Source organism: Gallinula chloropus, assembly GCF_964237585.1.
Source record: "Gallinula chloropus genome assembly, chromosome: 27".
In the NCBI taxonomy this organism is placed as follows: Eukaryota; Metazoa; Chordata; class Aves; order Gruiformes; family Rallidae; genus Gallinula; species Gallinula chloropus.
In genome coordinates, this window is record NC_140112.1 from 4,717,409 (window position 1) to 4,774,116 (window position 56,708).

General features: G+C 54.8%; 2 protein-coding genes across 2 annotated transcripts; one reads left to right on the top strand and one right to left on the bottom strand.

Moving 5' to 3' along the window:
* Window positions 1-10,044: 10,044 nt before the first annotated feature.
* Window positions 10,045-13,203, top strand: IL10 (interleukin 10; the record flags this gene model as incomplete). The annotated part of the gene is made up of 5 exons (XM_084276005.1): window positions 10,045-10,203; window positions 11,577-11,639; window positions 11,951-12,103; window positions 12,744-12,809; window positions 13,111-13,203. 5 exons carry the CDS (start codon window positions 10,045-10,047, stop codon window positions 13,201-13,203), a joined length of 534 nt encoding a protein of 177 aa, XP_084132131.1.
* Window positions 13,204-29,217: 16,014 nt separating this feature from the next.
* MAPKAPK2 (MAPK activated protein kinase 2) lies at window positions 29,218-53,046 on the bottom strand. The gene is made up of 10 exons (XM_084275890.1): window positions 52,562-53,046; window positions 35,280-35,419; window positions 33,571-33,635; window positions 32,736-32,815; window positions 32,510-32,636; window positions 31,987-32,062; window positions 31,686-31,810; window positions 31,343-31,428; window positions 31,062-31,142; window positions 29,218-30,773 (listed from the first exon to the last, which is right to left on the bottom strand). Exons 1-10 carry the CDS (start codon window positions 52,808-52,810, stop codon window positions 30,630-30,632), a joined length of 1,173 nt encoding a protein of 390 aa, XP_084132016.1. The 5' UTR covers window positions 52,811-53,046; the 3' UTR covers window positions 29,218-30,629.
* Between the last annotated feature and the right edge of the window lie 3,662 nt (window positions 53,047-56,708).

Genomic DNA, 56,708 nt, shown 5'->3' on the forward strand with positions numbered 1-56,708 from the left:
GGAGCATCCTACCCCCTCCCCAGTCGCTGTGGGTGGTAATGAGCTCACCCCATCCTCTCTGGATGTTCTCAGCTGGGTCACGTTTGGCTCCCAGCTGCGCAGGTCCTCACGTCACAGAAAATGACACCGCCTCAGCCACCACCTTCATGGAGCAGATGTGACACTCGTTGACGTGACTCACCAATGGCAGTGCTGCCACCGAGCCAGGATTTTACCCAAAGAGCTGCAAAAAGAGAGAGAGAGAGAGAGAGAGAGAGGGCGCTTTCCTTCCTCCCCCCCCGCCCCAAAGATGCACCTTTGTGGAAGAGGAAAAGCGTGGTGGAGGATCTTGTACACTGACAAATCTGTTCTGCAGAAAACCATCACTTTAGTCACCGGGCTGGGGGGCGTTGAAGGTTAGATACTTGCTTCCCCTGGTTAGATAAAACGTGAACTCATAGGTTGGTTATCACAAATGGCATCTTCCTCGAGGGGAAATGCATATTAAAGGTCTTTTTACAGTTTAATAATACAGCTAAAGATCAACTCCTGCTAGCTTTCCTTCCACTGGCCATCACCTGGGCTTCAACAGACACCTCTTTAGCCCAGGGATTCCTCTGCCTGCAAGGTCTGGGTGTGCAAAGCCTGTGTTCAGGTGGTCATGGTGCCAGATGAGATGCTGATGGGCTCAAAGTCAGGCACGTCTGTCAGCTGCGTATGACGCAAGGCACCAGCTCAGCACACTCCTGTTAACATCAGAAACCAGCTGGAAAACCAAATTCCCCCTGAGAAACCTTCACCCCAAGGCTACAACAGCCCAGGAGTTACACCAAATTTTTAGCAGCCCCCTTCCTTGGGTACTTGTCACTCCTTTGTGGTCATCTCAGCAAGGTTTCCCAGTCAGAGAGGGAATTTCAATGGTTTAGGTTTTACATTTCCTTATTTTCCCCCCTCACCATGTTAAGAAAATTGGCTATTTCAGCAAAAACTGAGGTGAAGTAGCCTGAAAAGCCCTGCCTTGCCATCAAACGTGAGCAGAAGCATCCGCGAGACGATGATGTGAAGCTCAGAGCCCACGCTGAGATTCGTAGCACTCTCCAACCATGCACACATATTATATATATATAAAATATATATATTGTCTATATCTCAAAGATAGATATATATAAATATATATTACATATATATATTTTTATATATATATTAAAAAACATCTCAGAGACTCAAACCTGCCAACAAGACGAAACGCAGACTTAATGAATGAGGCTTTTTCAGTTTCCAGGAGGTTTCAGAAGCTTTTTTGATGTGGGCAGCTGACATACAGGGAACTGGGCTTCTCTAAAGCAAAGGGTAATGTCAAAGCATAGATAAAGACAATGCTGAAGCACCAGCAAGGTCCTGAGCTGCCCACAATGAGCCCTTGCTGGCCTCCAAGGTTGAGTGCTGCTGGGAGGACCAACATTTCTCTGAGAAACGAAACTTTCTTGAAAGGTCTTTCTGAAGGAGAGCTGAGCTGTGATCAGTGAACATGAGAAATGATGTAATTAATCAAGCTTCCACTTTCAGAACCCGCCAGAAGCCCCCATGCTCATTTTCCCTGCAAAGTTACATTTCTTTACTGTGCCTGTTTCTAATTTTAAATGTCTTTTTTCCCCTCTTGCAATTAGGGCTACAACCCTGATTTGGATTACCAGCTGTCGTAATGCTTCCCTTCTTGCAGTCCTTGGGGAGGGCTCGTGTAGAGACTGGGTTATGCTGTTGCCAGACTGTATCTGCAACTTGGAAAGGGGGGGGAGAAACACAAGAGAGACATAGAACAGGGAACCAAAGAGGACACAAAAATATAATTAGCCAAAATTGAAGGAAATCACTCATTCCAAGGATAGGGATTCTCTGTAGCAAGGCTGGGGATCCCCAGCTGAAGCCCATGGATGCTCCATGGGAGCATTTGCCTTGTGCAGGTGACTGGGCTGCTGCTCTCCCCCCTTGATGGGCTCCTTAACACTTGGAAAGCCAAAGCTGAGGTTCTTTTTACTTTAGAAATCTGAATGAACCATCCACATAAAACTGTACTGGTTGTCAGGTGCTGTCTGCAGCTCACAGAGGTTTAAAAGGAAGGAACAATCACACACCCCAGGACAAGAGCAGAGGTATCAGGGGGGATTAACCGCGCTCCCAGGTAACCAGTCGCAGACCAAGGGCTTTACAGGATGTATGGCACAGCCAGCAAAGCTGTTAGGCATCAGGGCTGTTTCTCATTGAAATATCAAACCTTCCTCCTCCCAAGCTTCAGACAGAGCTTTGAACAGTGTGGCTTCTCAAATAATCCCAGGGATGCCCAGGAGAGAAGGGAAACATCCACTGAGACCGACACCACCAGCAGACACCGGACCACAGTTCACTGAAACACATGTACCAACCACCCAGCTCTCCCAGTCCTCTCATCCTAAAGAACTAAAACCTGATGCAATAGCAAGAGTCACCCCAGGCATGTTTTATTTTCTCTTTTTTTTAAGAGTACTGAGCTGAGCCTGGGATTCGAGCGAGCGATGGAGCCGGCTGTCCCGCACTGCGCCTGGGTTTGCCCAGGAGGGCGAAATGTGCTGATGGTGCAGGCAATAAATGATGCCTAATAGAGGAGAAACTGAGTGCTCACTGCTATCAGCTCGATTTTTGAACTATCTGGGGAACAAATGAATCACTCCGATAGCCAGGGCTCACATAGATTTAGCTTTCACCAAAACTGAAACTTGTTTCAGTAAATTAGCTGTGGATTCTGTCTATAACCCAGCCCTTCGGCACAGGTTTCGGTTTTGGCTGGGTTAATATTGCCTCCAGTGCATGGTAATTTGGGGCTTGAATCAGTCTCAATTTCACAACCCTGCGGGGCCAAAGCTGGTTTCGTTGGAGCTGGATGCATGCGAAGCCAGGGCTGGGAGCGATGCCCATCCCAGCCTCACTCGAGGGCAGAGAGGGACAGGAGGGTCAAGGACAGCAAAAAGAGCCTTTGCCAGTGAGTCACAGCCCCTCGGTTTCCCCACTCCCTACCTGATGTGATGATATGTGTCCCGCAGAAACCAGGTGAGCTGGCAGCTTGAGACAGGCACAAGGACAAGCCCACGTTGGAAAGTCTCCCATGCTGTTTCCCCACCTCCTCACTGCAGAAGTCTCTCATCCAAGCCAGCAGAGGAGCATCGCTCCCCCCATGGGACCCACAGGGCTGTGCCCCTGCAGCTCATGCAGGAGCTGGACTGACGAACCAAGCTCCATCTCACCTAACGAGGAGCAGCACACGCAGCTCAGGAGTGCACCAAGCAAATGTCCCAGGGAGCAAAGCCATCGGGACATAGGAGGGGGGCTTGGGAGGTGAAAGCCATCCCTGGGAGCTCTGCTTGCCACGTGAGAGCACGATCAGGATGATCAGGATTTCTCCTTTGAGCTCCTCAGGGCAGCTTGAGGAGATGGAAAAGTGCAGCCCCTGCTCAATGCGAGATGCTCTCCAGAAGATGTGCTGCAAACACACCCTGCAGCGGGGCTGTGCACAGCGCCCAATTCCCCAGGGGAGCAGTTTCAGCCCCAAGATGCCCCAGGGCTCTGCACCCTCCAGGGTGCAGAAAGAAGAGAAAAAGAAAGAAAGAAAGAAAGAGAGAAAGAAAGAGACAAAGAAAGAAAGAGAGGGAGAAAGAGAGAAAGAAAGAGACAAAGAAAGAAAGAGAGGGAGAAAGAGAGAAAAAGAGAGAAAGAGAGAAAGAGACAGAGAAAAAGAGAAAGAGAGAAAGAGACAGAGAAAAAGAGAAAGAGAGAAAGAGAGAAAGAGACAGAGAAAAAGAGAAAGAGAAAGAGAGAGAAAGCAAGCAAGCAAGAAATAAAGAAAAGAAGTGAGAAAGAAAGAGAAGGAGAAAGAAAGAGAGGGAGAAAGAAAGAGAGGGAGAAAGAAAGAGAGGGAGAAAGAGAGAGAGGGAGAAAGAGAGAGAGGGAGAAAGAGAGAGAGGGAGAAAGAGAGAGAGGGAGAAAGAGAGAGAGGGAGAAAGAGAGAGAGGGAGAAAGAGAGAGAGGGAGAAAGAGAGAGAGGGAGAAAGAGAGAGAGGGAGAAAGAGAGAGAGGGAGAAAGAGAGAGAGGGAGAAAGAGAGAGAGGGAGAAAGAAAGAGAGGGAGAAAGAGAGAGAGGGAGAAAGAGAGAGAGGGAGAAAGAGAGAGAGGGAGAAAGAGAGAGAGGGAGAAAGAGAGAGAGGGAGAAAGAAAGAGAGGGAGAAAGAAAGAGAGGGAGAAAGAGAGAGAGGGCGAAAGAGAGAGAAAGCAGAAGGGAAATCTGAATGCACGAACATAGAAAGTCCTAAACCAAATACTAAAAGCCCTCTGAAACCTTGAGAAGCACATCTGATGGGTCACATTAAAATCAAAAAATCCCTGCTTACATAGGGGAGGTCAAGCTACGATTCTTCTTCCCCCGCTGCCCGTGGCACAGCCGGACACGCAGCCCGTGCTGAGACGGGTGCTTAGAAATTCTGCAACTTCACATCAACAAATTTAAAGGAAACAAAATCTTCTAGGAATTCTATTTTTCATTTTTCTCTGAAAAAAATGTAGCGGTGTCAGCAGCAGCCTCTGGGCTGATTAATCTGGGAATCTACATCATGACACTGGTTCCCTTAGCCCTGATGTCTCAGAGGGGCCTCCGAAATGTCAGATTTGAATACAGACGACCCATCACTGTGTCTTCTCAGGTCAACTAACACATGGGCTCAGAACCTGTGCAGACCGACTCGCAGGGGAGTCCCAGGGGCCATCACCTTATCATGCTAATGATTCCGAAGTGGAAAGTCATGATGGGGGCACATGGGAAACCCCCCAGCAGCACCGGGGATGCTGCAGCATCTCCCGTGGCACTGGGGCATGACCCACCATCGCGTGCAGCCTCACTGCCTGTGGCACGAGTCTATCTGAGTGTTCTGGGGGGGGGGGGGGGGGGGTGGAAAATAAAAAGCCCAGGATTTCTTAACCCACAGCCTGAGCTGCTGTGCACCTTGCAAAAAATAAAACCACCCCAAAACTCTGCTGCGTGAGTGGCCCAGCCTCGTGCTTGGCTTGGGGCAGAGGGCTTGATGCTGCTGTTGAAAATGAGTGAAGTTTCATCCATAACTCACCCCTCCAGTCACGTTAGGCTGCTGAGCAGCTGGTTTGCATTATCTGATTTCTCAAACCATGATAACTAGTTTCTGTCTTATGACCGGTTCTACCTATAAATAGTTTGTGTTTTGTATCAGCAGCCAGACTGTTGATGCTAAATCATGACAAAACCAATATTCTCCAGAAGATCCACACACACCCCCCTCCAGTAATAGCAAAACCAGGAAAAAAACCTCATCAAAACAGCAGTTGTGAAATTACAGGACTTGCTCAAAATGGGACGCTCAGAAACAAAAATAAGCAATAAATATCTGGGTAAGTCAAGATAGACCATGTGCTTGACCAATTTTACATAGTTTTGCCTTCTTGGCTCACCTGCAAACTACATTCTTCCAAAATAAGCTTGTTCATCCTCCCTGCTTGCTCAGAGCACATGGTCCCCCAGCTCCTCCAAACACCAGTGCTGAGATCCCATCGCTTTCTGTAAGGACAGAAACAGGACAGTGCTGTGAGCATCAGAAAACCCCCAACAACAACCTATTTCAGGAGGAAAGAAAAGAGAAGAACACCTCCACCTGTAACTGCTCCCTTGAGAGGTGGGAAACAGCCCCCTGAGCAAGGGCAGCATCACTTGCTGACAAGGCAGCCTGCCCCTGTGTCAATGGGCTCGTTAGAATACCCCAGTCAGAAAAGGGCATTGCCCCAGCACCAACCTTGCCCACAGCTCTGTGTACCCCACGCAAAGTGATATAAAATGGCCAAGTACTGGGGCAAAGAGCTCAGCTCGCTCTTCCAGGCTGACAGAGAGTACCCTGGAATCCTAGGGAGGGATGGGAAATGGGCACGATCTTCTCTATGTGCCTTACAGTCCGCAGCAGATCCCAAGCATCAGGAGTTTTAACCTATGCAATTTAAAAAGAGCAATTATTTCCTCAGTTGAGTTAATCACTGAAACACTCAATCCTCAGGTGGAAAGAAATGCCCATAACTTGATGCTTTTAGGTCAAGATTCCAGTTTGATTTAGATCAAATGGAAGGTCTGTCCCTGCTAAGAAATTCTTATGTAAGGCAATCCCATGTCATCAGTCACACTGACGTCATAACAATGCCTTCTGTCCATGATTAGTAAGCTATTTCTGGACACTTAGACATTACCAGACAAGAGAGAGACCCCAGTGAAATTTCCAAAGAGTAACTTGGGATTCACCTGTTGAGGGTGACGTGAGTCACATCGCAAATTCCGACGAGGGTGCTAGAAAACAGGTTTCCAGAAGTGAAAAACCCCACGTCATGCCTTGCCAGCAAGAAAAAAAAAAAGAAGAGAAAAGAAAAAAAAGCAGCTGATTAGTCTGTGTTCCACTCATGTGGAACTGTTAATCATCAGAGATGGGGCTGCAGAGAGAGGAAGGGTCACTGCTCCGCAAGGGCTCTGTGCATGAAGTGAATAAAAGGCCACCAAGTCCCTGCTTTCCCCTGGAGCGTCACTGCCAGCAGACCTCTTGAACCCAAAGGCATGAGGAACGGGGAAACTTTGAGGAGGAAAGGAGGAAACACACCATTGCAGCAGCCTGGAAGATCTAGGGGATCCTCTAAGTGGTACCTAGAGCAGCTACTGTGTAAAATACACAATGCTCGTTTGTCTGAAAGCAATGCCACAGAGCAGCTTGCCGACTCCAGCAAAGCCACACGGACAGGCAGCCCCTTTAACAAGAGGCACAAGATGCTGTCCAGAGAATGGTCTGGGTTGGAAAGGACCCCAAGGATCACAGAGCTCCAACCCCTGTGCCACAGGCAGGGACACCAACCTCCAGGCCTGGACACAAGGTTGCCCAGGGTGGCCCCATCCAACCTGGCCTTGAACATCTCCAGGGACGGGGCACCCACCCCCTCTCTGGGCAGCCTCTTCCAGCCCCTCACCATTCTCTCTGTAAAAAACTTCACCCTAATATCTAATTTAAACCTTCCTTCTTTTGGTCCCAGCCCTGTCCATGCAGGCTCAGCCCACCCAGGGAGCCTAGGGCCACATCCAGGGTGGCAGAGGAGAAGCAATCCCCCAAGTGCCCCTGTGTTGCTGCAGAGAGGCAGCTCTGCTGTCCTAATGGGTACTTCTCGTGAACACGCAGCTCTTAGAAGTTAGTGGGAGGTGGGGTAAAAGTGTATGAACGGCTTTTGAGTAACGTGCTTTTCCTTCCTGAAATGATCTTCTTGGCAAACATGAAAGCTGTTTCCTAAAGCTTTAGAAATACACCCACGTTCCCCCGGACACTCTTTAGGAAAAGGTGCTTTATTCATTCATGCAACTGCTTCGTAGTACTGCAGAGTCAATGCGTTTCCACAGCAGTAAGCAGGGGTGAGTCAGAGCGAAAGTGCATTGTCAAGATCTCTGACACGGCAAAGGAAACCCAGGTAAACACAGCAGAGTAGCATCCGTGCGCAGGCCAGAGTTTCCTTTGTGGAATGGACACATCTGGCTTACGCTGGTGCTAGCAAAAAAAGAAAAAGCAAAAAAAAAAAATTGAAAAAGAGAAAAAAAAAACCCACCCTACAAACCGGTTTCCAAAACAGGGAGGAGGGAATTGCACAAGAGTGAGAACTGAGCTGCACGCCCTGAGTGTCAAGATGAAATGACTTCATGGGGACCCATGATTGCTCAAACGAAGAGAAGTTTGGAAACACTCAGCTCCTCAGCAGGAAGGAAGGAGGGCTCCTGGCACCGCTGCTGCACCAGCTCCTGCTGAGGACATGGGGGGTGCTGGGTGCCCAAAGACCCTCTGATTTGCCACACACAAAAATGCTACAGCCTAGAACTAAAGCTGGGCCTGAGAGTGACCCTTCCTCTGCAGATGGGGCAAAGTCCCTGGGCTGCATCCCGGGAGAAGGGTTAGCTCCAGGCTTTGCTCCAGGGCCAGGCTGCCCACCGACCTGCACCAACACCATCACACCCACTGCCCTTACCACATCCATTTCCATGCCCCGATGAAACTTCACCAGGCAGTGAAGCTTTACTGACCCAAGAGTTCATCCAAAACGAGCAAAGAAAAACCTCTCCCAGGGGTGAGAGCCAAGGGGGCGAGCAGGAAAAGTCGGGATCCTACCAGTGGAAGTGGGTTGAGTCTGACACCACTGGGTTCTGTCTGAGGCATCGGCTGCCGCCGGCTCTTCTCCTTTCTCACAGCTTCTGCTGGTGGTCAAGGGGAGAAACCGCAGGGCTGCGTTAGAGCAGGGGGAGAAAAGCGGGTGATTCAGATGAGCTAGTGTGCCTGCAGTGATTCACTGGGAGCTGGCTTCCTCGTCCCCACTGGAAGAGGCAACACCACCAACAAAAGGAAAACAAACCCGGACACAAAACCCCACAGGCTGCATCACAAACCCTTCGATTACTCATGTTTGGCCCCTTTACTCTTACTCACACAGACGTACATCAAACATTCCTCTCTTCTGCTCCTAAAAATAAATTTTCAATGTTTAAATATATGGTAAAAACCAACAACTTTGCATTTTTCTTTTTCTTCAACAAATTCCTTCGCAGAGGCTTGCAAATTCAAAGAAGGAAAAGTCAAGTGACTTGGCCAAAGCCTGTTGGAGGCAGGTTGGGAAGAACACACCATTTCCAAGCAACACAGGAACATTCTGAGCAAACCCTCTGATTTCCCAAAGACCAAGATCATTTGTGCTTTCTCTTTCTTGGATAACAGATTCCCATGTTTGTCAGCGAAGCCTTTATCAGGGGGAAGCGGGGGGGTGGAGGGGGGTGCCAATATATATAGAAAGACAGGATGAAAGAAAGAAAAGTGGGAAACAAGAGAGTGGGACTTGATAATCCTCACGGGTCCCTTCCAACCCGGGATGTTCTATGAGAGACGTCAGAGGAATTCTCTTCAGTGCCTGAGAGGTAATTTTATCAGGTCTGGGACAATGACTGTGTTAACCCAGTACACCCAGTTCACAGAGGAAGCCCTGGGCTGCTTGGATGGGGCTTGTGCTGATTTCTAGGAAACGAAACAGAATTAAAAGCCCAGGAACATAAATATTTGTGACCTGTTTATACACAACAACCTTAAAATAGCAGCACAAACCCTGCTCCCAGCCAGCTGAGGGGAGAAGCAGCCATGCCCAAGCCCTAAGGGACTTGAGCAGCTGTGCATCCCAGCTAGCCAGGCTCCTCCACTGCATCCCAGCACATCTCAGAGCTAATCCCATTAGGATCCAGGCAGGACACCAGCAGAAATGTGGGAGCAGAGGCTTTGAGCTTGCTGAAGGCAGCAAAAATTCACATCAGCTTCAGCAGACACAAGCCTTAACTAAAAATATATATATATTTTTAAAATTAAGATTCAAGAGTGTTACACATATTTGTCCTTGCAGCATGGTGTTAGAATGCCAAAAGAGGGGATGGTGAACTCGTGCAGGTTCATTAAGAGCAATGCTGCTGAGTTATGCACAGTGCTGGGCATCCTGAGGGCAGCTCTGGTAGGGAGGTTGAAAAATAGAAACACTATTTTCCCCTAACAATAAAAAATACTCTAAAAATAAAAAAAGCAACTGTGAGAATGCAAAAGTAACCTCACCCAGCACCTTTTTTTCTCCTCCACATTATAGCTGAAGCTTTCCTCTTCAGCCACATTTAAATTTACAAGAAGCAAGCAATGAGAAAAAAAATGCAGCGTCTAAGCACAAAAGATTTGATGGGGTGTGAGGAGGGGGGTCAAGAGAACAGGAAACCAAGTTGACGGGAAACCCAAGTGACATTTGGTTTTAATGAATGACTTAAAACCCCAATATTGCTCGCCAGGAAATGGGGAGAGGAAATTGAGCGATGTTTTGAGAGTATAAATTAGGGGCTCCATCAAGGTGAAAGCTACAGATCAGCACTTTACCCTCCTGTGAAATTCGCTCGAGAGCTGGACCAAGGGGAAGGCAGCTCATTTTTTTTGCATCATGCAAACCTGCTCAGCCCTGGTCTGCCTGCTCCTGGCTGCCAGCACCCTGCCTGCCAGGTGCTCGTCCACCGAACCCAGCTGCCTCCACTTCTTCGAGCTCCTGCCTCCAAAGCTCAGAGAGCTGAGGGTCAAGTTTGAGGAAATCAAGGATTATTTTGTAAGTATGACCTTCCTAACCTCTCCTCCTCCCCGTTTTGCTTTTCTTGCAAAGTTCAGTGATTTGGATGAGGGGGAAGACAGAAATGATTTGGTTGAGTGTTGCTGCAGGTTGATGGGGGCGAGCAAACGAAGTTCAGTTTCATTGCTCACTGAGAGGCGACGGGAAAGGGTTTTTCTTCCTAGTTTGAGTTACAATGAACTCAAGAGATTTCATAATGAATCTTCATGAACCATCCTAGCCAGACTTCCCCCTAGACATTGCAGATCACATTATGCGCTGAATTAATTGGAAGGAAATAGTCCTTTCTACAGGGCAACGAGGTCCAGCCTCGCTGCAGCGGGTGATCGATGAAAAGGGAAAGCTTTTTGCTACAGACTTGTGCTTTGAAAGAGCCATGAGAGCTTGAACATGATGTTTTACAACTGGAGAAACCCTGCAGTAACTAGCACTTGGCTTTGGTGCCTGTAAAAGGTCACCGCTTTGCATCGCAGCTATCGGGAGCTTTGGGGTTGCTGAGAAAGCAGCACGAGATCTGCTCGGAGCGTTTGTCACTGCATCAGCACTGAGAGAGGTGGCTGGTCACATCTGTGTTACCCTTTTAGTTCACGTCAGGGAGTTTTAGCAACAAAACAAGAGAATTCTCCAGATTAAATCTCAGGCTTAATGTCACGGCTTGCATTTAGTACCTAGTGAACACAGCCAGGACTTTAGATTGAAGGCTTGCTGTACATCTCCCAGCTAAGGATGGGAAGGGAGATTTTTAATCTCTCAGGAAGGTTTTTATGTACCTGTTGCCATGGGGTGATGCTTTGGGTGGTGCCAGCCCACCTCCCTGCAGCTCCCTGCTCTTCCAGAGCTGATGGTGCTGGAGGCATCACAAGGCAAAGCAAAGCACAGGCTGCAGATCCCTCCTAGAGAGATCACAAACATGGAGAGCGGGGGAATCAAACCCTCTGGCCCCAGCCAGCCTACAGGCAGATGGGTAGGGGCGACCCCTGGCTCCAGGGGCTGCCGTGGCTTTGACACCTACCTGAAGAGTGATGCTGTTTGCATCAGCACTCTTAGCCAAACACGCTGCGCAGCGAGCGCAGCGGTGGGAGGAGTTTCAGGTTAACGAAATCGATGGTACTGGAGTTGGTGATTTCATTATCTGGCTGCTGTGACCTAACAGCAGCTGCAGCACGAGGTGACAGCCCAAAGAACCGGTGACTCCCGTGTCGGGTGTTACTGCGCCGTGCACCTAAACGTGCCTGGGGCTCCTTGCCTTTGCTTCAGCGAGACCACAGAGGCAAACAAGCAAAGCATCTGGTGAGCGAATTGTGCTGCCTGCCTGCCTAGTAAAGCCCCCATTCCCTTTGCATCCTTCACAGCAATCGAAAGATGACGAACTCAGCATCCAGTTGCTCAGCTCCGAACTGTTGGAGGATTTTAAGGTAAGAATTACAGTTCTCATGTAATTCCCTCATCCTCCACCATCCCTCAGCCAGTGTTTGCTAAGGAAGGATGGAAGCAGAGGCTGGAATCCCGGGGGCATTTCCTAACTGCGCCCGGGCAGCTCTCCAGCCCAGCAGTCAGTCCCCTGTGTGCCTGCAGCTGGAACAAAGCACCGTTCCCCCACATCGCAGCCGCAGCGAGGGGTGCTAACGAGCTACAAGCACTCTGACCGCCACCGCGAGTTTGATTTTTAGACACCCACACGTGCTGGCGGCCAGCCCCAACGCGGTTACCTCCTCTCTCCCCCCAGGGAAGCTTCGGCTGCCAGTCGGTGCTGGAGATGATGCGGTTCTACATGGAGGATGTCCTGCCCAGCGCCATGGGGAGCAGCACGAACCACCGGCAGAGCGTGGGGGAACTCAGCAACCTGCTGCTGAACCTGAAGTCGACGATGAGACGCTGTGTGAGTTGGGCTCAGTATCGGGAAAGGAGGGGTGGGGGGTATGAAACCAGTGCTCAAGGCAGGGTGGGGAGTGGGTGTTGGGTCTCCCCAGGAGCGTGGGTATGGGGATGCTGGGGAGGAGCAGGGCTCTGGGCAGGCAGAGCCCATGAGGATGGGGTGTCTCTTAGCCCCTGCTCTCCAGGCTTTCATCAGCTAAATAACAATGATTCAGAGTCTCTGGTCAAGAACACAATTTATTTGCAGCCAGCCCCACCTAACAGAGTCTGGCTGAAGAGATAAAGGGAGGGCAGAGGGGTTTGTCCCTTACCTGGGTGCTGGAGCAGCGTGGCTTTGCGATGATGCCACCCAACACTGCATCCTGCTGTGGCTGCAAACCCATCCCCTGCCTGGGCTGCCCTCACCTGGGGCTGGGAAGGTTTCAGGGTCCGTGTTCGGGTCGTGCTGGGCTCCTTTCACTGACACACAATGCAAAGCAGCCACAGCAGCCGCCCCAGCGAGCCCCACAGCTGCACGTGGGGAAGGGGAAGGTGGAGACTGGCGGGGTGGCCGTGAGGAGGGGCGAGAGGAGGGGAGAGCCGCTGCCAGGCACCCTGGGAAGGAAACCCGTGTGGTTGAGGCCGTTGCTCTTGTTCCTTTTCAGCACAGATTCTTCACGTGTGAAAAGAAGACCAAAACCATAAAGAACATCAAGGAGACGTTCGATAAGGTGAGGTCCCCGCTCCCGTGGCTGCACTGGGGTGGGGAGGAACCCACTGTCCCCAGTGGGGCAGGGGGTTTTACTGCAGCTTTAGGGCAAGGAGCAATATATATTTTTTAAAAAAAGCCTTTAACTATATAAATACCTAAGGCAGGGAAATCCAGAGCACGATGCTCAAAGGAGCAGCCAGCAGGTTCCCCCGAGGGGGTTGGGTGGAGAAGCTGGAGATGTTGTTGGAAGGAGGATGGGTCAGGTGGTTGTACATCACGTAGATCATCACATTTGGACTAAAACATCCTTTCACCTGCAGATGAATGAGAACGGAATCTACAAGGCCATGGGAGAGTTTGACATTTTCATCAACTACATCGAAGAGTACTTGCTGATGAAGAGGAGGAAGTGAGAACGCCCACGGGGCTGCATCTTTCGCACAGGATCCTCCTATTGTATTATTTTATTTCCTCAGAGATCACTTTAGGCTGCAAAAGCACACGAGGGATTAAGTTATCTTGGGGTTCGAGTCAAGGATCACAGGTCAATCTTTTCAAGTTTAGTTTAATATTTAAAGGTCGGGTTTCGATGACTGAATTGAGTATTTATTACCTTTGATACCTCAGTGTCTATGTTTACAGTATGTTCTGAAGAGAAGTGTGATGAGCTTGTAAAATGCTATTTATTGTTCAATATTTTATGTTCAATATTTTAATACTGTTTCCAACAGTGCTATTTTATTCACAGCTTCAAAACACCCAAAGCAGCATCCCCCTGGGGAGCAGAGAAGGAGCAGAGCTCACTCTGAGTGGAATTGCACTCAGCAATTCCAGCCCCTGAGTTTAACTTCAAGCAAGTGAGCTCTTCCTTTCTGTGCTCCCCCTCTATTTATTTATGCTTAACCACATCACTGCCTCTGGTTCTGCAGTTGGAATTAGGCACTGAAATGTTCTTAATAACTCCATGGCTTTGCACTGAGCAAAGTAACAAATGAACTGAGGGTGGGTTTTTATCCCCTGTGCATGGAAAGGGATGTGGAGAAGGACCTGCATGCCTGTGAGCAACAGGCAGCAATGCCACAGCAGCAGATCAGTTAATCCCAACTCTAGATTTCAGCCTGTCTATTAGTCTGGGTTAAACTTTTTTAAAAAAATAATTAAAAATAGTAGTAGGAATGAAATGTTTGGTTCTAATAGAACTTGAGTTAATTGTTGCTAAGGACTGACTTCCAGAGCCCCTGGGTCAGCTGCTCTGCACTTTCAGAAGTTAATCTTAACTATTTTCCAGTCTTTGATTGGGTTTTACTTACTATTTCTTTGGTTATTTTGGATTGTTTTCTTTCTTTTAGAAGTTAGAGGATATTTAATTAACCACCATTTTAAGGTGGCTTGGGTAATTTGCATTCAAATCCCTGAAGCTGCACGCAGCACTGACAGGTTCAGCCTTATTTCTTAACCCAGTGCCCAAGGAGCTGCAGCCTATGGGTGCTGGAGGGGAAGGCAGCAGCATGGGCAGCTTCGATGCCCCAGAGAGTGACTGGTTTTTGGGTTCCCCTTCCTTCTTGCCCTGGTCTCCTGTGTGCACCCATGAGTGCTACAGGACACCGAGCTGAAGGAAAGCACCATAACCCAGAGGCATTTGCTTCTAATATTTAGGAGCATCAGGGCACCATCATGGTGAAATGCTGTCAGTTTGCTGTTTGCTTTGTAAGTTACCTCTGAAGAGAAGCTATTTATACTTGATTTGTTCTATTTGTGTGTTTATGGTGACTGAAGGGCAGCCTGTGGCATGGGAACTGGTTATCCCAGAGCAAGGGTGGCCCCAAAGCAGGATTGCTGCTCCGAGGGTCGCTCCTTCCTCCAAAAGCCTGAATCAGCTCATGGGCAATTAGGAGCCAAGCACTGTAAAACTTAAATTAAGCTTCTTACCGGGTCAAAGTTCCTGTTAAGCCAACTCCTTACTTGTTTTTCCACCAAATTCCTTCAGCGAGGAGCAAGGACAGTAGCAGAGAGCATCAGCAGCTCCATTGCTGGGGGGCAGCACTGGTGGGACACTGTGCCTTGGCTACGGCTTCTGTCACTGTAGGAACTTCTGTCTGTTTATCTGTATGAAAAGAGATCTTTTATTTTTGCTAATAAAGACTCCCTAATGAATAAAGGCTCCATCCCATTCTTCCAAGTTGTTAATGGGGCTGTGTAGCAGCACAGAGATGCTGTGCCCACTGACAGCATGGGCTCGCTGGGGAGAAGGATCCCAGTGAAGTGGACCACCAAGGGTGGGTTATGTTTATTAATGGCCAGGAAAATGAGAAGACCCAAGGTCCTCAGGTTTAAACACAAATTTGCTGGAACAAAATACCTGCCAGTGATTTCGTAAAGGCAGAGAAATGCCAGCCCCAGGATGCTCCATGGGTCAATCCAGCCTCTTCAGCCTCCAACTCCATCCATTGCCGTTTTCAGAGCAGTGTTTGCAGTTGAGTAACTGGCTACGTGCCTGAATGTCATCAATTATCACCAGGGCTTCAACATCCCTGCACCTCCCTCCCCCTGATTTACAGGAGATAGCACTGCTGGCCCTGCTTATCTACCACAATGTTAACTGTTTGTTCTCAGTGAGGACGAGGCCTTGATCCTGTATCAGATAGGAGATACCAGCTAAAAATGAGACTAATATAAATTAACAACAGAACTGGATGCTTTTTCTCAGGCTGGGGTTTGTGTAGATGTGGACACGGATTTGTACGCGCGGCCGCTGGCTCCTCCGAGCAGCCACACGTGTGGGAATTCACCACTCCCTTACTAATAAACCAGAACTCAACCAGTGGAACCATTCCCAAACTCCAGCTCGCACCAGCTTCCTGGGATAGATGCTGACAGGTACCTGCCTGGTCACGTTTCTGTTTCACTTTCAAGCCCCTTTCGTTTTCACCCCTCTCAGCCCTTTCCTTGCCAGTCCAGCCTCATCCAGGTGTTTCTTGGCAGCTGGGTTTTCTTTCCTCACTGCACTGGAAACAAAAATATTTGGAGTTAATACAATTTCTAAGGCTATTTTCTCCAGCCTGGTCTCGGTCAGTGGAATTGATGGATTTGCCCACGAGATTACTTGTGTTCTCAGCAAAACCTGCTCAGGGAGCGCTGCTGGAAGCTTCAACCCCAGGCAGATGGGTTCTGCGTGCTCCCCGACCCCTCTGCATGCATTTTCACCCCTTTTCTCCCACACAGAGGCAGGAAACATCTCTTGGAGCCCACAGCACCAGCTCCAAGGCAGGAGCACAGGGACCCTCATGAGTGCAGCCGGTGCCTGGGCTCTGCCCTGCACGGAGAAAAGGGCAGTGTCAGCTCAGCTGTGGTGAGTTTTTCAGTAAAGCTCAGTCACTCTGGTTAAAGCAACCACAGGAAGGAAGCAGATGGGATGCCTCTTGCTGTACGGAGAGCAAAGGTTTCCAGTTACCTGATGCTACAGGAGTCGTTTGATTCAGAAGAAAATGGAGACAGAGCAAGTCAGCAGTCTGGATGGGGCGGTTGCGTGCTCACAGGGGCGTCAGCGTGGGAGAGGAGCTGGCACGGCGAGGAGAGGCAGCTCTATGTCTCCAAAGCCACACTGGGACGCTGGAGGGACCGCAGAGAGAGCACAGGGTTTCTGGTGGGAGAAGGAAACAAGAGCCAAGGGGACACTCAGCGCCAGGTCGCCGTGCAAGCCACATGCAAAGAGCTCGGTGGTGTTTGTCACCAAAACACAGGGATCTTTGCAGCTTGCATCGTGACACAGATCTGGTGTGCAAAACCCACAAACACCTCTGACTAATCACATGTATCATCCCCAAGAAGCTTTGGGAAGGGTGTTCCGGAAATCCCAGCAGAAGCCATCTGGGCCACCAAAGGCAGCATCTACATGACATTTGCAGCAGAGGAACAATCGCTGTGATTCATTTCTGGCCGTATCCTCCAGCAGCCTTTTTCCTGTGGCCAGGTCGGCCCTTTCCACAGCAATCCTGCCCTCTGGTTAAATAAAAAAAGGGGAAAAAAGGGAAAAAATAACCCCAAAGGTCAGCCTGCAGAGCTGAGACACCCAAGGCACTGTCACAAGTCACCCATGTGAGTCATGACACCTGCCTCAAACCAGAATCACAGCACCAGCATCACCCAGCTCCCTGTCATGGACCCACTGCACGTGTTGGGTGTGGGCAGCAGCTCTGCAGATCCCCCCAGGGACCCAATGCCAATAAACACATGTCCAAACCATTCCTGTTTGGGAAGGAATGTTAGTGTTTTACTAGAGCAGCATGATGTCATCGCAGCATGATGTCATCGCAGCGTGAGCTCTGTGCATGTCGCCAAAGCAGTTTGAAGCAGGGGGGTGTGAGCTGAGCTGAGTGCTGGGCTGGGCCTCAGCCCTGCTTCTGCACTGCAGGATCCCAACAGCACCAGGATGAGACCCCCAGGCACAGCATCCCCAAACAGAATGGGACGTGCTCCTCCACACACCTCCTCCACGTGTAACCTGCGGCCTCTCCTGCTGCAGAGGGATGCTGCAGGGCCCAGCGCCATTATCCCGCATCGCTCAGTGCTGATGTAGTTCTTGTCAATCTCAGTGTTGGTCTGGGTGTTACAGTAACAGCACAGGACTGTCACATAGATCAGAGATGGTGGTTTTCTGTTTCTTTATCCCACAGAAGCAAATGGTTTCCTTGCTGGGTATCTTCTTCCTGAGATCTCAGCCCACTGCCTGATCAGCAAGCAGCCCTGGTACCCGGGAACTTGAGACCTGGTTTCACAAGGGCTTCAGTTTCGCTCCTGCAACTTAAACACACACAGACAAAACTCCAGAGGACTCCAAAAGTGCCTGAGCATCGGCTGCTGCCCAGCGTCAGCCCCTCCAACCTGCCTGAACAGGGGTGAGCTGCTCACTGGGTCAAGCACTGAGTCTTGACTGGGCAATGCTAGCACCACAAAGACTTCTGTCTGATGTGGGCTGTGTGTGGTTAAGCTGCTTTTTGTATGATAAATAAATAAATAAATAAATATTTAAATATTAAACCCTGGAGAGGAATAATCAGAGGTTGGGTCTAAACCCAGAGAAGGAGAAATACCAGACCATTGGTTCCCAAGGAGGCGGTTGTGCTGCCCTTGAAGCACAGAGCATCACCATCTGGCCAGTTACAAACCCGCTGGGAAAGGCATGGCTGACCCAGCCCATCATAACGCAGCCAACATCACACAAAAATCCCCTTTCTGCCCTCCCCAGCACATGCTATCTGACAGCACCACTGGTCCCTATGCCTTCAGGCAGAACCACCGCCTGATTTCCATTCTCCTCTGTAGAAAGCCCAACTGGTGCTCGCTCAGCACCAGCTCAGCCTGTGGTTGAAGCCGCACGTTTCCAAGAGGCCGGTGTCAGGCAGCGAGCCCCACGTGGGTGCTGTGGCACAGGACCGGTGCCCAGGCACAACCCGCTGCGGCCGGCGAAGTCCAGGCTTGCCTAACCACACTGCCACGCAGGCAGGGGTTTTCATGGTGAAACCTGCTGAGCCACAGCGGATGAATCACTGCCAGCGAGTGCCGGAGCAGGCGCGTTGGCAATCGTCTCCGCTGCCAGCGCTGGCGGTCGCTGGCTCCTTCCAGTTGGGTTTGGTTTTTCCCCCTCCCCTCCATCAAAGAGGATCCTGGCTGGCGGGATGACTCGGTACCTGGCCAGGGAGAAGAGAGCAGAGGGTTTGCACAAGGTGAAAGGTTGGTGGTTTCACAAGGGCTTCAGTTTAACTCTGGCAACTTACGCACACGGGCAAAGCTCCATCGGACTCCAAAAGTGCCCGAGCATCGGCTGCTGCCCAGCGTGTCAGCAAGTTTCACTTCAAATAGGGAACACGCCAAGAGCGACAACACGAGAGCTGCCTAAAGGAGCCATTTCTTCTGCTTTTTAGTTTTTCCTCTTTAGAAATCTTCCTGAAAGCTGTAAGCACCCTGGTCTTGAACAGTGTGTCCTTGCTGTTAAGAAAGAAATCAAACTTCTCAGTCATTCCTGTTGGCCAACATGGGGAGAGAGGGAGCCGATCCCCTGTGAGCCGGTGGAAGTGTCTCCTGAACACAGACATCTCTTCTCAGGGGCTGGGTGCGATGAAAAAAACACCCCACCGGCCTCTGTCTTGGAATGGGGGGGAAAAAAACGTCTTGGCATGAGGAAGACTGGGACTTTCTCTGGGACCCTTCAGCCATGAGGAGCAGGGACGGGGCTTCTCCTGCTGGGAGGAACCTTAAGCAGTAAACAGGCAAAAATCAGAACCAGTAAACTCCGCTTTAACGATTTTTACAGTGCAAAAACTCTCACAGAACTTCCCTGATTTCTGCTGTGGTTACAGCTAGCGCCTGTTATTTAACTTCAAGCGGCGGCACCGCTCAGCCCCACGCACCTCATGCCTCTCTGCGTCCTAGATTTCAGCGGCACGTGACAGAAATTGGGGCTGTTGTCGTGAAAGAGGTCAAGCTGAGCAGCGAAAACAGGGCGGCGTGGCCCAGCTGGGCGCACGCAGCACCCCAGGGGAGCCGGGGGAAGCGGGTACAGCCCCGGCTTCGCACGCTGCCACTGTATCTCAGCTGCGCCTTGGTGGTGAGAGCCTGAGTAATAGCGAGTGTGGGAGGGCGCGGGATTACTAAAGCCGGGAGCCGTGATGCTGCCAGCGCCCCGCTCGCTGCAACCACGCATTTGGTGCTCGGGGCCCCAGTTTCTGGGAAGGGTTTGACTCCATCTCCCAGGGCCAGTGTGCCATGGATCCAGCGGGGCACGGATGGAGAGCGGGATGCCAAGCCCCGAGCATCCCTTCAAGCCCGAGGACCAGGTGCATCCCGCCCGCAGGCAGCCATCCCACCCCTCCCCATGGGGCTCCACTTTCAGTACTTCAGCAAGTGAAATCTAAGCCCGATGCAGATTCATCTGTGCTCTGGTTTTACCCGTAAGGTGGAGGAGCAGCCGGTCCGACTGTCTCATAGCGAGAAGCGTGCAGGATCATGCGTGGGGTCTGACACACGTGGGGTGGCCAGGGGTTGCCCCGTCCTCCTCCCAGCATTATCAAGAGGTTTTCTCAGTCTCAGCATCAGTGGAGGTGGCAAGCAGGGCTCCTTCAGGGGTGGCACGTGAGGCTGATGAGGTGGTGGTCTTGCTTTAGAGGAGCAACGACAGCAAGTAGAGGCAGGCGCTGGAAGCGTGGGTCCTGCCTGTGCCCCTCTCTGGGGATGGAGCCCAGAGCACCTCACGCCACAGGGCAGGAGCCCCTCAAAGCCAGGGGATCTGCAGGAACAAGCCTCGCTTCTCTAGGACATCAAACAACTGCTCAGCTGTCACTCTGCCCCCTCTGAAACCCCCACCCTCAGTTTTCATCCTCAAGCTTCAGTGCTCGAGCGTGGCTCACCCAGATTTCACCAGCTGCCTTGACATCAACCCTTCCTCTCCTCCAACACCAGGCAGAGCATCCCTCCTACCCCTTTTCTTGTCACAAACTCCTCTCCAGCAGCACGGGAAGATGCAATACAGAAAGAAGTGTAGGCTAACAAAGTCCTTAATGAGCATGTGTACTAATCGCTCTAAGGCCTCTGCTTGGCCATTTCCACCCTGCTTCACCAGCATTGCTGGTTACCAGTACGAGTCCAGTATTCCCCTGCAGAGCTTTAGGAGTCACCCACCTCCCTCCCAGGCAGCACCAGGACAGTGATGGGAAGCTGGAGTGGAGCATCCCCATGGCTGCACCCCACAGTCCCCATTGCAGACCCCCCCCACCCCATGTTACACACATGACAGCTGGAGATGAGCATCCAGGTGGGACGGAGGGATTCAGCCCTAGCACCAAAACACAGCACAGGCATCGCACTGCTGCTGCTGCCACCACGGGCTCTGTTAAGAGCAGAACAATGAGAGTGACTAAAACTGTCTGATAAACGGGGCATCTGGATGACAGAGCCAAGTGATCCCCCTGGCTGCACCTGCAGCAGGAGAGTGGGGGTCCCATGGGGCTGCAGAGACACTTGGGTGCTCAGAAAGGCTCTTGCTTTCAGCCAAGCTCATTCACCATGTGGCATGGGGGGGGTCTCTGCCACCCGCCGAGCCCCCGGTGCTCCCCAGCGCCCGCCAAGGAGCTGAGCACGGCTCTGCCCGCGTCTTCTCCCTCGTCTCCTCTGCACACAGGAGGTTTCACAATGACTAAGGGCTGGTTAGCCTCAGCAATAGAGACCCATGGCAGGCTGGAGAAGCGGCCGCCTAACAAGAACATCAGCCACTTGCTTTCCTCATTGTGCTAAATCACTTTATCCTCACACATCCTGGTGCTTCAGGCAGGGTTCAGCTCCTGATATTGAAACTCAGCCCCAGAGTGGTTCAGGAGATGCCTACAGACTGTGGAGCAGCAGGCTGCCAAAGTGATGCCACAGAGATGCACGTGCCCCGTGACATTTTTGGGTCCCAGGCACACCAGGCGGGCTGACACACCAACTCACATCTGGGGCTGTGAGGTGATGATGCTGAGGAAGGAAGGGAAGTCGTTGAATCAGTTCCTGTCCGTGCCAGCTCTTGAGGTACCTAAATCAGGCACTTCCCTGGATTTCTGATGGAGGAAGAGCTGGAGATCCCAGTCCACAACTCAGGGAGAAGTCCTCAGTTGGCCAGGGATGGCAATTCAGTGGTTTAACCTCAGCCTGTTCTCACTTTCCACCTCTGCCTTCTGCAGAGGGGTTGCTTTGTGCCTCTTGGTCGGGTCTCTCCACCATTTCATCACATCCTGAAGCAACAAAATATTCTCCTTCGCTCCGGGCAGCAGAGCTGGACGAGGAGGTTCCTTTTCTGGCAGTAATGCCCCATTTCATTTTCCTTGAGCTGAAATTTCACTTCCTGAATCTGTTGCAACGCTGCGACGGGCGCCTCTCACACACCCTCTCCATAACCTCCTCAACAGCCTCCCACTGCTGGGTCAGCACGAGTCCATCTGATGTTCAGAGCAGGGAGGAACAGAGCTTTGCCTTTTCTGGTTGGGTAAGGAGCTGTGAATGCCTAGAGCAGGATTCCTGTTGGGGTTTTTTCTAGCCTAACAGGACCATTTCTGGAGAGCAGCTCACTGTTAACAGCACATTTTTGTTCCTGGGCACCTTGCTTTTACAGCTGAGTTTAAGTCCAGGTCCAAGCAAGCCTGGTGCTAGCAGATCCATCGCTAAGCTGGCGTTTTATGAGCATTAAGCTGTGCCAGCGTGCTTGATCCCAAGCTCTGCAGAGGGAAATCCTGACAACTGCCTGATCCACCTGATCCCCATTCTTAGAGGAACACACCCATCACCTGACTTTTCCACAAAAAAAGTTACACTTTTTTAAACTGTACCAACCTCGGGCAGAAACACAACCTAAGCCATAGCCTCCTTGGCCAACAGGCAGCTACAGTCAGCTTCCATTAGATGTAGAGCAGGTATCAATAGTCCGTGCCTGGCCACACATCTATGCTGAATGGTATTCCTCATCATCAGAAACCCAAAGGCACTGGCAAATCTGCAGTGATGCACAACTGTGTCCAGTTCTGGGCTCTTCACCATCAGAAGGACATTGAGGTCCTGGAGCGAGTCCAGAGAAGGGCAGCCAGGCTGGGGAAGGGGCTGGAGGGCAAATCCTCTGAGGAGCACCTGAGGGAGCTGGGGGTGTTCAGCCTGGAGAAGAGGAGGCTGAGGGGAGACCTTCTCCCCACCTCCCCTGCCCTGCCAGGAGGGTGCAGAGAGGTGGGCAATGGTCTCTTCAGCCAGGGGACAGGAGATGGGACAAGAGGCAATGGGCTCAAGCTGCACCAGGGCAGGGTCAGAGCAGAGGGGAGGGAAGAGTTCTTGCCTGAAAGGGGCTGTAGAACAGGGAGGGGGCTGAGTCAGCAACCCTGGGCGTGTTGAACAGACAGGAAGATGAGGTGCTCAGGGATCTGGGTGAGCATAGGATGGGAACAGTTGGACTCCATCATCTTAAAGGTCTTTTCCAGTCTGGTGACTGTGCTTAGTACCACTCCTCCTGCCTCAGTTGCACAACGCACCTTCCTGTCCCACACATCCACAGGGCCCCGAGGACAGTTTGACCTTCTGGGGCTGTCCAGAGTTGACCAACACTGTGGGAGCACAGCAAGCAGCCTCCAGAGCCACATCTCAAGGAGGGGAAGGAAGGGGGGGGATACAGTGTTCCCAGCCCTCCGGCCTCTGTCCTTGCACACGCAGCAGCTACTTCTTGCACTGACAGACTAGGAAACAGAGACCTTCATGATTCATCTCACAGGCAGTAGAAAACACTGATGATCTACCTGGAGCAGAGCCAGGCTTTTGATCAGAACCAATCCCCTCAATAGCGAAAAATATTATAATATCTTTTTTTTTTCCTTAGCAGGAAGTTTGCTGCTAAAAATAAGAAGGTGGGGTGAGGAGAGAGGGTTTATTTTCCTACTAAGCACTAAAAATTAAAGATGTTGCGGTGAATCTTTCACATATTCCTTCAGAGTCAGCAGGTCACACGTACAGTCCCTTGATTTGTGTGTGAAGCGCTGGGCGGCGACGTCACAGCCCGTACGTACATGGATTACGTGGTGGATGAGGATGCTGAAAGGTTACATGATGTCTAAATTTGTGTCGAATTCTGTGGGTTTAGCTCCAAAATGAGGCACGACCCTCGGTGCACAACACATCCCTTGTGCATCCCTGGAGCAGCACGGGATGCGGTTGGATACTGGGTGGGAGGGCTGAGGGAGCATCGCTCAGCTGGGGCTTGGTGGAGGTGAAGGTCAGCCCTTCCAACCAGCCATCTCAGCGTCCTCTGGGTGTGAGAAGTGAAGTTCCAACGTCAATCCTGGGTGGTGGAAATCCTCAAGGAAGGAAGCTGCACGCTGCTTTTGTCATTTTGCTTGTGCCCCGGGCGTGTTCTGGGTCTAGACCTACACACTACAGCCTTCGAAGCCCAGGGCTGCCCTCTGCGGTCTCTCCAACACTGAAGATAAGCCCAGGGTGATGGGAGAGCAGTCTGGTATGAGCAGACACTGGGGTGGGTGCCCAAACATGGGTCCTGGCTTTGGGAAGGAGCAAGAGCAACAGCTAGGGAGCCCAGTGCTGCCTCGAGAAGGGACACTGAGGCACGCTTGGGTGGACACTGGGCCTTTGTGCTGTGGGGGGAAGCACGCTGGCACATCAGAGCAGCCTCCGCGCGTTGTCATCACCCAGAAGCCCTGTCAGTCATCATCAGGCTCCAGACGGTGGGTGTGGGATCTCTCTGTCTGCTCCTGGTTTCCAGTTAGGCCTGAGGCATTCTCAAAAAGACTTAGCAGAAGAGACTCTCACAAGCTTATCTCGTTGCCCTTTATCTTGGTTGCTCATCTTCAGCTTCTAGTTGAAATCAGCCATCTCTGACTTCTTCAAGTCAAGCAAAGGTCAGGATAAACCGGCTGACATTCGTACAGGTGTTCAGAGACTGAACTGTTGTTGTTTACCCGCAGAGCTACCGAGGAGCAAACCAAGACCTTCACAAATCCAACTCCAGGCATCTTCCTCCTCTTTCCATACAACTTGCAGCCTCAGAGCATCTCCACTCTGAAGAGCTGGGACAGTCTTCCTCACAGCTCCAGCCTTCCCTGGGCATGGCAGCAGAGCTGCTGGGATCCACAGCAGCCAGTGCCCTGGGCTTTCCAGCAGCAGTGGGATGGGGCTGCAGCATCCTCCCTCCCTGGGGCAGCCCTCCTGGCTGCAGAGACAAACCACAGGTTCCCCAGGGAAGAAAGATCCAAGGGGGGATCAGAGCAGCTTACCTGCTTTGTTTGACCATGCAGACACCCTCTTTGCCAGCCGGGCAGCGATGGCTGCACACAGAGCAGGAGCCTTGGAGCTGGTGCTGGCACAAGCAGCATGGGGACTGCTAAATAGGGCTGGGGGACCTGGAAACGTTGCTGTGAAATGACAACAGGGGCAGCACTTATAAATCCAGCCCCGCTACACTGCCCCCAGGCCTGTCCATAGCACCCCCATGCTGCCCCTGACCCACAGCCCCACATTTCCAGACTGCAAACTCTACAAGCTGCAGCAAATGTGTCCCACACATCCCAGATCAGTGCCTTAACCAAAGATTTTATACCCTGGCTCCCTGTGAGCCCTCTTGCCAGGAATGACAGCAGCATCAGTCTCATCTCCCCCACGCAGAGCTGGAATCCTTCGTGCTGCTCTTTGCATCCTCACCTGGCACCAGCGAGTGAGCAGCACCAAGCATCCCCCCACACACCCCCAGCTTGCAGCTGCCCTCTCCTCTCCCCTCCCCTCTCTTTATTTACAGACCTTTATGAACAAATCTATCTACAAAATTTTGCTTTCCAACCCGAAGCAACAAACTATCGCCCCGCAATGAGTAAGTCTCTGTTCTCACCCAACGCCCACACTGACCCAGCTATTCCTTTTAGCACCAACAGCTTTACAGAAAACAGACCTCTGTTTTCATCCACCTAGATAGACACTATGCAAGCGGTGACAGAAAGGAGGAGTCTGGTGTGCTGCGGTGAGCACCCGGCCCCTCCAGAGAGATTTCGGCTGGGGTGGGAGGGAGAAATGCTGTGGGGATGTGGGGGGAGTGATGCCGTGCCCACCACTTCATCTCCTGGAGCCAGGAGCATGGGAATGTGGACAGCTTGGGGAGGTGTGGCAGGACCACCAACCCCAGAGACTTGATCTCCACTCCCAGCTTCAACGCCAGGTCCAAAACAGGGGGGAAGTGGGGAGTCTGTGCAGCCCTGTGCAGGGAGCTGGGCGAGCGGCTGTCAGTGCCCGCTCCACGCTGCTCTTCCCTCCACCAGACAAAGACAGAAAACACTTCAAGCCGCAAATCTTCCTGCTGAAGTTGAGATTTGTGTCAGTAAACACCGTGATTCCCCGAACAGGCTCTCAGTAGCAAAGGAAACCTGAACCTCCCCACCACCACCACCACCACCACCAACACCCCACCTCAAGCCAAGGTAGGGTTACATCACCAGGATTACATTTGTTTAGACAAATCTGGAGGGGGGGGTTTCCAAAACATTGAGCCTGTGAGTGCCCGTCAGAGGTACCAGCAGCTATAAGCTGAGCCCCTGGAAAAATCTGCCTGTGCTTCACACCTCTCAGCGCCGTGCGTGTTTGCACAGTCCGTGTTTCCGCTTGGGTAGAGCACTCAGCATCGTGCAACGGGCACCATTTACTGTTAAGGGCTTTAGCTATGAGCTCACTGTTTTGGAACGCGGCAGCTAAAGAAACAGCTCCTCCCTGCTGGGCTTTCGCAAGCGGGATTGGAAGAGGTCATTGAGGCTCCTGCCTTGCCTTTTCCTCCGTGGGACTTCTTGGCTTTGGTCCTTTGCTGCCAAGTCTCACAGCAGCATCCCGCAGCGGCTCTTCTTGGGGCAGCCCACACACCAGGCCAGGAACAGGATGAATGCTGCTGAGCTGCCCCTGCTCAGCTGCCACGCTTTCAGAGCCCCCACTGCTCACCCCTGGATGATAAAACACCTTAAGAACAGCAGCAACATGCTGCCCTCCACCCAAGAGGCTCGGCCTTGCAGTGAAGGCAAAGGTGGGACTTCAGTTTTGGGGTGCAGTGCCAACCCCACAGCTCCATTACACCCCAACAGCCCAGCCCCATTTACAGCCCCCAGCCTCTAAGTGCAACTTGGCATCGTTGGCACCTCGTAAAGCACGTCACACAACCCCAGCTCGATTTCATCCCCCACCCGTTGGGCAGCAAGGAGGGGCCATCCAGAGGCAGATGGATGTCCCCTCAGGTCCAAACACCACCCACAATCACCCACAGAGCCAAACACAGCGCTGCCAGAACGCTGCTCTGCCACAACATCTGCTGTCCCATCCAGCCCACAGGCATCTGGGGCCATTGCAGCATGGAAATCTCAGGGACAGAGCACCAGAGGTGATGAGGATGCTCAGGGTGAGGAGCCCCACATGGCTGTGGCCACCAGTACACCCCATGTTACACCATTTACACACGTAAGCTCACACCAACCCTGGCTCTCCTAAACCCACCCCAGGCCAGCACGACGTCAGGGTTTGCAGACACATTAGAAGCACCACAAAGACACAGCCCACGAGGGTTCTCTGAGGCAGCTCACACGCTTCCTCCCAACTGACACACCACCGAGCCGGCTGCCAGAGCCCAGCCCATAAAAATTGCTTGTTTAAGCCTTTTTCAGCTCAAAAAAGGGGCGGGTTGAACCAGGACCCCACCAGCTCCCTATTCCACTTTCAACTTTGTGCCTCCCACTTGGTGCAGCCGCTGCTGTACAGCAGGAAGGTCCTGCTGGCTCCTTGAGAAGGCAAAAGCTCTTCAGTCAGTGCATCTCCAAACCACAGTGAGTGCCGGCAGCTGTAGGTCGCTGCTGGTACACGGCCACGGCTGGAAGTTGCTGTGTGGGACCTGGGGAGCTGTGGCCATGGGGGAACCCTCCCTCCGAGCTGCCACAGATGCTTTAAGGCAAGAAGGAAAACCTCTCACAGGACCTACAGACGTGGTCTGTCCCACTGGAGCGGCTATCAGGGTCTTGGGCTGTGCAGCCCTGGGGCTCTCGCACAGGGCAACGGGTCTTACCTGGACCAAGGCGGGATCCTCCCAGGATCCTCCCAAGAAGCTCTCGAAGTGATGGCTTTGATGAGCTGCTCAGACCTGGGGAGGTGCTGGGGAAGCCCCCCTGACTGGCCCCGCTCTGCCTTTAGCAGGGGGGATCCCACACGAGCAGATGGACACGCAGCCCTGGGTCTGGTGCAGCACTCCAAGCTCCACAGCAGGAGCAGGAGCTTCAGAGCAGATTCAGGATGAATTTCACCCAAACGTAGATTGAAAATGCCTCAGGGCACTGCTGAAGGTGAGGAGAGAAAAGCCCATCACATCCTGTCCGTCCCATTAAACCCAGCAAGAGGCAGAGTTATGTAAGAACTGGGGCTGAAGACATGGCTTGAGTAAAGGAGCCCCCAGGAACTGGGGGGACATCAGGGCACCCCCTCCAGCTCACCATGGCTGGTCCAAAACCTGCATCATCTGCAATGCAACCTGCACTATGGGGTGCACATCCCATCCCCCCCACCCCAACAGTCCCAAAAGGCCTAGAGGTACCCAGGGCACCAAGAACACTGGAACAGCCCCCCCATAACCCCCCAACCCAAACACTTACTGCCCCATGCCAGGATGTGCCAGAGCAGAGCCACCAGCCCTGGGATCTTGCCTTGGTCCAGGGTGCCGTGGCCAGGCCAGCTCAGAGCTTTGGGCAGCAGCAGGAGGCTGGCACAGCCAGAGCTCCTGGAGGAGACACAGCTCCAGCAGTCAGAGCAAGGAGAGTAACCCAGCTCCAAGAGTGAAATAATGAAACAAATAGTCAGATAAATAGTCAGATAAAGCCCTCTGGATCACAGCCTTCCTGCTCACACCCAGCACTCCAGCACCCAGCTCGTGGGACTGCAAAAACCTGGGGGTCCCCAGCCTGGGGCTCAGAGCTTGGTCTGAGTGCCCCAGGGAAAACCTGGGCAGGAGTAGTTTGGAGTTAAACGACCGGACAGGACCCATCCACATCCCTCTGCTGCACCTGCACCCCTCCACTGTCCACCCTGGCAGCCCCCCACACTGCTTCTTCAAACCGAGGAGGAGGAGGAAGGTGTCTGGGGATCTCACCACTTCCTCCTCACCCGCAGATGCTGCAGCCCAGCACAGGGACGAGCAGCAGCTCCCAGCAGCCCCACAGCCACAAACCCCAGCGCAGCACCCACTGACCACCCCGGGGTTGCCACCGGGGAGGTGACAGCAGGGTGGCAGCCCCAGTCCCACACGTGCCCCAGCGCCCACAGCCGGGACACGATGCCGGATGCGCAGTTCCCCCTGCCGGTACCCAGGCGCAGCACCCATGGCCCCACATCCCCACAGCACCGCATCCCCACGTCCTCATGGCCCCACATCCTCACAACCCACAGCACTGCATCCCATAGCCCTGCATCCTCATGGGCCCACATCCTCACATCCCATGGCACCACATCCCACAGCCCTGCATCCCCACAGCCCACGACACCGCATCTCCACAGCCCTGCATCCCCACATCCTCCCATCCCACAGCACTGCATCCTCACATCCCATGACACCACATCCCACAGCCCTGCATCCCCACAGCCCTGCATCCCATAAGGAAACCCTATTTGCAGCAGCCAGGACAGAACCAACCACAAGATCTCAAAGTGACTGTCCCCAAGCAAAGGGTTTCTGTAGGGACAGAGACACAGCACCCCCAGAGAACAGCCTGGGGGAGCTCAGCCTCTTTGGTGAGGGGAACACAAAACAAACAAACAAAAATACATTTCAAGACAGCTGGAGAGTGTCACCCAGCCTGGAGACCCAGGGTGTTTCTTCACAGCCACACAAGCAAGGAGGAGAGACTGGGTGACGCTTTAAGTGTCTTTAATCCAAAGGACTGATGAGCAGACCAGGGAGATTAGTATAAGCCAACAGAGAAAACTTAACAAAAAAAGAACAAAAAAAAAAAAGGAAAACAAAAAGAAACAAAAAGAAAATAAAAAGCAGGTAAAAACTGTTTCTTAAAACAAATTAAAATTCTCTACAGTGTCTCTAAGGTCACCTAGAAACTAAACATTGCATTAAAAAAAATTTTTTCCCCATTCAAACACATTTAACGCAGTGAAACATAGTGACAAATAATAATAATAATAATAACTCATGGACTAAAGACTTCAGAGCAGCCAGCCTGCTGCTGGGAGGGGAGGATCGCTCCCAGCGCCCAGCAGGACCCACACCAGGGTGTGTGTGGGGGTGCTGCACAACCCCCCAGCCAGGGGAAGGGCAGTGCTGCTGGCCCAGCTCCAGCTATGACCCTGCAGCATCACCACCCCCTCCCCACACCACCCGCTTTCCCCTGGGGATGCCCAGGACAGCATCTTCCCCAGAGCTGGGAGGGGGGGGCTGAGGGATCAGCCAGAGACAGCAGGGCAGCATCTTTTCCTTATGCCCCTGCAAAGCTGGGGGGATGTGGGGGGCACTGGCCGCTTCCTCACACCACCCCCACCCCCCCTCCATCCACCCCTGAGGTCAGAACTGGATTCCAGGCACAGGTACAGATTGCGGTGGCCACGGTGGGGGGGTCAGGGGAGGGAGCCACGAGCAGCTCAGTGCCCACAGACACGACACACACCCCACACACAGACAGACAGCGACACGGACGGCGCTCACGGGGTCCCTGCATGCTGCTGGGTCAGCTCAAGGCTTCCAGGGCAGAGAGTTATTGGGAAGGGTGTGGGGTGTTATTTTTTTGGCCACCGTGCTACAAAAGCAGCGGGTTTTCAGGCCAGCACAGAAGCAGGGTGTCCACGGGGACACCCCCACCCCCACTCCCATCCCTAGCCAGCATCCAAGCAGAGAGCACAATGTCTGGGGTTCAGCTCTACAGTAGTTTTTAAAAAATATATACCCTAAAAAGGTCACCACAGGAATTTCCATGTCTTTGGAAGGAAGGAGAGGAGGAAAAAAAAATAACAATAAATCAAAATTTTCACCAAAAAAACCCCAAAATATCCAATTATTGGCAGCGTTTGTCACAGGACAAAATCCCAGCTGCAGCACGTGGATCTGAAGGGGAGGGGGGGATCTTACAGCCTGCTCCAGAAAGGTCAGAAACACGGGTGAGTAGCTAAAAATAACTAGTCTGGTATAAATGTCTGGATTCCATGCGCTGATAGAACAGTCTGTCTCTTTTTGTCTTTTTTTTTTTTCTCTTTTTTCCTTAAAAAATATATATATATAGTTATTGCTTTCTCAGGGGGCGGCGGGCGCTGGGCACCCTCAGTGGGGGAGCGCAGCGGGCTCGGTGGGGTTTGCTTTCTTCCGCCTCTTCATCAGCAAAGGGTTGGAGGAATCTTCGATCTTCTTGATCTTGATTTGTTCATAGTCCACTCGCATGGTGGCCAGGGCGCTCGTCATCTCCTCCTGTGGGTGGGGGGCACAGGAAGCACTGTCAGCAAAGCACACCTCCCTAGGGACCCCCAGGACAGCCATCCCTCTCCCAAACCCAGAGGGTACAACTTGTATCAGGGGCTGAGGGTCCCACCATGGATTTTTCCAGGCCCCCTCCCCAAGCTTGGATCCTGCTGGGAGCCAGCAGGCTCGCACTGAGTCTAAATTAGCCCAGTTTGCAGCGAGATGGCAGGAGGAGATGGTCCCTGGATGGTACCCAGGGCACAGAGCGTTTCAGACAGCAACCAAGAGAGGCTTTACCTTCACGTCCTCCCACAGATCCTTCTCCTCTTTCAGCACGCGGCTGGTGTGCAGCGGGGTCTGCGGCACCTGCATGGATTGCTGCCAGGAGCACGAAGGAGTGTGAGCTGGGAGTCGCTGGCATCCCATCCCATCCCATCCCATCCCATCCCATCCCATCCCATCCCATCCCATCCCATCCCATCCCATCCCATCCCATCCCATCCCATCCCATCCCATCCCCATCCCATCCCCATCCCATCCCTCCCACCCCCATCCCCATCCCTCCCACCCCCGCTCACCATGATCCAGGGGTGGTTCATGAACTCCGTTATCGTCATGCGCTGGGTCGGGTCCGTCTTCAGCAGGTTGCGGATCAGCTGCTTAACTGGAAAGGTTGGTGCAGGGGTCGGGGGTTAGCAGGTCACAGGGAGGGGGCTTCAACCCAAGCCAGCAGCCCCAAAACGCCTGGACGTGCCTCCCATCCCTGGTCAAACCCTTGAGCAAAACCCTCTTGAGCAAAGAGGTGAAGCTGCCACATCACTGAGCAGTGACCCGCCACGTGCTGCAGCTTCCCCAGCGCTGCTGGACACGGGCTGACCCCAAAGGGAGCCCCCAGCCCCAGGACAAGCCATCACCAGTTACCTTCCTCCGACACTTCAGACCATTCAGGGTTGGGAAACTCATACTGGCCCATTCGGATGCGCTTCTTCATGCCGGGTGAGATGGCCAGGCCGTGGTTGGAGTAGAAGGGGGGGTACCCACACAACCTGCATGGGGAGAGGGAGCAGAGAGTCAATGTGCTGCCCCAAAAGCCACCCCAGCAGCCCCTTGGAGCACAGCTGGGAAAGGTTCAGCCCCCCCAGCCTGCAGACAAGCTCAAAAGCTGCATTCCCCCCCCCTCCCTGTGACCCCAGCAGGACAGTGAGGGACCTGTGGGACTCACAGAATGTACATGATGACGCCGAGGGACCACATGTCACAGGACTTGTCATACTTCTCCGGGCCCAGCACCTCCGGGGCTGGTAAAGAGAGAAAAGAGTCCTGAGCCAAAGCTGGAGCACCAAGCAAGCAGGATCTGGCCATCCCATGGAGCTGACAAAGAGCTGCCACAGCTCCAGGCAGCCCAGCGCAGAGCAGCATGGATGTGGCACAGCACAGGCTTGGCACAGCCATGCTGGCAGCACGGGCAGGAGCAGTGGGGGGTGATGGTGCCACCTTGCACCCCCCCAGCACAGGCCACACACACCACCACCACCACCACACATGGAGCAGCCCATCCCAAGTAAACCAGCAAACACAGCCCCCACCTGCACCCAAAGCAGAGCCCAGCCTCAATCACCACACTGCGGGCTGGGTGCAGGGGTGATGATGGGCTGCACATAGCACCACCCAAACCTCCCAGCTCTGCCCTCCAGCTTCGCAAACCCGCAAGCTCAGACCCTCCCCTCCCCCTCCCAGCCACTTACCCACGTAGTACGGTGTGTAGCACGGAGTGGCCAAGGAGTTGTGTGTGGTGGTTTCTTTAGCAAAGCCAAAGTCTGTGAGCTTTAGCACAGCGTTGGGCCTTTTGGAGGTGTACAAGAGGTTTTCCGGCTGTGAAAACACAGGGAAGAGGTAGTGAGCAGGGGAGCTGGAGCAGCCTTGGCATTGCCATGGGGCTAGGCACTGCTGGGTGAGCATGCAGCACGGTACCTTCACGTCCCGGTGCGCGATGTTGATCGAGTGCAGGTACTGGATGGCTTCCCCAATGCTCTTCATTATCTCTGAAGCCTCTGGAGAGGGAAAAGAAAAACCAAAACACAACAAGTTATCCAAATCACGCATCAGAAGCCTTTAAAAGCAAGTCACCATGAGCACTGCTCCCCAGGCTCCTCTGCCAACAAAGAACCTGGCTGAGGCCAAAGGGGTGTCCTCTACCTGAAGCCCCCCCATGCCAAGGGGGACCCCCAGCACCCATCCCTGGCTCAGGAGCCTGCAGCAAATGGGAAAGAAACTCCCACGACAAGGGATGGAGCAGGGTCCAGCCCCTGACCCCCATATGCCCAACTGCACATGTCCCATGGGGGATATCACTCACCACCCAACCCCCAGCACTGCTAGGGACCCCAAATCTGCAGGGAAACCAGCTGGGAAAGCTTTTCCCATAGGATGGGAAGCCAAGGAGGCAACTTGCTCAGGGTTTGTGTTGCATGGACACTTCTCCCAGCCACAGAAACAGAGGGAATGAGATGAATGAGATCTCTGAGAACCACAGCCCCTGGGCATCATTTTTTGAGGGAGGAGGGTGTTTCTGAAGGTCACTGATGCTCCTTGCCTGTGTTGGAGGGCAGCTGAGAAAACATCCCCTAACCCTGCTTTTAAACAATGAAAAGCAGGATCACTCACACCCAATTCCTCTTTTCCCAAGAGTAAAACCCTGCTGGGCATCCAAAAGAGCATCTGAGGGAACAGGCTGGACCAGAGACACTCCTATAGCCCCCATGACACTGCCCAAAGACAAATCCCCAGGTCCCCGTGGGCTCCATACCCCGTTCGGTGAAGGCCTGGTCTCCCCTGTCTTGGATTCGGCTGAAGAGCTCCCCACCATCCAAGCTGGAAGAGAAGCAGGAGGCGTTAAGATGCCGTGGTACCATCTCACACCGGTGCAAGCAGCACCGAACCCTCTGAGGCTCAGCCAGGAGCTGCACAAGCTCAGGAAGGAATGAACCCCTTCTCCATCCAAGCCCTGGGGTTGGTGCCTCAAAGGGATGTCTCAGCGCCTCCTCTTTCCAGAAATGAGCAGGGCAGAGGCTTCACACTGGAGGTGGAGTCATGGGGTGCAAGAGGACGTGGCCTCCCCACCAGCCCACAGAAACACGTTTACAGTAAAGACAGCGAGTGCGGCTGGAAGGATGGGGAGCTCCCGGCACGCCTGGCCTCGTTTAGCTGATAAGCAAACCACCTCACCGGCCTGCTAACCCCACACAGAAGTGCTGAGCAGAGGCTGCAGCAGGGCCAAGGCGTCAGCAGCATCACCGTGGGCTCACTGACAGGATGGGGGAGGCAGAGCCTGAACCCCACTGCAGCAGAGCAAGCTCTAGCATAAGCTGTGAAGAGAAGCACCCCAGAAACCTCAGCATGGTTTCCAAAGGCTCCTCAGGTACCCTAAGGATAAGCTCAGCTCCTAGAGAGACCAGGAGTGACATGGGGGATAACTATCCATGAGGACAGCAGGTAACAGTGCTTCCTGTCCCTGCCGCATCCAGCTCAAGTGGAAAGGGTTTCCCAGTGCAGAGAATATCTCCTGCCAGCACCCCTGAGCTCCATTCACTGGACATCTGCAACAGAGACAGCGTAGGGCCAACCACTGCACAGAGCCTGCGAGGAGACACACTGACAGTCCCACACTGTCCATCCTTGTGATGGGTGTTACACCCAGGCCGCATCCCTCGCGCAGCGGGGAGCCACGGCGGAGATGCGCTTGCAGGGAGCTGCCGGTGCCCTGGGGACTCGTTTCCTACCACTCAGCCCCTGCTTCTCGTCCCACACAAGCAGAGACGTTGCACAAACCTTCCCCATCCCCAGCTGCCCAGCGTTCCAGTGCAGCTCTCAGAAGCCTCTTCCCACATGAGAGCGGCACATGCTGCCTGCCCCGGTGCTGCTGGCAGCACTCCTCACGCCCGCTGCCCCCCCAGGCAACCTGCCAGCTTGCCAGAGGAGAGGTTTTGGCAAGGAAGCTGCATCAAATCACAGCTGCGGTTGGGATGTGGTTTCAATACTTTCCCCTTCATTCCTCCTCCTCCCCAGGTTATATCAAAGATCTACCCGAACCAGAGCCGCTCAACTGCTGCTGCAGAAGGTGCAGGGGTGTTAATCGATGCCTCAGCTCGGCTTGGCTGCCTGCTGCCCAGCAGAACCCACCGCAGGAACCCGATGACTACCCCGGCTTTGAGTGGCCAGACCAAGTTTGGTTATGATCGATCTGCAGTGAGAACCACGGGCCCGAAGCCTCCCGACAGCCAGGCGCGCTTTCAGAATGACTCAGAGCCAGCGCAGCTCCCGCCGTCCCTCCAATGCCAGCGGTGCAGCACCTCTTCCAGCGCCAGCATCCCTCCGGCCTGTGGGCTGCATCCCCCAGCGCAGCATCTCCTCGGGGTCCCCAGCACCGGCACAGAAAGGCACTCACCCCGCTTGGGCATCAGGCCACCAGCCCACCAAGGAAGAGCCCCCCCCCCAGCAGCATCCCCAGGGACTCACCACTCCATGACGATGAGCAGACACTTCCTCCCCTGGTAGAGGTTCTCGTAGACGTCCATGATGCGGACGATGTGCGCGCACTGCGATGCCCTCCAGTGCAGCTCCACCTCCCTGCGGGCCTTCGGGCAGTCCTGCAGCATCTGCGGGGGAAGCAAGACCCTGTCAACCCCGAGACCCTGTCAACCCTGAGCCCCCCAGGAAACCCGGGTGGTGACATCCCCCTGGCACAGCGCCCACACAGAGGAGACGCAGGGGTGAAGACCGAGCGCTCTGCTCTCCGCGGGCGGCATCCAGGCACTCGGCGCTGTGCTCAATGCCTCCATCCCCATCTAGTGGGAAGAGCGTGAAGCCGTCTGTCCTCATGAGCTTCTTGCCCTCGAAACCAAGGCTGGTCAAAGCTCATCCCGGCTGCCTGTCACCTCCCTGCCCTCCAGGATGCCACCAGCCAGCAAGACTTCCCACTGCATTTAGGAGCAAACCGCTACGGGCTCATTCCTACACCGGTGCAGCCCTGGGTACCACCAAGCATCCTTGTTCTCCTCTCCACATCACCCACTCATCACCTCCCATACAACAGCACTCTGCTCCGTGGGACCAGCAGGACCCTCCTGCCCTTACACACAGGCTGGGTAACAAGATGCACCCTCACTATGGCTTCAGAGGCCACCAGCACCCTGCCATGTGTGCCCGGGGAGGGGACAAAGAGAGCAGCCAGATGATCCCTAAATAGCAGCTTCTCTCACGAGCAGCGGCAGCTCTTTGACGAGGCCCTTGCCCTTCCCAGGGACACCTCCCAGTTCCCAGGTGCAGGAAGGATTTGCTCGTCTATTAATTACCACGTTTGTCAGGATAAACAACCAGCCTTAATTATTATACTCCTAAATATAGAACAAACACGTCTATCTTCAGCGTAGCTCGTTTTCCTTCCGGTCTCCAGCAGCTCTTGGGGCTGGGCTCAGCAAGACACCCCAGAGCAGGTCTGCATCATGGCAGGGAACATGAAAAGGCATCCCAAATCAGTGTGCATCAGCAGGAAATGGGAGTTCTGGTTGTTTTACCAAGACAGACCCAGAAATACACCACTCTCTCCCAGTCAAGCTCCCGGGGCTGCTCAGTGAAGGAGTGGACCCAGCCAGAAAGCAGAGGAGCATCAGCCCCTGGATGCTTCACTGATCTGAAACGGTGCCTGATTTATGGGAAGGGCCCCTGTGCCATAGAGGGGGATTTCAGAGGAACCAGGCTCAACACTTGCTGCGCCCCAGAAGACACTCGCTGCTGCTTTATACCCACATGAGCCCCAGCAGAGGAGCAACGGCAATTTGCATCCCCACCCAACACAGCACCTGCCCTTTGCCAGGGGGAGAAGGGCCAAATGGGGCACCTGCTGCAGCCACCCAGATAGCACCCAAAACTTGGGTGCCTGATCACACTTCGCCCACCTCCTCAGCTTGCCCGCTCCCCCAGGCAGAGGAAACCCATGCGATGGACAGTTCAGCATCCTCTGCACCGACAGCCTCAGGACAACAGGGCAGGAGGTTGGACAACCCCATTCTTGCTCCTCTATTCCTTCATTACCCTAAAAAACAGATCCTGCCAAAGCAGCACCAGCCGTGCAGGCAGGGAAGGAGCCTGGAAAGAAGCTCAGTTGTTTGTGGCTCCGAGCAGCCTGGCATGGGGAGCCAGGAAGCTGAAGAGAGAGAAAATAAACCCCAAAACCCCAACAAAACACCAACCATTTGTAATTATGCACTGGGAAAATGGAGCAGCGGGAAGCAGACGGTTAACATCAGCGAACAGGAGATGTACAGAAGCACACAGCCAATTTTTAGAGGTCACCCAGAGCGCTTTCAAGGGAGCTTAATTGTATTTCTGATGAGCGAGGAGGCAGCAGCCTCCATTACCTGTACCAACACAGCCCCGGCTCCGGCTTTTGTCCTCGGGCACCCGCAGGCGGGGGAGCAGCTGCCCCCCTGCACCCTCCGAACATCCCGGCTGCATTCAGCTGCAGCGCCAGCCCGCCTCCGCTCCCCTGCCAGCCAGGGGATGGAGAGGCTGCTCACGGCCAGAGAGGAGCTGATTAAGCCTCATTAAGAAAATTATTTGGTCTATTTAGGAAACATTCCCGGTGGCAGGTGATGGGCACAATGAGACCCCCATGGGGATGGCCATTACTGCTGTGGGGGGGTGTGCAGGAGGGACACGGTGATGTCCAAACCACAGCAGAAGCCATCCACGTCACCCGCTGCACCCACACAACCTCCACCCTGCCCCAGGCATGAAACACCAGCTCCTCATGCCCTACACACAGCACAGGGCTGGGAAAGCATCCCCTGGTCCCGGTGCGGGCAGGGAGAGGGCAGTGCTTCCACCCCAGGTTTCTCTGACAGCCCCCAGTTGATGATGGGAGATGTCCTGGAGTGACAGGCGTTGCTCTGGTCACTGGAACTCCATAATGAATTTGAGGGGGCATGTGGTGACACTGTTCAGGTCCCTAATTTAGCTCCAGTATCCAGGGCAGCCTGCAGCTGTGGTGAGATTTATGTTTCTTGGCTTGCAATGAGGGGGCTGGGATGGGAAAAGCACCTCGGGTTTCCCTGAGGTTCAGCAAGGGCAACCTGCCCCCATCCCGCCCCAGCTGACAGTCCCGGCTTCGGAAGCAGGAGATGCTGCAGCCAGAAGAGCCCCAAGCAGGACCAGGGTTAACCCTTCAGAGAGGGACAAGGTGCTGGAAGCCCCTGGCAGCCCACAGCTGCTCTTGGTTCAGCTTTTCCACCTGTTTTCTCCCATTCCCCTTCCCAAGGAGGGCTCCTTTGGGATCAAACACCATTATTTCAGAGGGGAAGCGTTGCACCCCCCACCACCACCAAGCACAGCAAAGGCAGGTGGGTGTGAGGACAGGAAGGAAGATGCTGGAGAAAACAAGGGGGCTGGAGCTGCTCACGCTGCCTGTCCTCAGGCACCACTGATTCAGTCTTGCCGCCTCCTCCTCCCGGGGTGCTGAGCTGTGAGTCACAGCAGGGTCCCAAGGGATGCTCCCTGCTCCACCGGGATGTCCGCAATGGCACCATCCCACTGTGACTCGCCCTGGGTACCACCACAGCCCCAAACAGTGCAGCCCCTTGGCAAGCCAAAAGCACGCACTGTGCCTGCTCAGACCAGCAAGGCATCCCTGTACAAGAGCTTGTGAGGGAAAACTCACGTCCCATGGGCAATCTCCAGGAGAACTGAGGCACACACTGGCATGCAGAGCTGTTCATTTTCCAGGGCTGCCCCTCTCTGCCCTGATTCCACACTCGCCCCAGGCTCTCCAGCTGCTCTTGCAGGGTGGTTTCATTTCCATGTGTATTTCTGATCACACCCAACTCACCTCATGTCCCTCATCTGTGCGACAACCACCACTCCAACCTGCAGCAGCACCCGCAGCAGCATGCTGTGCCCCACAGAGCTCCCCATGGGACCCACCTGCACCGAGAGGGTTAAAATAAACCACTCTGAAGTTGCAGTAACAATAAACCTGCAGTGAAGAAAGGCAGGCTGTCATCCTCCCGAGGGATCAGCAGGGGAGCAGAGCAGAGGATCCCCTGCCTCGGCTGCACACAGGGACTCTGGGATCCCCCAACCAGGCTAGCACAGGGCAAGGAGCATTTTTTCCCCTAATAAAGCAAAAAAAAAAAGAGTTTTTCCCTACAATGGATTTGCCTCTTCTCATCTTTCCACACAAACTGGTTGCCAACTGGCATCAGCTGCTCAACACATTGGTAGAGCCGGTGCTGGATGCTCTGCACATGCTGTTCCCACCTCACAGCGCCAGGAAGGCAAACCCCCCCTCCACCTCCCCTGCACCCCACTGCCAGCCCCCAGCACCCACCCAGCGATGCACAGTGCTGGGGGAAGGGGTGGGGGGGGGCATGGATGAAGTTGATCCAGTCCCATGTGTCTCTTCTCTGCCTTTAACGCCAGCACATTTGGGGACACCTCAGGTAACAGCCCCACAGTTACAGTCCCAAAGCCTCTGCCGGAGGCGGTTGGGAGGCAGCAGGAGGCACAGAAGCAGCACAGCTTCATTCTACTGCTTATTAACTACAGGAGAGAAATAACATCCCGAGTCCCAGAGCCCACCAGAGGAATGATCTTACCAAAACACAGGGAAACTCAGGGCTCAGTCACAATGCCGTCATGATGAAAGGAGCAAGGGCAGGAAGCCTCCCCCACACCGTCCTGGATCTTACATAAACCTTTATGTTAACCCCATTGCCGCTGCTCACACCCACCACCACCAACCAGGGGGCTGCCCCAACTCGGGGTGGAGGGGGATGCAATGGGATCATTCCAGTGGTACTCACACACATGGAGCCACAGACAGCCCCCACCTGAAGAGCTTGAAAAGCCCCAACAGAACAGGCAAAATCCTCATCCTCTCGTTTGTTTTGCCCGGGGAAAGCCAGGGAGGAGAGGTGATGTGTCTGGAGGAGAAGCCACACCAGGGCGACTACTGAGAAGGGCCATGGATGCTCCTTGATGGAGCCGTTTGCAAGGCAGGAGGATGGCACCAGCCTTCCAAAGGGACGGTGGTGGGTGCCATCGGTGCCTGGTCGGATACAGAGACTCTGACCATCCAGGCAGGACATAAGCACAGCCAGCTTCGTGCATTAGCACCTTCCTCCTCCCTGTGAGCAAAGGGCCATCCTCCACATTCACGTGCCTCCGGGAAGACAGAGAGGTTGGAAAAAGCATCCCAGTGAGAGAGAATTATTCAGATTAGACAGGGCTAGGAACACAGGGACAGCCTGGAGAGGTGATTCAGGCCGAGCAAACACCAACTGACACACACTCAAGCTGCTCAGCCACATTCTCTGAGTCTGAATGACCTGTGTGCTGGGAGGAAGACTCGGGAGCCAGCGCTGGGAAAGCCTTCCCATGGCACGGCTGAAGACAAGGGATCCACCAGGCACACAGAGGCCAGGGCTGTGAGGGGTGAGCTGAAATCCCCAGCATGCCCACCCAGGCGGATGACAGAGGAGGCGGCCCCATCGCTGCTCCCCAGAGCGATTTTGCAACGGGGAGGAGGATGTCAATGGGGCAAGGGAAGAGGCGGGTGTTGCACCCTGCTTTCACAAGGGGACCCGCCGCACCGGGGCCCTGCTCACCCACAATGGTTGCACAAATCCCAGTGCCTCGTGTGCTGCCCAGGGGAGACGCTCAGGACCCCCGTCCTGCAGGTGTCGCCCCCCCCGCCCTCCACCCCTTCCCCGGGGCATCTGCTGAGTATTTCCTCACCCGCTCTTCCCCACGACAGATGCAGCAGCTATTCAGCCTTTTCAGGCTGCAACAAAAGCCTCTCCAGGCACACAAAGGCCAAGAGCAGAAGAGAGGCCCCCTGCTTAAGTAAGAACCACCTGCCAGGGGCCCGTACAGGCCCCCCACAATCAGGGCGCTGCCCCCCAGGCCAGCCCAGCTCTGCAGACCCCATATCCCCCCAACAAAAACAAACATTCTCAGCACTTTGATTTCAAGGAGATGAAGGTCCCAAAGCGAGTGCCCAGGATGCTGAGAATGAAGGACCATCAGCTCAGTGAGGACTCCAGGGATGAGGACACAGGGAGGCAGTGGGGACACCAGGGATGAGGACACAGGGAGGCAGTGGGGACACCAGGGATGAGGACACAGGGAGGCAGTGAGCAGGAGGGGGTTGTCAGACTCACTGAAAAGTCAAAGCAGGTAAATGGCAACAAGGCGGCAGCTCGAAGCATCATCCCTCTGACTCACGGCACCAGCAGCAGGCTGGAGCTGGTGTTTAATGAGCAGAAACAAACAGTTTCAGCGTCACTTAACTGAGAAAAACAAAATTAGGGGCCCATTCGGTACCAGGTTTCTGGTTTTGGGATCATCTTGTCCCCGTGTACCGGAAGCAACGTGGGGTGTGGTGACTCACCCCATGCCCGTCTCTCCAGGAGGCACCGGGGCTGATCTTAGGAGCCAAGATCAGACCAGGCATTAGTGACAGCAAGACCTCCTCTCCCACCACCCAGGAGGGCCCCCTAGGAGGTCCCAGGGTACAGACCTGGCTGGAATGATGGAGCCTCTACCCTGGTCAGGACCTCCCTGTGAATCCCGTGGGAGGGAAGGGGTCCATCACAGCCAGAACACCTCAACCCAGCACATCCCTTCCTACGGGCATCTGAGACATCCCTGGGAGCCACCACGACACTGGGCTGGGAGGTCTGCGCAGGGAGGGGACTGGATGCCTGGGGAAGGCAGAAGCTGCAGCCCAGCTCCAGCTGGAGCCACTCCAGGGGGTGATGGAGTGTGGGGGGAAGCTCAGAGACCCCTCTCTGAAACCGAACCACCGCATCCTGCCTGCCCGTGCGGCAGCCGCCATGGAGGACACGCTGCAGCCCTGAGGCCTTTCATCCACCCAGCACAAAGCGAAAGGAAAGTGGGAGGCAATGGGAGGGGCAGAGATCTTCACGTGAGGCACGGCTGCAGCCAGCGGTTCTGCTCCACACCAGCCCTTTACCGCCCTTTACCACCTAAAAAAAGCTCCAGGCCTGGGGGCAGCTCCTCCTCCCAAGCCCCATCCATCCCTCACCAGATTTCCCCTCGGAGCTGCCGAACGGAAGAGCGCACATATGGGCTTTTATGATGGGAAGCGGGTTGATATTCGCAGGCATGGTTAATGCAGGAGTAAACACCAGTGTAAACCATTAACTCCGCGCTGACCTATGTCCTCTGCACTTCCCTCCCACAGGCACAAACCCCTTATCACCACACCCGCCTCCAGCAGCCCTCCCCACCACGGCTGGGGGCTTCATCCTGTCCACACAGCCCCCAGCTGGCACCAGGCACTGGAAGCGTCTTTTTGGGCCCCTTGCTCCATCCACCTGGTAGCAACTCTGGGGGCAACCCTACCCAGCCCAACCATTACCTCCAGCCCCAGGGACAGCTTCAGGGGGACTGCCCACACTAACATCCCAATGCTGCTTCTAAGATGGAAGCAATTTAAGGGAGAGGCCCAGACCCATGTCTGAGAGCAGAGGAGCCGTGAAGCCCTGCCAGAAGCCCTATGACCACCCCTCCCCTTCCCAGCCTCACACTCCTGGGCTCACACCCTGCCCAAAAATGAAGTTTCCTGGGGCTCAGTGCACGGGCAGAACCCTCACAGGACAGGGGGTCTGCCACCCCCTCCCCACCTTCTTTCCACACAGGCCACACAAGCAGGGTTAATAAATATCAATTAAGAAACGTATCAGCACGAGGGCACAGCCAACACCTCCTGAGATGAGGCCAGGGACGCACCCCTGGCACCTCAGGGGTGATGATCTCCCAGGCAGCAGCTCAGCCTTTGCCAGGTGATCCCCGTGGGGGTGCAAGAGGAGCATCCATCCCCCCAGGAGTGGGACCCAGGACACGAAACCTTTGGAGAGTCCCCGAGTGGTGCCAGCCTACGGGGATGGCATCGCCTGCACTCACAGAGCGAACCTGTGCTGGAAACGCCACCCACAAAAGCAGTTTGGAGGCTGCCAGGGGCTCAGGGCTGGGACCTCGGCCCTTCCCTGTGCAAGACAAACAGCTCCCGTGCTGAGCGGCTGCGGCTGTTGTTGACAGCGGGGTTGTTTGGTGCTGGGGAAGGCCAGGGCAGGAGCGGCACGGGGATTTCATAACTCGCCTTTGTCTGCACGGGCGCTGGGACCAACCACCCTCCCCTCCCCTCCTCTTCCCTCCCACCTCTCTCAGCCAAACACACGTAGAGGCTCTGGCTCCATCAGCTCGGATGCAGTGGGATGCACGAGCCCACCTCAAGGATGCACAGGGGGGCATGCGTGGGGCAGGGAGAGGGGCTGCTGTAGCTGACCCCAGGCAAAGCTGCTGTAACTAGAGGGGATGCTAATGAGGTATATGTCAATATACATCACCCACCACCCTCTCTCTCCCACAGACCCCTCAGGCAGAGCTGCCCACTGAGACCCAAAGCCACCGGCAGCCACTCCAGGCTGTCCCCACACCCCAGGCAGCACCCTCCTCTTCCTCCCACCCCATGGCTGTCCCACATCCCCAGCACTCAACAGGACCCACAGAAGAGCTGGTAAGACCATCCATTTGCAGTACACCCGCCTAGGTTAAGAGCCAAGTGACACACCAACACTACCTGCAGTCACACACTCCGGCTTTACCACTACACCAAGAAGCATTTCAAGGGAAATCCCAGACCTTTAAGTGTCACCACAGAAAGCTGAGAGCCTCCTGTGGCCTCTCAATCCTGGGGAGCTCAACCCCTTGTCGGCCCCTCTTCCCTCTGCACTAACCACCCTGAGACTCCTTCAGCTGGGAGGAACACACAGTTGTGTTTCTATTTAAAAATGTTTTAAAAAGCCCTTCTTTGCATCCTGCTGGCACCTCATTAAAGCTCTCGGGACACGGTGGCTATTATTAGCTCCCTCCAGGCTTTTGGCAGCCCCGGGAGCCTCCGCGGCACCTGTTGGCAGCAGCCGCCTGGCCACAAAGCCCGGGAGGTTTGGTGAAGCCCGGATGGAGCCCAGACCCCCAGCATCCTGCTCAGCACCATAACCTCAAAATCCCTCAGCCAACCAGCGTGCAAAACTCACTGTGAAGCACCTGAGCACATGCACCTCCAAAAACACCAGAGGAGGAGAAACCTTCACCCCCTCGGTCTCCAAAGGCTCCAGCCCCTCCATAAGGAGTGCAGAGCAAGAGGCTGTCAGCAGAGCTTTACGTGCTTTGCATCCTTCCGATGCCCAGCAGAGCCACAGAGTGCTGGGAAGGATGTACTGATCCTCCCAAGGATGCCCAGTACCCCACTGCTCAGCACCAGCTCCTTCATCTCTCACCAAGCACGGCAGACATGAGCACTTTGGACACGTTCTGGCTGTTGGATCGGAATGGAAAGGGGATAAACCAATAAAAGCAGGGACACTGAAACAAAGGAACAGAAAAATACCTGCTCCTGCTGCTCCCCCAGCAGTCTTGGCCTCAAGTTGCTGAGTTTCCTCCAGGTAAAGCCCAGAAACAGAAGCACCAGCCCAAAGCACCACACACCAAGAACATCATCACCTTCCACATCCTCCTCTAGACCACGGCAGAAGGCACAAGCCATAGATCTGCTCCAAATCTCCTGGGGAGCACCTCCAGCTCAGCAGCAAAGACAGCATTTTAATCTGTTCATAAAGTCCTCAGACCTTACTCACCCAGGCTTCATCAGCCCAGTATTTGCATCTCTAAGTACACACACCCGAGGCCAGGCTGGCCACCTCCTCCAGCACCGAGGAACTGGGGAGTAGGAGCACCAGGACACTTCCAAACCTACCAGGACCTGGAGTGCTTCCCTGCTGATTCCCACCACCCACGGAGCATCTCACATCCTGGCAGGGACCATCTCTTTATCAGCGGCTCTTCTTCACAGCAAAAGCTACTGGGAGATTCTTCCCCAACCTGAAACAAGCAGGGTAGGAGGAGGGACAGAGAGGAAGGTGTCAGCAATCCTCTGACAACTGTGCAGACCCTCACGGCAGGAATGGGATCACTCCTTGCAGGGAAAAGCGCTGAGGACAAAAGCGGATACCTCAGGAAGCCTCTGTCACACTCCCAGACCAGCAAGGGGAAGATGCCCTCACTGGGAGCCCAGGCTGATGCCTGGCCAAGGGGTGCAACACACCCAGGCTCCCCAAAACAGCCATGTACCAGCACCACTCTGCCCATGGCACGGGAGGTACCCGCCCAAGAACCCCAGTCGCAGCTCTGATGACTTCCAGGAGATAACCCAAGTTTAAACTTCCTGCCAAGCCCTTCCCAGCACCGCTGAGGCAAGAGCTGCCTGGGTCCCCTCAGCAATCTGCCCAGCGCAATGGGCAGCCAGGTTGTGAAATGGCTGAAGAGGAAGAGAGCTTCACACCAGGGCACGGGAGGGAACCAGGGTGTCACCAGAGATGATGGCTCCAGCAGCCTGGCTGTACCCAAAAGCAGCAGCTAAGGGAGCCAGGGCTTGGCAGGTGATGGGTTACCAGCACCCACAGCAGCATCACCCACCACCATGCACAGCCCCTGCCTTCCTGCTAAAGAACATGGATATATAACCTGCAAAAACTGTTCTGAAGCAGCTTAAGCACTGAGCTGGTAAATACAATAATAAGGCTGTCACGACTACTGACAATAAATACACATCCCTGCTGCCAGACCAGCTCCCCCCCTGCTTTTTATATTATTTCTTAAATCTTCAAATTAGGCTGTGGATAACATGCATATTTGCTGGTTCAGTTGGATCTGAACTCATCTGCTTCCCCCAAAGCCCAGCCGAGATGCCCAGGATGCCATCCCTGCTCCCCAGCAGTGCTGCTTGGACCCGGCTCCCACCCGCCCCTCCGGGCAGGAGAAGCGAGGAGCTGCGGCTACTGGAATTGCAGGCTGAGGGGACAGGCTGCCAGATTTCCACAGCAGCCCCAGCTTGTGTTCCAGCCGCGTTTCCCTGAAAACACACATTTGGCAGGAGGTCCAGGAGGCTGCCCTAGCGTGGCGCAGGGCAGGCGGCGAGGAGAGCGGCTGGTCCGCTTCCGAATGCTCAGCAGAAGATGGTCCCACCCGTGTCTGCCCCACAGAACACCCCAGGAGGTGCTGTACCCCTGCCACAGGCAGAGTCCCGATCTGCTCTTACACAGATTTATGTGGGAGGCGTATGGCAGCAACGACCCCAAGCCCAGGGTCGTTACCAGCTTCTTCTGGGGCCAGCAGAGCTAGTGGGGTCAAACTCAAGAGCAGCACCCAGGGGAGCTGGCAGCAAAGCTGGGTAGCAAAGCTGATGATGATGAAGGAAACAAGTCCCTCCACCGATCCCAAATCTCTAGCCCAAAGCACATAAGGGTACCTAGCAAGAGGCAGAGCTGCAAAGCCCCAGCCTGGCCGCGCGCCCCAGGAACATTCAGATCTGGGCTTGTGTTTTGAACTTTATCTCTAGTTTAGGCTGCAGCTCTCTGGACAGCCAGGCACAGAATCACATGCAGCCCTGACGCCAACAGCTTAAATAATCTCATTACATCTGACGGCAAACGCTGTGCCAGCCGCAGGCTGCCCAAGCCAACGCGCTCACCTGCCCTCGCCACCAGGGAGATGGTACTTTGTCACAGCAAAGCAGCGTGCTGATGTAACACCCTAATTCACGGGAAGATGCCGTCATCCTCAGCGGTGTCAGACCAAAGATGGAGCCACATCAAAGCTCCATGTGCTGCCAGTGGCACTCAGGGAAGAGCTGCGCTGGTACCCCATCCCATATCCTCCTCCTGACTGTGGGTACCATCCCATCACCCTCCAAATGATAGTTCTGTGGCCCTCAGCATCGCTGGCAAAGCTCGTGGTTCGGGTCCTCTCAGGTCAGGGGGATCTCCCAGCATCCACAGCCATTAGTCCCTTCCCGAGGCCACGAAGGGAACAGGGAAGTAAATGCACCCATTAAACCCGGCAGTTGCTATAATCCCAACCTTGGATTGGAAAGATCTGAAAGGCTGAAATCTTTGAAATGACTCAGCCACGAGGTATAAAGAAACGACAGCTTAAAAGGCTGCTAAAGCTCTACAGCATTCAGACTCGTTCTTGCGTGCCCTGCCCTAACCCCCGTGTCCTCCTCCGTAGGGACACCGGCCGTAGAGACGAGAGGCCTCTCCAAAACAAGCCTCCAGGCACCGGTCACGCACACGGTCCTCGTGCCAGCCAGAGCTGAAAGGAGGACAGCTTTTAGCATCCTAAAGAAAGACACGGGGCACCCATGGTGGGTGGCACTGGTCTCAGGGGCTTTTAAAGTTTAACACCAAAATCACCACTGGAGGCACCCAGGATGCTCAACAGCTCTGGACCACACTGAAATGCCGACACAATGTGACTGACACAGGTTTCTTGGGGACCAGTTAGGTGCAGCTTTGTACCCACGCCAGCTTCTGGACCTGATGGAGCCATCATGCTGGCCCTCATGGATCCATACCCCGCTCCCCCAAACCCTCCCCCTCCTCCAAAACCAGCCTGTAAGCTCAGCCAAACCCCAAAGACCCTTTCCCAATTCCCGCTTCACCTCTGCTGCCCACACCCCCTGCCCACAAAGGGCCGAGGAGCTGAACAGCACAGAGCAGACACAGGGCTGCCTGGGGGGCACCTCCCAAAAGCAGGGCCCCACGAGCCGGCCAGGGCTGTGGCAGCCACCCTCGCCCGCTGCAGACAGCCCCGGCGCGGCGGAGGGGAGGCAGCGCGTTATTCTTGGAAACCAGGAGGTGAGGTCATGCTGCCTGAATGCTGCAACTTGAGGCCAGACGCACGGGGCCAGTTGTGCTTGGAGAGGAGCCTGACTCCTGCAGCGGGGCGGCCAAGGGAGGGCTGTCCGCAGGTCGGGAAACCGGTTACGTTCAGAGCTTGCAAGAGGAAAGGGTTTTCTTAATGAAGGGCTCCTTCCTCCCAGGCTCTCAGCAGAGGGACGGCTTTTAAAACAGCATCAGTTGTGGTGACAAAGCCCTTGGACCACCCCGGTGTGGGGGACGCCAGCCCACCACAAAGGTGATGCCAAACCCAGAACCACGCTTCTCCCCATGATGCTGGGATGCTTCTGACCCAGCTGCTGCTCCAGATGCCTCCACATCTGGAGGCACCACCCTGTGAACTACACATTGCCTGTGAGAAGTTCAGCCAGCCAGCCCAGAGCACATCCTGACAGGTTTTGGGAAGAGAGAAGTCACCATCTCACTCTTCCAGGGTTCCTAGGAAGGAACTCCTTGGGCTTTTTCCATCCCCTGTGCCTCCTAGTTGTCCAGCAAGTGCATGAGGAGACCTGGCTCTCAATCCATACAGCTTCCAATTACTCTTTAGACAGTGATTTAAAGGCTCTGGAGCAGGCAGCACGGGGCTGACAGAGCTCTGTGCCCACTCTGCGCTGCTCTGAGGCAGAGACAGCACCTCCACAGCCCGGCACGACACACTGTCCTGTATGCTGGGCTATCCCAATGCCCCCAGCAGACAGCAGGCACCTCACTGAAGCCCATTCCCACCAGCCCCATGGGAATGTCCAGACGCACGTTTTACCTGGCTCTGTTTGGTGATGAAATCCCAGGTGCTGTATTTTCATCCTGAGGGGTGGCTGCTGCCCCTGATGGATTCATCCCCGAGCAGGTCCCACTGCTGACGAACCCCCAGTAAATCACTGCACCTCAGTTCTCCACCTCTGACAACGTGGGACGCACCGATCTTCTTTTGCAAGACCCAGGGCTGATGGCATTAGATAATTACTAAGAGGAAGAACCCCATCACTTCCTGAGCGTGTGCCAAAGCAAGAACCCAAGTCCCTGCTCCCAGGCTGTTATCAGCCCATCTCAGTCATAGCTTTGGCTGCTCAGAACATCTCATGTATTCAGAAGAGATTATGGCCAATCCTAAATTGTTTAAACAAGCTCAAACCCCAAGTCAGTAGACTCCTTTGGTCAATGAGATAATAAACCACTGCCTTGGAAAAGTCCCAGTGATGTCACTATGATTTCCACAGTTTTTCAGCCACAGCTTGCACAGAAGGCCACAGCAACAACGTTTCTGCTTATATAAAATACATGGTAGAGTTTAAAAAGACTAAAAATGCCCCACAGAGAGAGGAGCAGGAGTACAGCAGGCACCCAGCAAGTTGTTGCCCATGAACATGAACCCCGGACCTCCATCTCCTCCATCATCACTTAAGGGTTGTTTTCCCAGCCAGATTTTCTGAGAGACAAAGCATTTTATCTCAAATGAAGCCACAGGAAGCCATGGGAAATGGGGTGCTTTGCTCCTCTGAACGTGATGTAGGACCCCAGCCATGATGGCAGGGAGAGGACAGAGGCCACCAGCAACACAAACACGCTCACCCACAGAGCCCCTCAGTTATCAGCTACGAGGCGCCTGCCCTATTTCCACGACAGACATCTTACAAGAATAATAAACCACAAGAGTACTGGGCTCCTTCCTCCTTCTCCATCAGAGGAACCATCACTCACAGATTATCTGATGAGGCTGAGAGCGAGACCGAGAGTGTTTCGCAAACGTGCCCCGAAGCACCAAGGATGCTCCAGAAAGGGGGCTGCCAGAGACAGGGGTGAATTTAGGAGCAGCCTCCATGGCCCTGGGAAGCTCTTCCACCTAAAGGGAGAGCTAATGATTTCCTGCTTTGAGGCAGGGGTTGGGAGAGAGGTTTGTTCATTTGTTTTAAAGGAAACCTGCCCCATGAAGAGCTTCAGCAAGCAACGCATGGAAGAGGAGAACCTCAACGCTTGCCATTACTAGCCCCTGCTCTCCTGTCTGGTTTTCCTGCAATTTCCTTGCCGAATTAGGAGAGCCAGCCCTCAGCCTTGCCTAAAGTTTAGTCTTGGCAGTGGAACTTGCAGTAGGCGAGACAGACCTCGCTCCTGGCCCCACCGTCGCAGCCTGCGTCACTAATGCCAACAGCCTGACCACAACCAACAACGCCAAGTCAGGTCAGCAGTGACCTACATACAGCAGGCTTTACAGAAGTTACAAGCCTTGTTTGGCCCAAGAATAAGTCACACCAAAGAAGAAAGGGGTAAGAAAACCACCCAGACCTCGCGTTTCCATTCCGTGGATCACCCCTCCGCAGACTTTATGCTCCCACCCTGCAGTAAATCACTGCACGTCAAACAGGACCAAGTCAGGGGTCACTGGGACCATCAGCAGGCTGCTTCCCACCAGGTAATCCAGGGATGCCACACTTCAGGTATCGCTCAGTACAGAAAGATAAAACAAAACTGGGGGTGGGAACCTGCAACATAAACAACAACGATGGATAAAGGAAAGGGAATATCCCTGTGTTCACCTAGGTGCTACACAGCAAATAAAACTACCGGCCGTTAACCCACACACCTTTTATTTAATGAGGCATCTCTGCCATGGATTATTGCACTGGGAAGAGAAGAAAATTGTTTGTAACTTTTTTGGTACTGCTGGAATGCTGTGGCCAAGCTCAAACTCTCCCTGAGCACTGGAAAGGTCTCTTAAGCAACGCGACCCTCAGCAAAACCCCAAATGCATCTCGGTTTGGGAGAAAGAGGTTTAACAATGTGATAGATGCTCATGATCCAAGAGGAAGCACAATACAGCCCAAAGACACTGTTACTATCAGGGTGAGACACAACTGTTTCACCCCCACAGAGGATCACATCATTACACCAGACAGTGGAACGGGGAATGCAAAGGGCAGCAGGACAGATGGAAACGTTTGCTGCACAACCGAAGCAGCACAGAGAGACTGCTGCTGTGGCTTCTGGCCACGGGCCACCAGGATTCTTTTAAGCATCATCTGAAAGATGACAACTCGATGCAATCACTTCTGTGGATCCTGCTTTAGGTCATCTTTCCATACTGATGCAGCCCATGAGTAATTCAGATCCAAATACCCCTCTGCAGGTCCCTAGCAGGCGTTATCCCGGCTGCGTACCAGAAGTGGGGATGAAGCCAGGACGCATTGTGTCTAGGGCAGTCAGCCTGCCGAGCGTGGGCTCGGCAGTTCAGTCCCAATATAATCACCAGATAACCCAAGCCTGTGGCTCTCCAGGGCGAGCTGGGTAGGCACCAGCTCACACAAGAGCCCAAACTCACAGTGCAAGGAGCTTTAACAGGGCTGGAAGGTGCTGCTTACAGCAGCACCCAGCTAAACTCTTCTCTCCCCAGCAAGGATGGGTGGAGAGGGGACAGGGAAGATGACCGATGCTTTTCCAAAACAGAGATTCAGCGTCAAACATACCTCACCCTCAGAGAGCCACACAGATGCTCTGTGCCACCCTCCAACGCAACAAAGCCCGGGCCCCAACCATCCTACCCGTGCCGGGGCCAAGAGGAACCGCGGGTGATGGGTCTCCTCTGCCATCCTTCCCCTTTCAGGGCTGTAAAAGGGAAGTGTTGGAATCTGTGCTTTAAACACACGAGTCGAGTGCAGAAGCGAGGAGGAGGCCGTCTGTCAAAACAGAAGAGGATTTCACTCATTTCCTACCAAACGAGATGACAGTGCACGGCGTCCTGGAGTACAGCGTGGTGCTGCTCAGGAGCAATGCCTGCATTTCCAAAGTGAAACTTTCCTTTGTTCAACTGACCCCCCCATCCTTAACCACAGGGGTTCAGCAGCATCCCTGACTGACCCCAGCACCCAGTCGCGTCTCCAAAGCCCCTTGTTCATTCATTCCCTCACTCACTCAGGTTGGGAATCCCAGATACCAACAGACAGGCAGCTCCAAAGACAGGCAGCTCCAAAGAGGTGATGGTTCGGGGTTTAGGTGGGGTTATTTCAGCTGTCACAGTTCTCAGGGTAACGCTGGGCCTTTGAACAGCTCATGTGTGGGCGCAAATTGCATCGACGCTCGAGAACACGGCGCTCCCGCCGAGCAGACTGCCTGTACCCACGTCACCCGGCGCCGTGCTCTGCGTGTTGTCAACCCATTCAAACTTCCCAAAGTCCCTCCGGCAGCCAGGCGTGCTCCCGGCTTCGCTCAGGAAAAAGCTCATCTGAAAACCGAGGGAAGCCTCACGCATCACCCAGCGTGGGCCAACACTCGCCTCCACAGCCACTACCCACCCACGCGGTGTACAGGCAAGGGGTGCACACGGTGACACTGAAACAGCCCCCGTATGGTGTGTGTGGGGGGGGGGGGTGACAGCCGCTCGGGGTTACACGCTGCGTGTACAGCCAGAGCCAGGAGACCCGTCCCAGCACAGGGATACCCGGTACGGATGTGGAGCACTGGGAGCCCCCCGGTCCGGGATGCAAACCCCACGGAGGTGAATCCAGCCGGGCCCAGGGCTCCTGTCTGCTCCCCACCCCCCTCGCCCCCCCGGGGGGTTACAGAGATGTCACACCGCTCCGTTTCCCACGGCAAAGCCGGAAAGCCGCGTCGCGCTCCTTTTAACGGGGGAAAAAATAAATTAAAAGCACGGCGAGCCGGGCGGGCAGCACCCGGCCCCATTGTCCCGGCCGGCTCCGCCGCACGCCCCGCTCCCGGTTACCGCTGTCGCTGCCCCTTTGCCCGTGCCCGGCCCCCACTCCGGGACCCCCCTCCTCCCCGCCCAGCCGCCCCGGCAGCAGACATCTTCCATCACTGTCAGGCAGCGCCGCTGCTGCTCCTCCTGCCCCTTCCGCAGCCCGGCGGCGGGGCGGGGGCAGCCCGGAGCCGCCCGCCCGTCCGGTCCTGGTTCCCGTCCTTCCCTCCCTCCCCGGCAGCCCAGGCGGGGGTGGGGGGAGCCCCCTGAGCCCCCGTCCCTTCCCTTCGAACCTTGAGAGCGAACTTCTCCCCGCTCTTCTTGCTGAAGATCTCCAAAACTTTCCCGTTGATCCCCAGCCCCAGCACTTGCGTGGTGACCTTGTAGTCGTCCGTGATGGCATTCTTCCGGATCTGCAGGCCGCCCTTCCCCGGGAACGGCGGCGGCCCGTGCGGGGGAGCGGCGGGCGGCGGGGGCGGCGGCGGCTGGGGCGGCGGCGGGTTGGGGAAGCCGGCGGGCGGCGGCGGCGCCCCGGAGAGCATGGCGGGCGGCGGGCGGGCCGCGCCGGGCGGGCGGGAGAGCTGCGGGACTCGCGGCCGGCGGAGCCCCGCGGTAGCGGGATGGGGCGCGGGGGGGGGTGAAGCAGCAGCAGCGCCGCCGCCGCCGCCCCCCGCCGCCGGTGCGCCCCGGCCCCGAGAAGAGCGATCGCTCCGGTGCGGCGGCGGCTCCTCCTCCTCCCGGCGCGGCGCGGCCCGGCTCTGATGTCAGCGCCTCGCCGCGGCCGGCCCCGGCCGCCGGGGGAGGGACGGGGCGGGGCGGGCACCGGGCCTGCGCTCGCCGGGGAGGTGGGGGGGGGGAGGTGGAGCGGGGCGGCCCCTCCCGCTTCCCGGGTGGGGAGGGGGGCAGGTCGCGCTTGCAAAGGAGGCTGTTGGGGGGAAGGTGGGGGGCAGATGGGAGCCCCGGGCCTGGGAGGGGCGAAGCTCTCAGCCGCCCGCCCAAGTACCGGCCGATTCCCCCCTCTCCTGGCACCGGCGGGGGGATGGCAACAGGTCGCGGTGCCCCCAGTACCCCTCCCCAAGCTGCCAGTTCCCTGCCCGCCACTGGCCTCAGTTTCCCCAAAGCCAACGTAACGCGACCGGCGGCTGCTGCCCGAGCGCCTTGGACACCGCTGGCTCCATCCATAAGCGATTCCCGGGAAGAGGAGAGATGTACACACCGCCACAAGCACGCAGAGCGTCAGGGGAAAGGCAGGGGACGAGGAGCCAGCCCGCAGTCCTGACAGCCACAAGTTAACCCTATCTCCGCGGCCAGCCCAGAATCCGGTGAAGACAATGAGGAGGAGGAGGAGGAGGGAGAAGGGTTGCAGGATGGGGCGGGATGCTGCCGAGCTGCCCAGCACGCAGGAACATCCAAGAACACTTGTTCAGCTGGAGCACAAAGGGAAATCAAGACTTTGCGTTCATGGACATAAAAGCACAGCCTGTTTGTCACTGATAATCCCTGTTTTCCAAGCAAAGGACACGTGCTTTCTGACACCCATCCTTCCCTTACCCAGCTGCCCCACAGAACACAAGCGTGCCCTGGGGAAGAGAGGAGGAAATGTGCCCAAAGCCATACCAGGAGCCAATGGCAGAGCCCAGAGCAACGTCCTGAGCCCCAACCGCTGCTTTTTGGCAGGCTGGTACATGTCCAGCCATGACCACATGTCCACCCTGCACAGCACAGCCAAGGGGCTGGTGTGCTGCTGGGACAGCGAGGGGCAGGACACACTCCCAGGCCCCATGGATCCAGCAGCCATGTCCTTAGGGCTGCGATGTGACAGGCAGCCCCAGCCTGGAGCCATGTGCAGGCTCCAATCTCACTGTAAACTGTGAAGAGCTCTGTAAACCACTCTGAGATAGATGGAGGGTCCTGGTTAGGAACCACCTCCTCCATCCACACTGACTCCAGCAGTTTCACTGGTGTCACAAGGACAGGACGAGCCATGGATGTGGGACTTCCCTCTTCTGAAGGAAAGCAACAGCAAAATAAAATGACTGCAGCATTTAGGAGAGGGAACACGAGGCCCCTCAGTACACGAGCCCCACGTCAAGTCCTCAACAAGCAGCTGCCTCCAGCAGAAAGCAGAACCCGGAGCCTGAGAAGGGCAGGGCAGAGAAGAGCAAACTGGTCCCTACACCCAGGCAGAGCCGCTTGCACCGGAGCAGGGGGCATCTGGCCCATGTCTGCCACCCCAGCACCTTCTGTCACCAGTAACATCCTCTCAGGTTTTTTTTTGTTGAGCCAACAGAACCTCCCCACCTGTTCGAAAAGGCAGCTCAGGCTTTGTAACAGCCCCTTTCTTTTTAACCAGCGACTGATCGATACCCGGGCGAAGCAGCAGATCCAGCTAATCAGAGCACGTCATTAGCAGCAAGAGACAGAGCGGCTGTCAGGAGGTGGCAGCGATAGTCACCAGATGGGAGAGTGAGTAAACCTACACCCGGCACTCGGAGCTTTATAAATAAAACTCTCACCGAGTTGTGCCTCTCACCACCGGCCCCGAGTTTCCCCACAAAGCCACAAAGGGGTGGGAGGCCTTTGCCTGCTCCCAGCACATCCCAGCAAGAAAATTTCCTACCAGGGAAGTGGACTGATCTGGGGACGTGCAGCATCTCCCAAAAATCTGCATCCTTCATCCCAATTAACAAAGGACTTTGGATATACCCCCGAGCCCCCCAATGTACCTTGTAATAACAGATTTAAGGCTGCCAGCGTTCTTTGTGGGGGTTTCCCAGCGTTTGCTTCCCCTTTTTTGGGCTTGTCTTGGCATGCCTGGGGAAATGAGCCCTTCAGTCCCGGTTTTCCTTGAGGGAGAGAGAGGAATCTGGTGGGAGGAAAACAATTCGCCCATTTCTCTCCTCTGCGCCCTCTACTTTCATTCATATTTGCTTTGTAACCCGACCCTTCAGCTATTTCAAAGATAAACACGGCTCCGGAGAGGCACCGTTTGGGAGTCCCGGCTCCCAGATTTCCCATGGAAACCTCCTCGGTTCCTCATCCGAGGCGCAGGGCTCCAGGCGCTCAGGATGGGATAACCACCCCCCCACCCCAGAGCCGGGACACCAGAGGCACCCAGCGTGCATCAGAAGACCCATTCCCCTCCGATTTCCATCCCGGGGTGGGGTGATGGCGAGGGCACCCAGCGCCTTGCAAAACTCATCCCCGCTCCGAAGCGCCCCGGTGCCGCCACGAGGTGGCCCCCGGTCCCCGCGCAGCACCGGGGCCGCGGGGCGTGGGGCGGGGGGATCCGGCTTCTGCTCCCCCCACTGCGCCTGCCCCTCCCCGCCCCGCACCGTGCGTGGGCTGCGGGAACGAGTCCTCCCGGGAGCCAGCTGGCAGGTTTGGGGTCCCACAGCGGGACACAGATGTGCCCCTGAGCCGTCCCCCACCTCCCCCAAAAAAGGGGGGAACCGGGAGCTGGTTGCTGGTCCTCAGGGTCTCCCCCCACATCACTTGGTGGGGGGGCTGGGGCTCTACCTGTACGCCAGCCCGTTCTCCCCTTCCCACGGCAGCCCCCCAGGCTCACCTGGAAGAAGACCAGCGCCGTGATTTATTGCAGAGGACCTGGCCAACGCTTTGCAGGCTGCTGGGCCAGCCACGGGAGCACAGGGGTGAGCAGCACCCAGCCCCTGGCACACATACTCCCAGCCAAACGCTCTCCCCCTAATCCCTTGGGCAGGCTGGAAACGGGCTAACCCTCAGATTTTTGGGGACACAAAAAGGTTCTCCCTTAACTGAGTAAAACGTGGCCCAGCAGCCCCCTGATACCCATCTCCCTCTTGACCTTCCAGAGGCAGAGGGATGTGAGTGTGGAGCACAGCCAGATCCTCTACCATCCACCCACTGCCCTCACCGAGCATCATGCAGAAGATGGAAGAGCCACCACCATAGGAGAAATTCCTTCTGCACAGCCCTCTGGAGCTGGGTCCTTCACCCTTTGCTCTTAAAAAAAACCCCAACCAAACCCCAACCTAAAAAACCCCCTACGAACACCAACCCCAGCAGCAGCAACCTCCACTCTTCAACCACAAGAAGATGCATCCGGATGTGAATGGGAAGCAGCTTTTCCCTCCTTCCACTCCCATCTCCATTAAGGCAAAAAGCAGCAGCCAGCAGCAGGCTCAGTCTACACATCTACATGACACAAGTGGCTGATCTGCTAACGTGCTTTCCCTGGCAAGTAATAAACTGGATTGTTATTTGATTATAGCAGAGTTACCAGGAAAAATAGACCGTGAAGATTAAGGCAACGATCATTAGGGCTGTATGCATCCTGTTCTTCTCCTTGGTTAGATTTCTATGAGCACATAAGGGTGGTAAAAAAAAGCTATTCCACTTTAAAAATTATAATACCTTTAAATAATCCCGCATGCTTTTAGGATAGGGGTAATTTAATTG

What these genes read in the sequence shown, in the direction of transcription:
- MAPKAPK2 (XM_084275890.1), bottom strand. Translation starts at nt 52,810, where the DNA reads ATGCTCTCCGGGGCGCCGCCGCCGCCCGCCGGCTTCCCCAACCCGCCG. An exon ending in CTACACACCGTACTACGTGG is followed by an intron (nt 32,063 to 32,509) that starts GTAAGTGGCTGG and finishes TCTCTTTACCAG; the next exon opens with CCCCGGAGGTGCTGGGCCCG. An exon ending in GTCTGAAGTGTCGGAGGAAG is followed by an intron (nt 31,429 to 31,685) that starts GTAACTGGTGAT and finishes CAACCTTTCCAG; the next exon opens with TTAAGCAGCTGATCCGCAAC.